This window comes from Cavia porcellus, unplaced genomic scaffold (genome assembly GCF_034190915.1).
Source record: "Cavia porcellus strain 051 isolate PalLab524CR breed Dunkin Hartley unplaced genomic scaffold, mCavPor4.1 scaffold_19, whole genome shotgun sequence".
NCBI classification, from domain to species: Eukaryota; Metazoa; Chordata; class Mammalia; order Rodentia; family Caviidae; genus Cavia; species Cavia porcellus.
In genome coordinates, this window is record NW_026947502.1 from 61,166,501 (window position 1) to 61,238,174 (window position 71,674).

The 71,674-nt window shown below is 47.7% G+C and overlaps 1 long non-coding RNA gene across 1 annotated transcript; it reads left to right on the plus strand.

The window, feature by feature from the left end:
• Positions 1-4,427: 4,427 nt before the first annotated feature.
• Positions 4,428-50,564, plus strand: LOC134471670 (uncharacterized). Its single transcript, XR_010041246.1, has 2 exons — positions 4,428-10,261; positions 48,872-50,564. It is a non-coding gene; the product is annotated as an uncharacterized LOC134471670 (long non-coding RNA).
• Positions 50,565-71,674: the final 21,110 nt, after the last annotated feature.

The following is a 71,674-nucleotide window of genomic DNA, read 5'->3' on the forward strand; positions in this document are numbered from 1 at the left end:
ACTAGTTTAATTTTTATCAAAGTTACACGCATAATTTTCAGGGTCAAAAAGTTCCAAAGACACATTGAAAAGCGGCCCTCCTGTGCCTCCCCTCTTCTTCCTAGAGTCGGCACATCGACTCTTTAATTGGCTATTTTGAGTTTCCTCTGTGTCACTGTGAGTCCTTACAGCGCCTTCTCCTTCCTCCTGCTGACTCTAGAACTCTCTTAGCTTGGCACTGTTTAGCTCTGCTTCCCCACCCCCTCTTCCTGATCAGCTCCACTCCAGCACTCTCTTGATCTCACTCATGTTATCATTTTGCTCAGGCTAATATTGAGGGGCAGTTAACAGAAACATGACTTTATTTTCTTGTACAAAAGTTCAGTTTCCCTGGAGGTGACGGCTGCGTTGATTTTCTTCTTTTGTTTTCTAGCATTAATTCATCTCAAAAGCTCTCCTCAGCTGCTTACATATCACCTCAGCATGTTACTCACATCAGGCGTTCTGCAAAGGCCGCCTTTCTGGCCATCTTTCCCGCACCCTTCTGAGCCATCCTGACCCGGATGCATTTCTTTCTAGGCTGCGTTCACAGCTGTGCCGGCCTCCTTTGCTTTCCTCCCTGCAACCCCTTCACTCTTCTTCGATTAATACTCTTATTTACAGATTCTGTGCCTCCTACTTTCTTGCTTTGCCTCCTAATTTTAGATGAGTAACAGGCAGGAAAATATTTTGAGACTTGTGTCTGTCCGTATTCAGCTGCAATGACAAAATACCAGAACCTCGGTACTTTACATGTTTATCAAGCGCACAGTTTTGGAAACTGAAGCGCCCAGCAGGAGTGATTGCTTGTCTGCTGGGGAGCTGTCACAGACAACCAGCTGGCATCCCAGTGTAAGAGAGAGGTCTGGTGGCAGAACCGGAAGCCAAAAGTGGGAGGAGCCGGTCTTGTGCTTTGAAGGACAACTCATGCTCACAAGCGCCACGGCCAGCCTGGGGATCACGCTTGCACACGCAAATCCCAGGGGCACAACACGTCCACCCCACGGCAAGAAGGCCAGCTGTGGGACAGCTGCATCCCACCGTCCTACTTACTGGGCTTCTGCTGGGCGTAGCAATCGAGCCTGGAAATGATGTTTCCACCCAGCTTTGCCTCCTTGTCATATTAACTTTCTGCTTTTAGTGTAGCTACTGAAAGTCCCACACTCATCCAATTTTTCAGTCAGCTTTTTAATTTTTATGGAAGTCCGCAAGATTGCATCTATTGCTTTGGAAATTCAAAATGACTCCCCTCAACATGTAACTGTTTTTAATCTATCATGCTTTGTACTTAATGTTACTTTTCAGTCTAGAAACGCAGGTCCTTCCACTTTGGGGAATTTCCTGGATTACTTCTTACTTCTCTTTTATTTTACAAGTTCTGTTTTACTGAAATGTTAGTTACTCAGTTGGACTCTTAGGCAGGTTGTCTAAGTTTCTTATCTTCGTCTATCTTCCATCTCTTTGAGTTTTCACTCTTCTAAGAGATTTCTCTCACTTTATGGAAGTTTCATTCTGGTTGTCATAGTTTGGATTGCTAAAAATTCTGTTTGTTCTACAGTTGCTAGAGTATAGTTTTTAAAAAAATTAATAATCACTATAACTTCTGCAGTCAAACATGTCGGTGATAACTTATTTTAGAAGCGTTTATCTTCCTGCAGAGTTGTCTAAAATTTGCTTGTGACTTGCACCCCACATTCTGACCTGGGGGTTTCAAGTCAGAGGGTTTCCTCGGGGCTCTGGCCATCCGTGACTGGTGCTCACAGTCTGAAATGCTAATTGGAAGGGATTCACTACTTGCACAGTGATGGTTAGATCAGAGTCTTCAGGGAATTCTGCTGTCCACACTCTTAAGTCTCTTGTAGCTTTTGGAGAGTTGAGTTCCAGCCTCTAGCTAGGAAGGTGCAAGTCTGACTGGCTGTGCTCCGAGAGGTGAGGGAGATGTCCTCAGGGCCCCTGTTTTCATTCAGGGTTGTCCTTGCCTTCAGCAATGCCTTCAGCAATGCCTTCTGTCCTTTCCAGGGAACCAATCTCCGGCCCTGGGGCTGAGGAAAGGGCAGGAGGGGCTCTGGAAGATTCGCCTGTTTAAGGTAAACACTTCCCACCAGTCCTCCCTCGGTGGAAACCATATCCAGGGATCTGGATTCCACAGGCAAACCCGGAGGCCCCTTCGCTCTCCCGTCAGTGGGACAGCAGCATTCTCAGATGTATGGCTGAGTCACTGCCGTTCATCTGCTTCTAGATCTCCACATTTTATCACCTGTGTTCTTTCCTGTTATCTTTGTTGTTGAGGTTTAATGGCCTGAAATAATTTCCTTCACTCTGACTTTTACTGGGGTATCTGGAGGGAGAACAAAGAATGTGTGTGATTAGCTCACCATCTTTACTGCACTGGGTAATTTCACAGAGAGGGTGGGAAGATGTTCTAGCAACTGGCTGTAGGAAATGGTGACAACACTTGCAGGATTGATAGCAAATATTGGGATTTGGCGCAGCAGGCTCTCTCAGATTGAAACAGAGACCCCAGGAGAAAGTGAGCGAGCAGTCTGGGGTCCATTTCACACTCTGAGAGCAGGGAGTGTCTGTTTTAAATTAATGGGACCTTGGCCATTTTATGGCGATGCTACCTGAAGCCAGAGTCAGTTTCCTGGAGAGCTGGGGAGCCAGAGGTCACTAGCCCCAGGCCCGGAGCAGGGCCACGGTTGGGGTTGATGCAGCCGGTGTGTGACTTTGACACTGGTGCAGCACCCATAGATCTTCCGCCTTTGCCTGGAAAGTAGGGTGAAGATCGCTGCTCCAGGAATTACCCTGTATTTGCATTGATGCTTGTGGTGTCAGGAAGCATAATTTCCTAATCAGCACCACAATGCTGGAAAGGAGAAGAAAAAAAACCCTGTGTCTTGGAACCACAAGCCTTTCTTTGCATTTTTTTTGAATTTATAATTGTTGTAAACTACTACTGCCACCGTTCCCACCACCATCACCACTACTAATAAAGGCTACAGTCTACTAAGCACCTATTGAGTTTCAAGCACCATTCTCAGTTCTTGGCGTGCATTCCTTTGTGTTTTACACAGAGAAATGTACAGCGCTGATATTAACATTGTCTATGTAGGCACTGAATAAGATGAATCTAGTCACTATGACTCACGCAATCATCCAAGGACTTCATATGCATGATTTGTTTAAGCTTCCTAACAGCCTACGGAATTGGTCCTCCGTGATCACGACCTAATGTGAAGCATCTGAGTCTCCTGAGGCATCTCTCAGGCTGATCTGGAAATGACCTAGGTTTGCATTGTTCTTTCTACTCTAGAAATAGGAAATTATTTCAATTCGAGGGAAGAAAAGATGCCTTATTCTGAGGGACATGATAATCGAAAAAAGAGATGAAGATCACCGGAGACAAGCTTCATTTTTTTAAGTTTGGTCAATGACTATCATGATATCTAATGAAATAAGACACTGATAATTTGATCAGGGATTTCTATAACTCTTTGTTGCTTATAAGGCATATTTATATCCATGATTTGATTTGATCCTCATAATAACCCCATAAGGTAAACAACTCAGGGCCTACCATTTCCATTTTATAGATGAGGAAACTAAATTCAGAGAAGTGAGATAACTGGCCCAGTCTCGTGTAGACAGTCACTTGATCTTGACTCAATTCATTTGTTCAACATATATATTTCAGAAATTCTACTGTGTTGCTATAAGGTTCTGTGGATTTAATACTGATCAAGACAAAGTTCTTGATTTTGTGGAACTTAAATTTTATAAGGAAAGACAGGCAAGAAATCCATAAGCAAATGTATGATGTATTGGTTGGTTTGAATCAGTAGCATCAAGTAAAGCAAAGCAGACCACAGAGGAAGCAGAGGAGGGATAATGGAGGGGATCGGGGCCCACTGTAAACCAGACGTTTAAAGTCTTCTCACAGGGGTGACACTGGGGGCAGAGCTACAGGAAATGAGGGTGTTAACTGCGAAAACACCTGGAGGACAAGTAGCCCAGTGAGAGGGTAAGGGAAGGTAAAAACTCCAGGATTGGAGGGAGGTGAGCATATTCAGGACATAGCAATGGAGGCCGCTTGGTGGGGGAGGGACAGTGGGGAGCAGCAGGAGGAGGGTGGGGACTACCAGGCTGCACAGATGCAGGGAGAAGGCTGGACGTGTCGGAGTGCGAAGCTGGGAAAGTGACCTGGCCTCCTCTCACCTTGCAGACACCCCTGGCTGCTGTGTGGAGGTGGTGGCCGCAGAGGTGGGGCTCCAAGGGGGGAGAGTCCAGGGTTAGCTGAATGGTGCCGCAGCGCCATGCCTCGCGCTCTGCGGAGTTGTCCTAGCTTCTCCACTTGAGTCTGCGCTGTCTGGAGCATCGCCGGGCTCAGGGCAGAGATGCCAGAGCCCACGGGGGGGGGGGGTCCACACTGTGGGCTCCATGCTTTCTGCCTGAATGTGGCTTGCAGCATTCGTGTCCCATTTCACAGTCAAAGCACTGTCTGTGGCAAACATAGCACTAATGGGGAAATGAATACAGATGGTCCCTGACTTAGGAGAATTTGATTTACAATTTTTGATTTCATGATGGTGGAATAGCGATATGTCCGTAATTTGAATTTTGATCCTTGCCTGAAGTTGGGGCTGTGCTATATAAAACTCTCTGATGCAGCTGGGGCCACAGTTCCTGGTCAGCCGTGGGACCACCAGGGCAGCAGCTCATTACCCTATAGTGTCCCTTGTTGCTAAGCAAGCATATGTGGCACGTTCCACATCTTAAATTCATTTCTGACAGGATAATTTGAACTCACAGTGGTTTATGGGGACATACCCCATAAATCCTGGAGCATGGTACTTGAAAACCATGGTACAGTCTGCCTCTGATGAGCAGAAGCTGCTGTAATTAGACACAAGTGAGACTGGCTTTGGCCACGGTGGTAGCAGCTGAGGTGGTGAGAGAAGTTGATTATTGAATAAAATTTAGTACAAAAGAAAAGACAAGTTTTTGAGTTTTGATCTGAGAACCTTGATGAGCAGTGAGTGATACTTTCACTAAGGGAAGAGCAGGGTTGGGGGAAAATTAAATTCCATTCTCAAGCTGCCAGGTTTGTGATTTCTGATGTGGGGAAGACTGGTTTTGTGGTAAATCTGAGAGTCACTAGCGTACAGACGGACGCAAAGGTGCAGGGCCAGATGAGATCCCAGAGCGAGCGAGACCAGGCGGAGGAAACCTGGCTGAGGCCGAGACAGGCCCGCCAGCATGTAACAGTCAGGAAGAAGAGAACTGAGTACAGCAGGAGACAGGGTGGTGGAGAAGTGGGGAAAGAGACTGTGGGCTGCCCAGAAGCCCCTCAGGAAGCATTTCACCAAGAGAAAATAGAGTCCACACACTGAATTAAAGCCCGCCGATGTGGGGGATGAGGTGTCACTTTGTAGGCCCAACCCCCTCTAACCTGCAATTTACAATAGCCGCCCTGGTATGCGAGAAGGAGGTAGAATAGGAATGCCTGTTCTCAGTGAGCCCCTCACCCTCTGGAATCCATACTGTGAGCTGGCTTTGTTTTGCAGAAGTCTTGAGGAAGTGGCTGGCCACCCTTTGTGACACTAACAGCAGACAAATTAACAACATTCTTGAGCTAATGAATTTCTTCCTGGGCTAGAGAAGTTATGAGAACTGGTTGTGATTATTTACTTCACTTAGATAGCTTTAGAATAAACATTGTAGTCTGTCACGTTGTAGCTTGCCACAAAGAATGCCTTTTCACTACTTAATTATCTGGGCTCTGTGAACTGATCGGGTTTACTATATATGAATCCTAAAATAAAGATTGTGCGTGCAGTGCAGTGTAACGCGGTGCAGACAGTAAAGGTGTCTCTCCTGTCTTTCTTTTCCGAGCACTGTACCCCCCGTGTCCCGATCAGGCGTGTGTGCGTGTTTACCTTGCCCGGAGTTCAGAGTGCTCTAAGACACTCACGACACACCGAGACATGGACCAGAGGTCCCTGTGACCCTGACAGGCCACCAGCGGCCTCGCTGCGCTGCTTGGTGGGGACGACAGTCTCACTGGGAGGGTGGAGAGATGCCCGTGCGGCTGTCCGATTGCAAGTCCAAAGCCTGCTTTGTTTCACTAAACTGCACGGCCAGGTCTCACGGACAGAGCGGGCCTTCAGCAGTGCTAAGGAACCAGAGCTCTCTGCATCCCTCAGCCCGGGAACAGCTGCCTGAAATCCTGGAGCAACCCCTGGGGCAGAACTGAGGTCACTGCCTTCCTTCTGTGAGCGTGAGGCAGAGAGGGATTTGTGCAGAAATCTGTCTCTTTCCATTTCAGCTCCAGGCAGTCTCCCTGACTGATGGGACAAGGTGTCCCTGTGTGAGGCCCCTTCCCGCAGAGATGCAGGGAGAGGCTAGAAAAATACATGCTTCTCATTTACTGTCCTGCATCCAGCACAGGAAATCAGATTTGCTTCCAAGAGCAACACTTGAATTAAATGAGGTAATTTTACTCCGGAATCATAGTCCAGGGGACTTTCGAAAGTAATAAAGCAGACAGAAAAGCCGTGAGGTAAACGGAGAAAAGGCGGAGGAGGAATGCGCGTGTGTTTCCGTGTTGGGCTCTGTCCAGCCCTGGCGTGGCCGCCGGCAGCTGTGTGTGCTGCGCCTGAGCCGGGCTGTGGGACCCGCGGTGCGGGCAGCTCCACTGCTGGGGCTCGGCCTCCTGGCGCTGGCTGTGCACGGAGCAAGCCGGGTCGGGAGGCTGGAAAGCCTCCCGGAGGGAGTTTCCCCAGACTCTGGAGTCTTCCAGAGACTGCACTTCTGGCCGCTGAGGAGCCCGTGCTTCCAGGCAGGGCAGCCTCGCAAATCCTCAGGAGCCAGCAAGGAGGAGACTGAGTGCCCGGCACACACCAGCCTGGGAGCTGAGCCTGGCTCTCCCTGATGATGCGGGGAGGCCGGTCTTCCTCTCCGGCCCTGCACACCCGGAGTCCCTCCCACCCAGCTCGCTGGACCTCTTGGCTCTGCCTATGAGGGCCAGGGCTCTCGGAGCCTCATTTTCTTTCTGCCCACACAGAGGCAACGATGTTTCTTTTATTTGGAAAATGAAGCGACATGTGTTTCTGTTGTCCCTTGGCATGTGACGCATCTTCCTGAAATTTGGTGGCTGAAAGCAGTGGTGGCTATTACTGCTTGGTGGCTTGGCCTGGTTCCCTGTGCTGTATGCTGGCAGTGACTCATTTGAGGGCACCAACCTGGCAGCTGGGCCTGCCCCAGGAGTCCAGGGAGGGCTTGGGCATGGTCTGGCACCGCCATGCTCCTCCACATGGCCTCCGTCTCCCACGTGGTGTCCCAGATGGAATCTGTGAGGAATCTGTGAGGCAGATTCCTCACAGCCAGAGAGGAGCTGCTTAGTGCTTTCAAGTCCAGCCCCTGAGATGGCACAGTGTCACTTCTGTTACTTTCTGGAAGGGGAAGTGAAAGGGACTGTACCTCTTGGTGAGCTGAGCCTCAAGTGTGTCTGTGGAGGAAAGGTCCACTGGTGACCATTGCCAGAGGCCGCCTCAAATGAGTGAGTTGTGCAGTGCTGAAATCCTTCACACTTCAGTGTTTTCCAGCCAGGATCTGACTCCTAGCCTTTGCATCTAGGACTTGACCCCGCCTGCTGCTCCTGCCTCATTTCTTCCTGCATGGACCTCTCTCTGCAAGGCGGTCACCTGCTGTGAGCCGGAAGGAGAGTCTTACTCCAGGGTGCCAAGCTGGATCTCATACGATGCCACATAACTGTGGGGCTGGCAGGTAGACCCAGCTCACAGACCCTGTGTAGGACCTGGTGATGGAGACTGTTAGAACATCCCTGACAGTTCAGCAAACTGTGGCTGCTGGAGCAGTTGATTGGCTCCTCAACAGTCATAGAAACTTCCTCAGCAGCCCTGCAGAATGAGAGAATTATCTGGGTGACCCTGATTCTCTCAAAGTTAGCATGCAAATAGTTCCGTTATAGGTGCACAGAATGAAGCTAATTCATTACATGCAGTGTGGGCTTTCAGGGCTGTGAGTTTAATTCTCTAGGAGAAATCTGATTGAGATGGGTGTATAGCTAGAGCTATTCCTATCAAGTTACTGAGATTCCTCTCATGAATGTATTTGCTCGCTCAGTCATTCATTTTGTCACCTGTTTATTGGTTCATTCAAGAAGTACTTATGTAGTGGTGGACATTCTCTTATCACAAGCATGAGATTTGGTAACTGAAACTGACTTGAATCATCATCATCAGATGATGCTACCAAACCTAGAATTGAGAATCCAGGCAGGTGGAGTAACTTACTCAGACTCTTGGTGCTTAATTAAGATAGGGTCAGGTTAGAGCTACGTTCCCAGAGGAAGAGGCCAGTGCAGCCCAATCTCTTATTGCAAAGACAGGGATATGTGATATATCTTAATTTGCATGTGATTATTATGCTTCTTATACTAACTTTCTTTGACTGCAGTCCAAAAGTACAGAATGTAGCCTTTCCTTCTGGCTATATTAATCTAGAAAGCCCTGTACTGCTGGGTGCTTTTGAGTTGGAGGTTTTCTTAGTCCTGGCTTTGAATTTGCTTCAGTAGGTAAAGCAATTCCGTTCCTAAAAGTTCCTCTTGTGGGCTAATTCACACCACAAAAATGCAAATGCCCCTCAGTCTCTGGAAAGAGAGGCCCAGGACTGCTACTGAAGAGAGCAATCTGGGAAACTGTCTTGACCCCAAGTGCTAAGCCCAGCCTTTTGCCAGTTTAATTGTAAGCAGAAAAGCCACTATCAAGAGGATAAAAATTGAGACTCAGACTTGGAAACTTATTTGGAAACTGCAGGGCTCACTCTCTGCCTCAGTCGAGCCCGAAAGGCTCAATTTCCTCATTCTTCTGGGACTGGGTTATGTACCAGTTGCCATAAGAAATCTGATTTTATTTTTACTGACAGACAAAATTCATCTTGTTTAATTCATATGTGAGCTCTGCCAATTCCCACTTTTGTAATCCAATCAAGAGTATTATCTATTATTACCATGGAGGTGGCTTTCCCTGGTATTTGGCTACTGGTCTCATGCCAGAGATTAACTTGACTCCTAAGGAAACTATTCTCAGTACTTAGTACAGTAAGTCAGAGGAAGGTTGTTTCCATAGTAACCACACAGGCTCCAAATTTGCAACCTGTGGGTTTAAGCCTAAATTATTTACCCTGTGAATTTTTATTAATATATTTAATGTTTAAAGGTCTTGGCTTTACGTTAGTTAGAGAATCAAGGATGCAGGTGGGTGAATTCTACCAGCCCTTGCTTCTAGGCAAGGGGTTTATGGGCCCTGGCAAAGGGCGGGTCATGGGTGGAAGTGGCTTAGTGATAACTAGGACCCAGCAAAGGACAGCTGTGTCCACATTTGTTAGGAGTAAAAGATTCCCTAATCTTGCTGATAATTATGTGTACTCTGGCTCTGCAGGAGGGAGGCAGGAAGGAGGGTGGCTTAAATCTGACCATGAATGGGGCAAAGTGTTGTTCTCAGTTCAGCTGACAGCTCTTCTGTCTCTCTCAGGTGCTCGGAGCAGGTCTATGATTTTCTACAGTGCCCAAGACTCGGCAGAAGAGTCTCCCTGACCCTGGGCTTCCTCATTATCCTCTGTTCTGTCCACACACAGAACCCACTGTCTCGTAGCCTTGCTCATTAGCAATGAAGGTGGTACTTTCTGGGCTCTCCCTAACCCCTCCCTTCAGAGGGTGTTTATCCTATGATCCTTAGGCATCAGGCACACAGCGGAGGTGACAGCCTAGTGCGAGCTGCCTGCTAAAGTGTTTCCAGGGCTTCACACTCTGGAGAAACATTTGCTGAGAGAGAATGAAAACCCTGTGTTATGATGCAGGGATGGCGCAGTGGGTGCTCCGTGTGGCCCACAGCTCCCTCCGTGATACACGCCAGGCTTCCAGTGTGGGTGGCTCTCAGCTCTGTCTCTTTCCAGGCATTGCCCAGAGCAGGGGAAGCCTTGCTCAGGGTGGTACCCCTTCCCCAAGGGCAGCCTCTGACCCAACCGTGGAGGACTCCTAGTCCTGGCTCCCTATCTCAATGCAGACAACATCGGATGGCTGTTCAGCTTCGGAGCTCCCCAAAGCACCATGCGAGGATTCTGTGCAGCTGTATCCAGGTAGCTCCTCTGAGTGTTGGGCCTGAGAGCACCCCTCAGTAATCTTCCTGTGTGTGGACTTCCGTCTCAGGCTTGGCTGAGGAACGTGAGTAAGACATGGTGTGGACAGTTGTGGCATAACTAGAAGGAGGGGTTAGCGAATGGAATCGACCCTAGACATTGGGAGGAGGAGAGACAGCACTGGCTGCAGAGGAGTGAATGGGGAGTTTGGGGTGGAGGGGCGTGGGGGGCTTGCTAGAGCAGAAAGGGGAGGATGCAGCTGAAGCAGTTGTAGGAGTGCAGGGCTCCGGAGGCCACCGCTGGGAGGAGATGGCTTCCGTTTGCCGTTCCCTCAGTTTCCCTTCCCCTTGTAGGGAAGCAGCCCAGCCGGAGAGGCCAGGGACAGAGGCCTCGCTCCAGGTTGCAGGATTCACCCACAGCGAACGGAAGAGAAAGTGTGGAGCCAGGGATTTGGGGGTGTGGGAGTGGCCAGGGTGAAGTGTGAGCAGAGGTTCCTGGGTGGGGGGACTGGACCAAAGATGGCAAATGTCATGGCTGACTCTGGAGGACTAACCATGCCTCATTTCCTCTTGGGGTTCTTGACAGCTGGGAGGGCAGGCACAGGATGCAGGCAGAGGGGAGGAGCAGCACAGCTGCTGTGGCGGGGTGGGGGGTGGGGGAAGCTAGCGCCCACTCTTTTGTGGGCAGTGGCCAGGGCAGAAGGATGGAGCCAGGGAGGACCAAGCTGCACAGTGGGGGAGATGGAGGCATGGGGCCTGAAAAAGTGGCCAGGCAGGGGCCAAGGTCTCTGATGTCTGTTCCTGCTGATTGACACAAATAATCAGACTCCCCCACCCAAGAGCTGCATATGAAGAAAAGCCAGTACCTTTAGCTTTCAAGGTGGCTGGAGGTTTTGATTGTGCTTATTGCTTCTACCTAATATAAGATCTATGAAATTAGAATCCAATCCAAATTACACTGTATATCTGGAATATGCCAGGAGCCATGCTAAGCAGCCTGGCTTCATTTGTTAGTGGTTATAATCAAAGAAGCAATAAGCTTCTTAAAACAGTTCTCCTTAAGAAGAGAAGGATGAGCAGAAATACCACACACTGTTTGGTTGATTGCACACATATTTTGCTTTAACCTATTTTGGAGACTTCTAGAAGCAAAACCTAAACTGCCAAACCATGGCTTCCAGAAGGTCACATAGGAGAGTCCAGCCCTCAGGTCCACTTGGCTTTCATAGGAAACCTCTTCCTTCAGTCTTTCTAGAAAAAGGGAATATTTTGAACATCCACCTGGGTTTCCTATTTTCCTACTTAGACTTCCAGTGTGGAAAATGAACCTATTTATTGCTCCAACATTTGCAGGTGAATGGAATAAAAATTCAGGCTCAACATATGCATGCTAATCTTTTTTTAAAATTTGTAGGTTTTTATTTGGAAACAGGATCTCAATATCTTGCTACATTGCTCAGGCTGGGGTCCAACTTGCAATCCTTATGCATTTGCTTTGCACAAGACTGGACCAAGAGATTCGCAAGATGTACTTCTTTTTTAACTTGCTGTTTTTCTAAAATTAATTTTATTGGAGATACATATATATATATATATATATATATATATATATATATCACATTCCTCATAGGGAATTTGTACCTCTATATACAAATATGTAATGTATGCTAATCTTGAAGTTAGAACACTACCAGAGAAGCAGAGGCACATGAAGTCAATCTCAAATACTTCATAGCTCAGCCTTGTCCCATCCTAGTGTCCCATAAGCTCGCCTCCCTGGACTTGGTTTGGAGTTCTCCTCCTTCACGGCTCACAGCATCCTGTACCCACCTGTCTCATTTTGTACTCACCATCCAGATTGGAGGGCCACTTTGATGTGATTGCCTCCATCTCCCTTTGGGGCCACCAGGAAGCAGACATCAAGTTGAGATCAGAAGAGCAAGAGATTCACCGAGCAGGATCTGTGAAAGACAAAGGCAGGGGCAAGAGCAGGCAAAGAGAGCTTCCAGATATTTGCCATGCTGGTCTGACCCCTGTGATAAGGGAGTTGGAGGAAAAGCCAAAGGGCGTAGCATGAGTGCGTTAGTCAGGCCAGTGGAGCATTGCTGAGCCAGAGCTGTGTACTAGTATAGTCTTACCTTGTGCAGCAACGGCGTGGCTGTAACGCCTGGCCTTGCTCAGCTTTGTCTGGGAGCAGCTTAGACAAACGGTGACCTTGGGATTCAGAACTCACAGCTAGGTCTGCTAACTATATTCTTTGTAGTGGGGTCTCTCAGAGATCCAAGAGATGTGTTTCCATGGCCACCACCATCCCTCATTCAGGGAGGAGGCTCTTCAGGTGCGGGTGCATCTGATTTATTTCCACATCCTCAGTGCTTGCACAGTGGGTGCACCGGGCACACGGAAGGTGCTTCATAAGTATTTGTTGAAACACTGTCAGGGTTATATTTTTGAGAGATGTGAAGAAGGGTGAACTGTTCAAATGATAGGAAATGGAAAGTTTTTCATGGTCCTAGAACAGAAGATCAGAGTTACATGTAAAGAAAGATGTAGGGTGAAACAAAATGGGATTTTTTTCACTTTTGCAAAGCATAGGAATGTAGCTGGCATAGAAAGGAAGACATTGGCAGCAAACGATTTTGGCGGTAGCATCTTTAGGGTTTGGAAACGGAATTTGGGAAGAGAAAGTAAGAGCTAAACGTAAGATGAGGCTCCAGGCCTTAGGAGCTGGGCAAATGGGGAGAGACAGGGAGGTGGGCATTGCGGGTAATATGTTGATTTGGCTGTTAGATTTGCTGAGCTGGAGATGCTCTTAAGACTTGCAGGTGGATGTACCCAACTGCCAGTGACACCTGCCTGTCAAGAGCTTGCCAGAGAGGTGCAAAGAAGAGATGCATATTGAGAAAAGTAGTCAATGAAAGCCAGGTGAAAGAACAACAGACTTCAAAGATGAACTGAAACGGACCCTCTGTGTGTTAGGTAGCAGCTGTTAGGCCTTCATTGGCAGGTCTGAATAAAACAGAGTGACACTGTTCACTTCAATCCTTTCCATTCTTTGGTGGAAGGGGTTTCTTTTATCTGTCTGCTTTTTCTATTAACTTGTGATTTTCCAAGTCTGTCATTTTGCCTTTGATACTTACAGAGCAAGCAAGATGATTTGCAAAAACGTGGTGAACTCCTGAATGGTAGGTTTTGCTTATTAATCTCTGTTTGTCCAGTGTCTAAAATGGACCTAAATAATAGGAACTATTTAGTTACTATACATGAGGTTGAATTATTTGATATGTATAATTGTAGTTTAGAAAGTTCTTGAAAGCATTGTAATCCTTAATCATGGTAATTCTGCGAACTAGTGTTATCTTCATTTATAAACAAGAGAACTGAACTGCGTGTAACTTATTTGAAATCCTACAGTTAATAAGAGGTGGTGTCAGTCAGGACAGGTTAGAATATGCTCAATAACAGACAAGCATTAAACAAATCAGTAATTAAGAACACAAAGTTTATTTATTATCTAAGTAAAGTCCATGGTGTGTCTTGGAAACCCTCTGGAGTTTGGTGGAAACTCCCCTCCATTTGGTGGCTCAGAGTTTTGGGATTTCCCAATCCTATATCAAGTGCTTCCTGTTTGCTGCAGGATATCACAGATAATCATGTTTCTTCCATTCACGTTTCACTGGCCAGGTATATGGTCACAAGCATATGACTTCAACTAAATTCAAGGCAGGAGGGGAGAATCTCCTCCTGGGGTCCCTGGAGGAGAACTGGTCGGACTGGGAGTAGTTCTGTTGTCTACCCCCAAAACAGAACCAGGTCTCGAACTTAGACTTCTGATTTCCAATGTAGATTACATTTTGCTATTCATCTCATGTTTTATTTTTCACTTTTCATATTAAGGAAATTATACACATTCATGCCAGTTTCCAGTGCTTAATTAATACCCCCCAAATAATCATGCTCTCTACCCACTTACTCCACTTTTTTTTTTTTTGTCTTTTTCCTTTTTACCGGTACCAGGGATCGAACTCATGACTGCCTGCTTGCAAGGCAGGTGCTTACGCCGCTGAGCTAAATCCCCAGCCCCCCACTTACTCTACTTTTGTTACAGGACTAACTTCTCATCCATAACACTTGAGGTTAGAATAGGCTCAGAGTAACCCAAGATATCACTTTTTAGGACTAACACCCGAGATATCTAAATTTTTAGGGATAAAGATGGGGTTTAAATATGCAAAGGAGCCAGAAGTGGCAGATCTTTCTTTACTAATTTAAGTTCTCCTGTTCCTCTTGAATTTTCAAGAGTGAGACATATCCATATGGTGTATCCTTGTCACCAACTGGGGTAGTACCTCCTATTCCAGCGGTTCTGTGTCACACAAGCTCTGTTAGAGTTATACACAGGGCTGCAGGCCACACGTGGGACTTCCAGGCTTTGTATAAGTCCCAGTCCACATCTTGCATTCTATTCTATTAATTTCCACTCTTACGGGGTTGGGGAACCATGGCCAGTATGCTATGTGTTGAGAAAAACAATGTGACCAGGACTGCTCAGTGTACAGACAGAAGGGACACTGAGATTCATTGGGCTGGACACAGAGAGACAGACAGTGGCATATCCCACAAGGAATTCCTCCACCAGCGAATGTGACAGTCCGAGCACGTGGTGCACAGGTCTGTAGCCCAGGATGAGGATCTGCTCAGAGAGCCGTGAGTAGTATCCACTCCTACATTTCACTTGTAAGAACATGAAGGAACCTTGATGTGTAAGGTTCATCACTAGTCAGAATTTGAGTTGCTTCCATCTGCCCAGATAGGCCTACCATGAAAATGATAGCAAATCTAATATTGCCTAATTTTTTGGTGCCAGACCTTTTTTATGTGCTGTGTTTATTTTCCTTAGTCTTACAGCGTTATGGATGGTGGCTTGGACATCCTTTTTTCATTGATGAATACTGTAGGTTCACAAGGGTAGACTTTTTGATCTATTTTTCTCTGCACTGGTTGCCTACACCAGTTTTTGGCATACTCTGGGTCTTCAGTATATATTTGTTGAATAAAAAAGCCAGAGTTTTCTAAGCCAGTGAGAGAGGACCAGAGAGTCTGATGCACAGGCTTTTCCTCTGAAGTCTGACATTATCATGTGACCTGTGTCTGGCCCTTGTTAAGGATGAGGTACAGTGTCTGCTAATTCTTGCACATTTGTTAGCCTGGCCCCTCGGCTCCCTCGCTGTACTCTAGACACCTTGGGAGACAGAGGTAATGCCAGCTTTCCCTGCACTCCAAGCTGGTAAAGAGTTGATGAGTTGCTTGGCTGCAGAGTTGCTGTCATACCACAGGCAAGGCGGAGGGAGGCAGCCACAGTTTCAGAGCTGTTTTATCTTCTCCAGGCAAGGTTCTGTCTCTCTGTCGGCCTCCTTCAGGAGACCAGGCCAGTGCAATTTTGCTGCTCCACTAGGGGGACCCAGATGCAAACAAAACACCTCTTCTGCCCTCTTGGTCACTGGGGTGCTAGCCGCAGTCCTCAGGAGGGACGGGGACTCTACCTGCAGGGGCAGCGTGCCCAGCTCCGCTCTCTCCTCCCTGGAGGGCAGCTCTTACATTCGGGGCTTTTGGAGTGAATTCCACCCGTGGGGCCAGGACCGCTCTGCTCTTGAGATCCCTGCTGCTTCTGCCAGGGCCGACATACAGATTTTTTTAGCAGACAGGCTGGATTTTGAAGGGCCGCCAGGCTGGCGATGAGGCTGCTTTGATTTCACAGGGAAGCCCCGCAATTAAGATCTAGTGAAGAAAAGGCACTTTCCCTTCCCTCACTTCCTCTGCCTCCTCTCAAAAATCACGGGCCTTTCCAACACTTGGTGTTTCAGCGGGCGGCCGTTTGAAGCTTGCTCTTCCCTTTCCACAGCAGAGGAACTGGAGCGGTGGGTCCTGTAAGGCCATCCCAGCTATGCGGAGACAGGAGCGCTTTGTTTTGACAACTGACCTGACAAGGGTGGATGTGTCTGTGGGACGTCTCAGTGTCGCCCTGCAGATCCCTCCTTACTAAACATCTTGCAAGCATACTGCGGGCATTTGGGGAAATTCTGACATGTTCTGTAACGTAATCCTATACAATTATTTCTTCTTTCATATGATCTCTAATTAAATCATTTTATTTCATTCTCGTTGTGGACTTTTATTTCCTCTAAGATCCCATTTTCCCTGAGATGAGTGACAGGAGATATTTTCAAAGAATCATACTCCTGTTTGGGAGCTTAAAGAAGTGTTAAAACACCAGTTTGGAATCTCAATGGCACCGTCATCCCTTGGCTCTAAAGAGATGCAGGATTCTGACTGGCATGGAACCCAGGTCGGCCTGAATCATGCACCATCTGCGTGAGTTTTTTTGAGATGAGCTCTGCCTACGTGTTGGGGCCTGGCTGTGGATTTGTGACTTTGTCATGATAATTATTGTTTAGGAGTGAATGAGATTTTAGGGACAATGGTTCCAAAACATATGATGTCAGGTCTCTATACTGAAAAAATTCCCACATCCCCTCGCCAGCTCTAGGATGCACTATTTGTGGTGCCTGCAGTGACTGATTGGAAGTCTGTGGAAGGCTCCGAGTGTCTGGGCCCAGTGGGGAAGCGTTTCATCTCTAATAGTGGTGTCTGCTATGGGTGTAGAGTGGAGGTGTGTCTGTGTGCTGTGGGTTTGCTGTCCTGTACTGAAATTTTCTATGCTTTTCCCCAAACTACTATTCTTGCCTCATCTAGATTCTTCTGTACTTTCTCTGCTCTTTGGGGCTGTATGTGAATGTGTTTTAAAGGAAACTAACTGAATCATTTCTCCAAGTGAAATTGCATGCAGAAGCTAAATGTATGCAAGCTGCAAAAACTCTGATGGTGTAACAGAAGAGTCTTTGGCACTTACCCTGGCACTGATGCTCTGCCTTGGATTCTGTGGGCCCACATGCCAGCCTCAGCCCACTTACGGCACATCCTTGGACAGGTTGCACCCTTTCCTGTGTTTTGCTTTGCTTCTTTCAATTCCCTGTGCCTGGATTGATGTCCTCTACATCCCCCGAGGTCTCCAGAGTCCCTCTTCCCCAAGCTCTGCCAACTGCCCTGTGGTTGGATGGATGTATTCTCACTAACAGTCACTGTGTTTTTCTTTTGCTTTTTAAGTGTTACAAGCTCTGTAGTTTTCTATTCTTTCATGCACCTACTCATAACTTTTCTGGACATGTTTGTATTCTTGTAAAATTGAGGCAGTAGTATTATTTTCCCTAGAGTAATGAGTGGATTCAATTTATGCAAAGTGTTTATTAGGGTACATGGCACAGAGTACATTGGCTACTGGTATTATTGTAATTTTTGTGACCTTAGCATCATGAGGATAATGGCATCTCACTGCCTCAATTTCATGCTCAGGCTCCTGTCTGAGGGGAGGCCTGCATTTATTTTTCACCTGGATGCACAAGGAACTGATCCTTTTGACCCTTGGCTTGGATGCTGGTTGTGTGAAGTGAGAATCAGTCATGGTCTTGTTCACAGTCTGAGAACAGTCACACTTGCTGCACCTACAAGGAGAAGCTTGAACTCAACTAGAAATCTTCATACTTCCCAGCCCAGCCTGGGAAGAGCTTGAGAGAACAGACTTACTTGCAAGCAGGCGGTCGTGAGTTCGATCCCCGGTACCGATAAAAATGAAAAAGACAAAAAAAAAAAAAAAAAAAAAAAAAAAAAGGCCTGCCTTCCACAGTTTCATTCAGGACCTGGCACTCTGGAGAGCTCGTGAGCTGCTCTTCGGAAAGCAGGAGAAAGCCATGTCAGCTGTGACTTGGGTCCTCGGGGGATCCTACTCTTGCTGTTCCCAGTGTGTGATTAAAGCCAAGTGGCCGAGAGAACCCTTTGCTAAACACACTAAGAATCCTTTAGAAAATTGCTCCTTGGAAGGGAAAGGTTGGATGCTGGAATCTTTAAGTGAATTTACAACCTGCAAAGGAAGCTTCTGCAGGTATAGGTGACTTGAGGGGCATCTCAGATGTGCAGGGTTTACGGTGTGCTGTCTGTCACCCATCCTATCTGTTGACCTCCTCAGTTGATGGACAACTTGCCTTTTGATAGTTGCCAAGCTCTCTCTTCCCTTTGGGGCCTCCACCTACACAAGTCAGCCCCTCTCATCCCAATTCCCACACTAATGTTTCCGGCTTCTGGTGGTACTCCATGCCTTCCAGAAATCTCTCTTCATCTCAGACTCTTTTCTTTCAATTTCCATCAGGAGGCTTCTAAACTAGATTATCATGGTCTGTTTCCTTGTATATCTCTCTCACTGAAAGTGAGTTGCAGGTTCTCAGAATATGTTGTTTGTTTAAGTTTGTTGCCTGGAAGCCTGGTAGGGATCTAGGTACAAATTAATGAATGAGAACAATTAGCCAGTGAATAAGTGAAAAACAATCAAGGGTAAATATATGGGTCTATCTCATTTTTAATGATCTTACCCAGGTGTGAGAGGATGAATGATGGAGCACAGGTTTTTAGCTATTGTTTTAGGGTAGCACTTTTGACAGTGAAATCATCGCCAGTTTTGGACCAGATGGCAGGTGTGTGGTGGGAGTGACAAGCCCCTGTTAGGACATTTCTGCCTTTGCTAGGTTCTTCTAGCGGAATCGAAAACAATTGTTTGCATAAAGATGCTTCTATTCTGGGAAAACAAAACAACTGAACAGAGAGACCACAATCCAAGCAGTACCCAGATTCCCTGTTGCCCCCAGCTAACGGCACCGCTTACACACGAACACCAGGCTGGTTGCTGTAAGTGCTTCCTTTGTATCACCCTTTCATCCTCACGGTGATCTCACGAGGTGTGCTCTGCACCTGCTCATCTCTCTTTTAACGAACAGCAAGCAGAAGCACAGAGAGACGAAATAACCTGCTGTGGCCCCAGCTCTGCTGAGTGGCTGAGCTGGGAGTCAGACCCCTGATTACCTGCCCTGGGAGCTGAGCCCCGCGGGCCCGGCCACACAGCATCAGCCACACAGCAGGGCTGCTCGTCTTGCGTGGCCACAGTACTAAGTCCTTTCTCTGCACTGTCAGCTCTCAGGCCTCCTCACACCTCTAAGCAGTGGGGTTCTTACTGGCATGCTATTGCATGAGCAGTGGCCTAACGTGGAGTCCCAGACCCATTTGTTGCCAAGCAGAAAATCACTCAGTAGCTTTGGATACCTTTTGAGACAAGGCAAGCTTTGTCACAGGAAGCACAGACTGTTAGGGCCAGTGGTGCTGGTTAGGCCTGGCCACCTCAATAAGATAAATCAACAGGTCTGCTTTTTGGAAGCAGAGGTGAAGTGGCTTCTCCCAATCTGACTGCACCGAAGGACAGAGCCTTCTTTCATAACAACCGTCTATGAAAATTCCCCTGGGTGAACCCAGGAGGGGAACCTGGCACAAGTCCCAGAGAAGGATGAAGACCTTTGAAATCCTTTCAGAAATCATTACTTAAGACACTTCTGCTACCTGGCCCATTGCTGCTCGCTGCCTGCGGAGAGTATGACCCTCGTCTCCCGGTCCCCAGGGATGTGCAGAGTGGGAAGTGCCTCCCTGGCCCCTCTCCAGTTAGACTCCAAGGCCGAGAGCCCTGTGGTAAGAAGTCTGATGAGAGATGCTTCTACAAATGTGTGGTTGCCCTTTGTCCTTTCAAAGGCAACCCCGTGTACTATGAGAACAGACTACTTCCACTGGCATGCTCAGTAAGGGAAGGGCCAACAGGTATAGTATTTTTCTTAAAAATTAAGGTAACATTGTGACACTGTGGAGTTTATTAAAGTTTCCACAAATATTTTTGTTATGTTCTGGGACCTATGGTCACATTGTACTTTCTTGATTGTATTAAAGATAAGAACCATATCCTATTCCCAAGCCACGCTTATCTTGCTTAGCATGCCCAAGGTGCTGGGGTCAGCCCTGGTTGGAAAAATATGTTGGGGAAACCCTGTGACTTGAGCCCAAGTGATACCTATTAGTTCTGCAAAGAAATGTCAAGAGGCAGTGTGATTGGCTGTGTTCTTTTTTTTCTTGGTCACAATGCCAGACAAAATTTGAGACTGTGGCTGATTCTTTAGCCTGGATTTCATGGTCAAATTTATGCAGCAAATTGGGTAGGGCAGGGGGGCTAGTTGTTTGGTTAAACCCTAGTCTGATATTGCTCTGGAAGTATTTTTTAAAGATGCAATTAACATTTAAATCAGATTTTTGAGTGGATGATCTTCTGTTATGATGATGGGACTTAACCACTCAATGACTGTCACATAAAAAGCCCAAGTTTCCAACCTGTTGCCCTGAAGAATTTGGATCAGGAGTCTAGACTCAGTGCTCAGCTAATGTTCCAGTTTGCTGGTCTGCCCTCTAGATTCTAGTCTTGTCAGCCCCACAGTCAGATAAGCGGATTCTATCTGCAGGACATATATGTGCTAACCTACTTCCCCTTACTGTAAGAAAACCTTCACACAAGGCTGGGTACTTTATAATGGACAGAGGTTCATTTAGTTCACAGTTTTAGAGACTGAAAGTCCAAGATTGAGGAGTACCATCAATTTGGCCTCCAGTGAAGGACTCAGGGCAGATGGCACAATTGCTGGGCACTGTGCTACAGGGAGAGATCACATGACTGGAAGGCAGGAAAGGGCTGCCTAGTGGGTCCTGCCTCTTAAATTCCCAGCACCTCTCAACACTGCCACATTAAGTACTGAGATCTCAACACCTGAACCTTTGGGGGACATAGATGAACCCTAACCAAGCCAAAGCACTTTGGATTTGTTCTTTTCTCTGGCTGAGAGTGGACTGGGACCCAGACACACTCAGCTCCTCATGGACATGTGCTGTGAGCGAGCAGGAAGTATTTGTTGCTGAAAAGTCACAGATATTTGGGGGTTGTCCGTGACTAGAGTATTCCTACTTAGGGGACATTACGCAGAATCTGTTCAATTCGTCTGTTTTTCCACTTAAGCTTTTACGGGAGTTCAACCAAATCTCAGCTGGACGGTATGACTTAACTCGGTTTGCAGGAGCTTGCAAATCATTTCAACAACTTCCTCCTCTAAGTACTTGCTTAAAATATCGAAACCCAATCTATACAATATTACCTGGTGGGGGGAGAAAAGAAAGGTTGGTCAGAAATTAATATTAGCTAATGGCTTACTGTTGAATCAGATACTGAGCCAGGTGCTTGGAATATAACATCTCATTTGTTTTTAAGACTGGTTTATTATTATTTTGATTGATGAGAGCATGAAGATCATAAACACAGAGTTAGTAAATGTCAGAGGCAGAATTTAGAGCTTCAATTGTGTATTTTAAATTCCATGGTAATTCCATCAGTAAGGATTTTTAACAGTGTGAAAGGAGCACATTGCAATGGCCTCAGGTAGAGGGAAACAGCTAGAAAAGCAGGGTTATCAAAAGGCAGGTTTGGTGACAGTGCCTGGAATCCAGAGATAGGAATGTGGGTGGAAGAACCAACTTACTAACAACTTGCCTATGTGGAGCAGGTATTCATATGCCAGGTGCCTTGTGGGGGATTCAGGTGGAGCGTCTCAGGGGGCGCTGTCAGCAATCCCAGCTAAGTAGGTGCCACCGTTATCAGTACCCCTGTATTAAAGAGCGGGGGTGGAGCACGCAGATGATCAATGTCTCACTGGGTACACAGCTGGAAAGAGGAGGAGCCATGCCAAAGCAGGCTGGGCCTTTTTCTTCAAGCCTGGTCCACGCGGCTTTCCTAACCTCTCCAGGTGGCCTTTCATTCCCTGACCCCCAAGTCTGCATTCAGGGCCTCTGCTTGGTGCTTCCATAGCACAACAATTTGCCAGTGTAATCCCACTACTCCGTGCAGTAATGGTCTGCTTATCGCCTTTCCTTTTCTTCTGGAGCACAGGACTCATGGGTTTAGTGTCACTTCATTGTTGTTAACTCATGCAGGCACTGTTCTTAGGATATAGCAGATGCTCAGTAAGTGTTGATTGCATGGATGATTAGAACCAAAATGTATTAATTTTGAGATGTTATGGAGTGCTTCGCCTCTCCTGTCTGTACTGGCTCCTCAGGCGGTTTTCTCTTACCTCCTACCTCAAGGCCTTTGCTTGTGAAATTTCCTTTATACACAACCTCCCCTTTCTCCTCTCTGCTGGTTTACGTTGCTTTTGCTTCAGATGCTATTAGGGAACCAACCTTTGCTGACTTATCCATTTGCTTCCTTTATCCATGTCTATTCACCAGGGACCGTCTACCCTGGGTCCCATGCATAAATCTGTGCTGTCTCTCAGTGATGTTTTCCTTCCATCTTTGAGAAGATGGACTATTGCCAGGGAATGAGTGGCTCCTGTATGATTGGGAAGGAACCTTCTGCTGAACTTGACCAATGAGAGAATGCCTATAAGTAAACTAAGGAAGGGCCTTCAGAGGAAGAGGCACACTTTTCTTCCAACCTATTCCCACTGTGAAAGATGCAGCCTGGAGCTCTAGCAGAACAGCTCGTTCCATGAGAACTGGAACCACATTTCAGAGATGGTGGCATGGCACGCTACATGAAGCCTGAGTCTTAGACAACCTAAGTGTTACTTTTGGAACCATCTCTAGATTCTCCTCACTATGCATATTTACCTTTAGTTTCTCTGTTATATACCACCAAGTGTAATTCTGTCTGGTACTGGTGCAAGGGAGATTCCACACATACTGAGCAGTCTTGAGAATCTGAGTGGCGACTCTAGACAACAGATGGTAGCTATTTAGAAGGTATTTAAAAGGGGAGCTTCTATAATAAGCTATTTATGATACTAGCGTCTATACAGGTGCCTTCAATTCTGACTGAATTGTTCATATGCCCATGAACAAGCTATATCACCCTCAGTGCCTTATTTTCCCACTGGGGATGGCTAGTGGGTAGATAGATTGGACTATGAGTCTTAGAGGTGACGGATACCAGAAGCCATGTCTCCAAGACGAGAACTGCTGAAGACAGAAAACCGTAGCAACTCCCTCCCCTGGCCTTGGTGGGTAAATTTTCACACTTCCCCGACCACTGCTCACATATGCCCTCTGGCCCTTGTTTTGACTTTGTAGCTTGTGTGAGAGGGAGCAGGGGAATCTGGGCTGCAGCAAACTCTTAGTGCTGTTTGTGAGTGACGGGACCGGCCCTGCTGTTCTACCTTTCGTTGTCTCTGAGACCGCAAAGTCTGATCTTGCCATCTTGGCAAGCCTCCTCTTCCTCTCTGTCAAATGCAATAAAAAATGTCTCAGTTCTAAGGTTATCTTCCTCTCTGAAGCTCCAGCTGAGGCAGTGGTGCAGGACCACTTGAGTCCTGTGCTCAGGACCAGCCTCCTCTTGTATATCCCCGCTGTTTAAGTTGCTTACACTTTCCAATTTTCCTCTCTTTTATTTGACCTAACTGCCCACCTGCCCTTCTGTGGACATCTGTGTGTGTGGGTTTGGAGGTGCAGTGCGAAGAAGAGAGAAAGAGCGATATTCTGAGTTAAGATGAAATTGTCCCTGGACCAAATTCTGCCTTGAAATAGTCCTGGGTCTTGCACTTACTTTAGATTTCTCTGCCCTAGGAATTGTTTGGTCCTTCCGTACCTGTGTCACTAGGCCTGCAGACAAATAATTCCCACCCTCCCATTCCCCATCTTTACCTGCTCTACAGAAGACACCCCTTTCCTCTGAGTGAATAAGCTGCTCTCAGTGTAGTCCTCCAGGCAGCATTTACTGGTGAAGCGCACTGGTAGGCTCTGGATTCCCCGGTGCAGTATGGGCTCCTCTGTGACCAGGTTCTGTGCCCAGTGCTGGGTGAGCAGATGCTGAGTGCCTGGGGATATGTGTGGCTGCCAACTGTGGGAGTGAACTGGCAGACTCTGAAGACGTTCCTGAATGACATCCCTCGCCCATTGCAGCTCTGGGTTCTTAACTCAACTGCGGTCGGCATGCTGCTTCCACAGTGGAGAAATGAAGTGGAGTCGGGGTGAGGTGACTCGGTCTGAAGATCACTAAGCCAGAATGACGGGAGAAATGTAACATCCTGCTGGGGGAGAGAGTCCAGCATGGTCCTGCCCTGTTCCTGTGGAACTGAATGGAATCACCTAGCTTCTTCATTCTTCTAAACAATAAAAATACAAAGATGAATATAATACTTAACCATGAGTGGCCGTGGTAGAAGGGCAGAGCACGCGGGCAGGGAAGCCTGGCTACGGTCCTGCTTTTCCTCCGCTGGTCAAAGGCTGAGATAGGAAAGTGAGGCTCATCGCCTCCTTCCCCTTTGACAGGCAGTGAGCTCTCTGAGCACACTCGCGGTCCTTCCCCTCACTGTCCAGCAGCTGATATGTGACGAGTCTCTTCTGCGACTTCCTGCCACCTCTTGAAGTTGCCTCAGAAGCTGCTTGGTAAGCTGCCAACTGCTTTTGCAGCCCTGACAGGAGCCAGCTCAGTGCCGGGCACGATCAGTGCCCTCCTCCTCTGCACTGCTCAGGTGCTGCTGCCACTGACCGTGAGGAGTGGCTGCCCATGGCAGGAGTGCATACCACAGGACGAAGACCAGGGACAAACACGCCTGCCACATTTCCGTAGAACCAAACCCTAGGGGTCCTCGATCAGTGGGGTTCTGCTTCAGTCACACAGCTTCAGCGCCTCCATTTCCTCCATGGACTCAGCTGTCTGGGATCCCTGAGGCTGTCCTCCATGCCTGTGCTTCCCCAGGACATATTTACCTGGGCTACAACTGGCTTCAGATATAAATCTAGGCCAGGCGATTGTATCCTCTAGGTCCTCTGGGTGACTCCACTCTACAGCCTCTTTAGATGACCCCATCACTTGTCTAAAAGTCCCAAAAGGTTCCCAAGATGCAGGAGACTACACGCTTGCAGCCTGGCCTTTCTCAACATGAGCAGCATTCCCTCACATGCCTCGGGTCAGACCAGGAAGGCTCTCTTCTGTACCCGGCCCCGCTGTGCTGCAGTACGGACCCAAATGTACTCTCGCTTTGGTGGCCTTAGCACCTGCTCATGATTTTTGTCTTGGGTAAAATGGGCTGAGTTGGTTGCTCTGAGATAGACCCAGTAACACTAAGGTCTAATAGACCTGAGCCTGCCTGGCAGCTGGAGGGCTCCTGAAGAGCTCCAGAGTGGTGAGCTCTGAGGAGCCAGGACCTCGAAGACCTGTGGAGACCCAGAGAGGCATTGAAAGCTGCTAGGAAGAGCTCCGAAAGCTGCAGCTGCTGGGGAGCTGTCGGGGGCCGTTGGGAGCCTCCAGGACCTGTGATCACTTAGAAATTAGAACCCTAACTCTAAGAAGCCTGCCACAAAGGACTGAGAGCCACTGACACCCAAAACCAGCAGATACTAACACCGAGGGAGTCATTCTCGCCAGTTTGTGATTTCTGTCCTAATTGAGTGAAAAAACCCCTGTGCAACTGGTGACAGCACGTTCTAGGAATGCATGTGAAGGCTAAGTTTTCAAATTTTCATCTGTTAAACAATTGATAGTAACTTCTACTTTAAAGGAAATTCCATTAAGGAGAAAACACAAATAAATGTGTTATAATAATTATATATATACTATTGTCACTAAGAATAGTATATTGTCAATATACTATTGTCACTAAGAATGATAATGACTCTCACATCCTGCCTTATGACTGTTCATACCTGCACACTTACCCCTCCTGATCAACGGTCAGTGTCCTCATGCTGGACATTAATTGTCTATCTGCTTTCTTTCCCTCCTTGGCCACAGGCCAGTGGACCCAGCAGTATTGCTAGTTGTGTTCTGACTTTTACCTGTCAAGCAGTGAGGAGATGGCTGTGTAAGCAGCACAGGCTGCTCACAGGTGAGTACAGCACACGATGCAGAGGACACTGACTAGAACTGTGCAGCTCATGGTTGCTGCAACCATATGTGGTAGCTTGGGGTCTACTTGTCCCTTAGACCCCTGTATTTCCTTCCTCTGGAGTGTGTTATTCAGGTAAAAGGTCCAGCTTGGCTGGTAACTATAAACCTTCAGGTTTATAGCGTTGGAAGCTTTGTTGAAGAATTTTCCTCACCTGAATGATCAGGGGACTCCAGTACCAAGACACCTGCAGAGGAAAGAACTGTGAATGAGGTTCAGTTCCAGAAGACTATAATTTAGAAGCAATTCCAGAAGATTATAATCTAGAAGCAAGCTGGTGGACTGAGGCAGATACCTATGTGAAGGTCCTGAAGCAGCTGTCAAAGTTGGGAGAGGGGATATGCAAGCCCAAAAGAAGGGAAACGACCATCTGTAAGTAGGTAGAATGCATGGGGAGAGTTAACTGTCGGGGCAAGACATGCTGGTTTGAGATTTAATGCTCAGGCTCATCATCATAGACCTTGAATAACCAACCCATGGGGGCAGGAATTTGGCTTGGCTCTGATACGGACTAAATTATGTCCCCACCTAAATTTGTGTGTTTAACCCTTACCTCCAACGTGCGTGTCTTTAGAGATAAGGATTTTAACCATCTTTGTTCGAAATTATTATTATGGTCACATCTAATAGAGAAGGAGGTGAGCAAATTTGGAATTCCACCTGGGAGCATTTCTGCCTCAATCAAATAAGACGGTTGTGTCTAACGAGGAAAGAGAATCTGTATGTTGTAGACAAGTAGAGGGTGCTGTCACAGAATGTTTCATCTCTTACACAACTGCTTTGTAGCACTGTATACCAGCTACTTCTCGATAAATACCTGTGGTTACTGAACTGGAGTGCCAGCTAAGCCACTGCCTCAGTTGCGGGGCAGAGGAAAATGTGATCTTCTCTTTTTGAGCACATGGTGGTCAGGGCCAGAACAAACATTCCCAGTAATGACAGCCTGGCTTGCTGAGCGCCCAACTGCTCCAAAAACACAGCAGGAATCAAAACTCAAGCTCCCCTTTGGTGCTGCCTCAAATGTCAGTGGGTCTCCATTAGTGCATCATATGAAGTGGCTACGGGTGCCTCAGGAGGAACGGCTGTGACTCAGGAAATTTCTCTTTGGCTGGAGGTGTAGGAAGTCAAAGTAACAAGGCAGTGATCTGCTTACCCCTCTATTCCATGGCATTACCTGCCCGAGATTTTTCAAGGAAACTCGGCCTTGATGTGGCCCGCCAGTGCACACCCAACTTCGCGCATTTTTAGATTCATGCAATGAGTAGAAAAGCCAGATCAGATGTGTTAGATCATGAGAATTTCAGCTTTGATATCATGTACTTTGAAGTGTCAGTCATCATGCTACAGAAAAACTATTGAACATACACTGTCTTTGTTTTGGCTTCCACAAAGAGAAGCCATTTGGTTTCTGCTTACCATTTAGTGAAGGGGATAGATAGGGTGCGGGTGGGAGGAGTGAACGGGGTGGAATGTGGGAGGCTGCGTGGAGAAGTGGGGAGCAGGGCTCAGGGCGGTGCCGGAAGGGGCCCTGAGGAAAACTGCGTGGAGAGGCGGGGAGCTTTGGACCCTTGGCGACGAGGGTCCAGGGGTGAGGAACATTCACTAGGCAGGGACACCTGAGGGGAGCTGACCTGGGTGTCTTCAGCGAGAGCTGAGGAGAGCAGTGGCTGCGGATCACGCCTGGGCCCCAGGGAGGGGCAGGAAGCCTAGGAAAACCCGGAGGGCTCTAGCTAAGCATCAGCCCGCCAAGGGCCACGACACCCTGTCTCTAAAGGTGCACTGACATTTATTCGATTTTGTTAAACAAACAAACAAATTAAAATTCAAGCAAACAAATTTTATTAAGGCAACAAATTAATTTATTTTACTCGGAACTACTCTTTCCTGAAGGCTTTCCCATAATATTAACTTGGAAAACGTTGATACATGTGGCATAAAGGTGTTAGGCTCTTTATAAATGTTACCTAATAATGATAATTATATTACGCTTAATAAAATAGAAAGTTTAATTTTGGCTGGAATGTAAGGAACATAAATGTAGCTTTGTAAAATGACGTTGGGAGGAATACATATATAATATATAAATTATAGATGGGTAGATATACCTATCTATATATGTATATCTGTACATATCTTATATCTGTATGTCTATGTCTAATCTCTCTTTAATTTCTATCTGTATCTATATGTAAAATAAGGAATTGGCTCCCATGATGATGGGGGCTGAGAGGAATAGCTGAGATCAAAAATGTCCCCAAGGCCCTGTGAGCACTTGGGGGGATTTTGGAAGGCGATTGAATCTCCAGGCTTTGTAGCTGACTTGCTGTTAGGAGGGGGGCCGGGTTGGGGGCAGGCGCTGGGCGTGACCTGGATAGGGCACCTCCCTCCATGCTCCATCCTTCTTGCTCTGCTTCCTGGCCGTGCGAGCAGTGCCTGCTCTGCTCTGCCCCTCCGCTGTCCTGCTTCTGTTTGGAGTCAGTCTTTCGTTCGTGGGCTGCAATTGTGATCTGAAGTAAGCTCCTTCTGTAGGTTGAGGGTTCCAGGTATTGTGCTTTCGTAATGAACAAGTGACTGAGATGCCCACTAAGCTACTGTGTGAGGATGCAGTTCAGGCGGTGGCAATTCCAAACTCTCCCAAGAGCAGGAACAGCAAGGATCAGAGAGGAAAGGTGTCCCTGTGCCTGTATCAAGCGTAGCTTTCTTTTGCTCTGCTTGGGCTCCCTAAGGCCTGGGTGGTGCCCACTCATGTTGGGCACTCAGTCTTCCAGTTAGGCTGCTAATTGCTTCCAGAAACACCGGGACAGACACACCAGAAATAATGTCTGAATAATGTGGACATCAAGTGGTCGGGTAAGTTCAGCTATCGTACAATGCTAAGGTATTTGAACTGTGTTTGGTAAGCAAGGAGCCTGTTCCAGTCATGGCCGTGATGTGACCTCTGCAGACTGCTTCTGCAATAACTTACAGTAAGCAGATAAATACCTACATTAGGTTTCCTGTGATTTAAGGATCAATACATCTGCCTTCATTTTGTCGGGACCTTCGCAGAGACGGGCCTTAGTCATGAATTCAAGTGAATATTGGCTTAAAATGAACCATTTGGTTAGTATGCAAGCTAACTAAAGCCATTACAGCCTCAGTTTTGATGCACATATAAAACTCAGACTGATCAACGAGGAGGTAGCCGGTTAAGGGGAGTCACTTACGTGGAGTGAGAGAAAACCTTCCCATCTTCGAAGTACCTCTGAATCAACTCTCAGTAGTGTCTTAGAGGCTCTATAACCTTGTTGGTTGGTGGTTTCACACACATGCACATGTACATACATACCCATCCCTGCGTGTGAGCACTGTATTTCTTGATTACACAGTTGGTTTTCTGGGCAGTTACACTATACAGAGGCTCAGGAATCCATCCACTAGCAGGTCTGAAACAGAGCTTCAGATGCACTCTGTGTCATTAGCTGAAGAGAGAGACCAGGGCAGGTCTGCTGATTATGATGATTTTGGCCTGGAAGGGCAGATCACCTTCCTCACCATCCTGTAATTACTCATGTGGCCTCCAGACGTGATGTGGGAAAGACTGTTCCTAGTGTTGCCAGGAAAAAAAATGTGTTTGCTGAGTACTTGGCCTCTCTGCTCACTGACGTGAGCAGACTGACAGCGACAGGAAAGGGTGCCAAGCCCAGAGCTTGCTCTTCTTTACCACAGACTGTTCAGCTGAAGGGAAAGTGAAACACAGTGGTCTTTGAAAGTTTTTCCATTGTGCCCTAAAAATATTTTGAAAAAGTACATACTCATTACATACTTCTTAAATTGACACAAATTCTTCTTCATAAATTTAAATAGCTTTAAAGAATGGAACTTTTAGCATATCATGAATATTGAACATTTTAGTATAAAGCAATACATCATTTAAAAAACTAAATTGAGGGGCAACAGCTGTCATAGCCATTTGACAGCTACTACCATCTAATTAAAAACCACACGAATAGACTTTTAATAGGAAATTGTACATCACATCTTTTTCATGTAAGGGATCCTATATCCTTTCTATTTACATTAGAGAGTTTTCTCTTGTTGCAAAGTGATTTTATATTTGGCATTCTTTTATTGACCAATCTATGAAATATTTCTGCAAAAGAAAATATGTTTAAAAATTGAACCTATTTTTTTCCTATGATTCCAAGGCTCTGCATTTTAAAACAATTGAGTCATCTTTAGAATTGTTAGCTCACATCTGATCAAAATAACATGTGTAGACATTGTACATTTTACTAAATAATAGTTGGTTGTGGAAGTCAAATGCTTCCAGAGATGATTTTTTGAGGGGTAAATAGAGGTTGAGGTGCTTCCTTCTTCAGGGAGCTCCTGGGGATACCAGCGCTTTGAATTCTTCCTGTGTTTGCTGTGGAATATCTCTTTTATTTTCTCAGAATGGATGGGGAAAGAGCACCATCTCTTGCTGTCTGCAGGTGTTTTCTCACACAGGTCGATTTTGTAGGAGAGGGTGCATTGCCTGTGTCTGAAACGGGTCCCCCCTAACTTACTTTCTTTGTGCCTGCCTTTACCTAGAGAGTCCAGTTGGGAGACCACCAATGCATGCAGAAGAAAAGCGACCCTCCTGTCGGAGACTTCATTTAGCTTATTCTCCTGATAAGTTACCTAGTATTAGGCACTCAATGTCCCACTTCAAGAACCGTGTGGCCCTTCTAGCACCCAGATTTAGATTCCCTGGCATCTTCCTGGGGGCAGGGAGCTACTCCAAAGGGGCATTTGCTGCTGCCCTGCATTGGCCACGCTTTCTATTCCTGCAGCCATATCATCTCAACATTTTTAGCAGATTTATGAAATTAACATTCAATTTCAGGACAACTAGAAAGAAACACAGATGAAGGGACAGAACTCTCAGGCGTTTCTTCTTCTTCGTCTCCTCCTTCTCCCCTTTGTTCTTCTTTTTTCGGTCTCTAGTAGATATGTAGTTTCTACAGCTTGCACGACAAGTTTGTGCTTCAATGCATCCCTTATAGCCTGCCTTGTAAAGATGGAAAAATTCTTCTAACATTTTTGGGAAACATTTATTACCCACCATTTTATATGTGTGGTCAGAGTAGGTAACTGAGTTTTTCATAAGAACAGAATTAGGTGAAAAGTGTTGTCTCCTTTAGTTCCCCTCTCACCAGACCCCCTCTAGAGCCACCCTGATGTCCCATATCAGGTCTGCTTGGGCAGTGGCCTTTTCCCGCACAGAAACGAGAGCCTCCTGGGCCAGGTGCCCTCCCGCAGTCTGAGTCATGGAAATGCCAGGGTAAACTTAGCGCTCCTGTCTCTCTGGGAGGAGGAAGATAGCACATAGAAGACTTGGGGGGCACCGAGAATCCAGGTATGCCAGTCCTCTTCACCAGTGGGAAGGACAGTGTAGGAATGTGGCCACTGCCTCTGTCACAGCCCCGGAGTATGCAGTTTACCGGCCCCACCTTCTGCCTCCAGAGTGGCCACTTGACCACATCTGAAGACAGGCCCACTCTACCTCCCAGGGCACACGGGACGAGGGAAGGCAGCCCACACGCCACGAGAGGGCCTGAACGAGGGCGTGTCGGGATTTTTGATTCACTGCTCTGGCTGCAGCTGTGAGGGGCGCTCAGGGTATGCGGGGTGATAAAGTTGTCATTCTGCTGGGGAAACCCAATGAGCTTCCCATGTGTGCTGCCTGTGTTACTCGGTGAACCTTGACAGCCTCAGGAGGCAGTGTGGTATTTGTTAGAGATGAGCAAACCAGGCTAAGTTGCTGAAAAATAGCTGTTTTTGAGAGGGTCACCACTGATCAGCTTGGCAGTCACTGTCTGATCACCCACACTCTGTCATTGTGTGGCCTTAGCAAGCTCCCGGCCTCTCCTGGCATCTCACCTGTCAGCTGGGGAGGGGACTGGCCCCCACTGCACAGGATCACTGAGCTGATTATGTGCCTGGTCCATACAAACACCGCACTGCAATTTCCTTTTCTTTTTCTCCAACTTTTTTGACTCAGTGTTGAAAACTAGGGGAGAGCTTATGGGCAGAGGAAGACAGAAACAAAAAGTTGCAGCTTCTGCAAGTTTTAAAAAAATTTCTAAGCCCTTATTGTACAATAAAATGAATCTTTGAATATTCAGCAAAGTAAAACTTTTAAAAACATTAAATTCCTGCAGCTGGGTTCAGGATGAAGGGGTGTTGAGCCCCGGTGCAGGGCACCCTGCACCGACAAGCAGACTCGAGCGTTCTGCAGACCACCAACAGCAAGAACTTAAAAGATGGGACGGCATGGCCGGCAGTGGGGAAGGGGCAGCACTGAGCGGTCTTTACACGTCATCCGGAAGCCGCCTGCAAGCCTTACCTTTCAATTCTGTCTCTGTCAGTGTGTTTCCTCTCCTTTCCCCTCCTTTCCTTTCCTTTTCTCTTGTTCCTTGTCCTTTTCATGGTCTTCACTTTTGGGTTCCTCTGGCTTCTTATCTAAATTTCTATTAACTCTGCCCAGTTTTCTCTATCCTCTCCCTGATCACCAGGGAGAAACTGGGACCTCCTTGTCTTTGTGCCTGTCCTCTCCAGTTTTTTGTCTCTGTCTTTGTCTTGGCTTCTGTGCCTTTCAGAGTCTTGCCCTTCTGCCCTTTCATGTCGTTCTCTTTTCAAGTTGTAGGAATCACTGTAAAATCCCTGGTGATCCACTTTGCCCCTCTGGCATATCCAGTCCAGTGGCTGCTGGTCTTGCCTGCCCCTAGGGTCACTATCGCGCGCCTCTTTGGCCTCCAAGTGTCCTTAACCTGGTGGAAGTCCTGTGGCCTATAGACTTGATACTTGTGAAGGGGGGACCCATCGTACACTGTGGTTGACTGGACAGATGACAACAGGTGGCCAAGGAACCACTGGACTCTGAGGAAAGCCAAAGCCTGCAGGGGGAAGTAGTGGAGGCAGCAAATGTGGTGGAAATCCAAACATGCTTTGTAGGGGAGTTAAACCCCCAGAGGGCTGGATTTGAGATGGGGGAGGCCAGGCTGCTGGGGTCACTTGTGTGACGGCCATGGGGTTGAGGATGACTGCACAGCCAGGCATTGTTCTGTCAGCACCGTGAAACTGTGGCTCATACAATTGCGAGAACATGAGTCGAAGTCTGCAGAGCTGACAGGTGGGCTGGAGACCCAGAGTGAGGTGCGTTCTGAGTGGAGGGCAGCCTGCTGGCAGATTGCCTGCTTGCTTGGTGATTGGACTGTTAAATGTTGGGGAAGCTCACCTCTGCAGTGTGCGTGGGCCTTTGGCTTGGGCAGATATGCTGTCACTCAGTCGCCCTCACCCAGTCGCACTCTCTTGTCGTTATCTCTACTATGGCTCCTCTCCCCCAGTCTGTCTCACAATGAGCTTATCAGGGAAGCATGTCGGGATTGTAACTGCAGGGTCTCAGTGCTAAAAGCCAGATAGACTGGAAGCTGGGAAACCTCACTGAGAGGACCGCTTGCCCCCGTGCAGCAGTCTGGGCATCCAGCCTACAATGTCCCCAGGACATGGCAAGTTCTTGTGTTTGGGCAGTGTGTGTCCCATCAGGAAGGTCCACTGTAGAAGTGAGCTTCCTTTGAGTGGAAGGGACCAGGAGAGTGGCAGTGAGCAGCTGTGAGCAGCTGTGGTCCCCATCACAGCTGATTCTGGGCTGTAGAGAGGGCAGGCTGAGCTCCTGGGGATTCAGTGAAGAAACTCAGGCTTAAAGAAAGGTCAAGCTGTAGAGGAAAATGGAGAGAGGACTTGGTCCTAGGGGATGACCAGAGCATCTGACAGGGGCTTGGCTTACAGCCTCTATAATTAGAAGCCACGTGGTCAGTTCAAGGTTATCCCAGCAGGAAGGGACCAAGAGTACAGGCAGCAAGACCCATCCCAGATTTGGTGCAATGGCTCACACCCGTAATCCCAGTACTCTGCTGGACTAACCTGGACAGTTTAGCAAGACCTTGTTTCAAACCAAAAAGTAAAACTGGCTGGGGATGGAGCTCAGTGCAGAGCTCTGAGCTCAATCCCTAGTTATTCCTCCCCCGTGCATGCGTGTATATGCTCACACACACACAAGCATGCACAGATGCGTCTCAGACCTTGTCTGCTGCTGCTGTAACCTAGGCTGACGGGGTGGGGGTCGAGGCTGACTGCAGAGACGGCACCCTCTTGCTTACTGCACCTTGTGGGCTCAGGCCCACTCCCTGTGTGCCTGGGAGACTTGTGGAGAGAGCCAAAGGGCACCAGTGGCTCTTTCCTTCATGAGGTGGCGCTCACACTTTGTCTTTGTGCTCGCTTGTAGTTTACTTAAAACACACACACACACACACACACACACACACACACAAAAATCTGTTCTAAACACACACACACACACACACACACGCACACATAAAATCTGTTCTAAAACTCAGGGGAATGTGACTGGTCTTCCCTAACTTAAAAAGAAGATTTCATGTATTTCCTATTCCTGGAGGACCATACTTCTGGCAGCTCTTGCTTCATGGTTTCTTCTGGGTCGTGGCAACAGAGAGAGGGAGTGTGGAGCAGTCTGCTGCCTACCACCCTGGACGCCAGGCCTGCCCAGGACAGACTCTGTCCACTGCTGCCATGTGAGACAGACTGGGGGAGAGGAGCCATAGTAGAGATAACGACAAGAGAGTGCGACTGGGTGAGGGCAAAGAGTTTCAGTCTGTCTGAAGCTTCCTGAGGAGAGATTGGATCATCAGTGACTCATGAAGGAAGGTTAGCATGTAAGGTAGAAAGCACTGTTTCTGGGTACTGTGAAGTTGGAGTGTCACACACACTCCAAAGCTCCTTTCAAGACGCTGCTGAGGTCAGGCCTTTCCCTAAGATCTATGAGATGAAGAGCCTGAAATTAAACAGAAAAGGATGAGGGGCAGGGACATAAATTTACAGAATCCAGACAGCTCCCATGTCTTCTGGAGAGAGGAAGGATCAGGGAAATATGAAGGCCTGTGACAATTAGGAGGGATGTGCACTTTTGAAGTTATTTTAGGTGAGAGTTAGTGTGAGGCATAGGAATGGATTCTGAGAATCCATGAATAATTATCCACATTTGTGTCATATTGTATTGTTCAGAAAGCTGGATCCCCACGCTGGATTTTTAGGTTTTTCTCTCCAACAGACAAGGAAGCAGGCTGAAAGGAGTTACATGAGATACTCAGCATGAGTACATAGTAAGAGGCCAAATCCTATAGAAAAATTGGGTCTGGATCTGTTTTTCAGCAGCTTGTGGACTGTGTTCTTTCTCTGGTGACCAGTGATTGAGTGAGCGTCTATCTGTCATGGGCAGGCACCGGGTGTCTGTTGCCTTCTCATGTGGTTCCTGCTGTCCAGGTGCTCACGGCCCATGGTTCTCAGTTGGGGGCAGTTTTTTATTCCCAGGAGACAGTTGCCAAGGTTTGGAAAGATTTTTGGTTGCGGTGGCTGGGAGGTGACGTTCCTGGTAGCACCCAAGGGTGCAGTGCATGGAATGACCCTCACCACTGAGATGCAGCTGGCTGTGTCAGTGGTTTGGGCTGCTGCAGGAGAAGACCACAGTCTAGGTGGCTTTCCAGGGACAAGGAAGGGCAGAAGCTGGCATGTGTGAGGTCTGGTGAAGGCCCCTTCTCCCGGCATCGTCAGTGGCAGATGGAGGGAGAGCTCTGGTGCACGAACTTGCACTTTAGAGACCTTGTGTATCTTGAATTGCCTCACAGATGTCCGGGCTCCAATCACTGTCCCAGTGCAGGACAGGGCTGCCACCTATGCGTCATGGGGACACGAGCACACAATGTACAGCATCGGCCGAGCTGCCATCAGTGTGGGAGTTGCAAAGTTTTGGTCTAGCTCATCATTCGACCATTCACTCATTGATATATTTATTTTATAGAACTTCTGGGTGCTTCTGCTGGACCAGTCACAGTGTGAACATGGAGGATGTGGTGGTGAACAAGACAGGGAGAGCTAGCTCTTGTTATTTTCCCTCCTTTGGGGCAGAGGCCCCAGGGAATCTTGGTTAGAAACAAGGACCAGCTTGGGGCACTCTGTAGAACACTCAGGTTTAGTTGTGGTTCCTCAAATTTGTAAATCCTGACCCTGATGACCTCAGAATGCGACTGTCCTTGGAGATAGGACTTCACAAAACATGCTTCATTTGAAATGAGGTCACTGCAGCAGGCCTTCACCTAGTGGGACTGGTGTCCTTTCTTACACCCAGAGGAGGTTTGGACACAGAAAGGGGCAGCAGGACATACATGCGCCCATGGAAGAGAAGCCAAGGGCAGCGCCTGCAGAAGAAACCAGACCCAGGAGCCTCTGATCGCGGACCCTTCCACCCTCTAGTACCGTGAAATGTGTGCCTTTGTTGTTTGAGCCCCATGGTCTGAGGCTATGGAGTGCAGAACGAATGCACACGAGCTCAGCTTTCTCCTCTGCTGGATGGATGCGGTTGTGGTCCTTTCCAGCCTGAGGGGCTCAGACTCAGAAATAGAAGAGCTACCTGTGTAGTGCACTGCTTGTACCTCAGAAGGCCTGATTACAGGACCTATCTCTTCATCAGAGTCAGAAAGGAAGGCAAAAGACCAGGGAGGAGCTTGGGATTAGAAACAAATTTCCTGTCACCCCTGAAGAGGGTTCCAAAGGGTTTCCCTTTTCCCACATAGCGAGGACTTCAAGCCCCAGATGGGGACCTCTGGAATCCCAGTAGCGTGCAAGTCTCCACTGGGATGAGTGGACCTTGCGTCACAATTTCCAGAGAGGAAATGGCACTTGAAGAATTTTCCTCTTGGTACAAGTTCAGTCCCTGCGGCGAGTTTGCATCCCTGGGGTCAGGCTGGATGTGTGACTCTAGGCGCAGGGTAATCGCGCTTCCTGTGAAAAGACGTGGGTCAGCCCAACTTGTCCTGCTGGGGTCCTGTCTGGTCTCCAGGCGCAGGACCTTAGGATGCCACTAGTGCACAAGGAAACTGAAGCTCTTTGAGACCGTCATGCGTACATTACTTGATGAAAAAATTTGGCCTCGGAAATTCTCCGTTGCCCTGTAAATAAGAGCTCGTGAACAATGGTGGTTACTGTTGGAATTTTCCTTTCCTAACTTTTTTATTCCCGAAAACTGAGATGCGTTGGAACACATTGAAGGGGCAGACTCGGTGCCATCGCTCCTAGCTTTTCATGGTTAACCATCTGGCCAAATGTTGCAGGACTTCAGTAAATGTCTACTCAGAAATTCACGTTGCTTATAATTTGGGGGAGCTGGGATAGGTGGTGAATATATTCACTAAGCCGGCATCAGTGTCAGTGTGTGTGGCAAGTGAGAAGCGTCAAAGTCTTCAGGGAGTTGTTTGTTAATGACTGTTAAAGAAGGAATAAAGAAAGGAAAGAATTGACTCTTAAGGATCAGAGTAAAACTCTACTAGAATGTAGAAAGGGCTTTTGTTTGTTCAATGCTACCTCTCTGACACCCAGAGCAATACTTGGCTCAGAGTAGGCGCTCAACTAAAATTTGCCATGTGAGTGAATGAGTGACTGTTGCAAAATAAATAGATCTCTGTGGGTTCCATTCATTCCTTTGCGTGTATGCACTAGGTCTTCTGTTAGGTACTAAGGACACAGAAACGACCAAGTTAATGTCCGTTAATATCTCTACGCTCTAGGGCTTGCTTACTGAGGGAGACAGACAAGAAAGCCTGTGATTAAAATGTACCTGGAGGAGTTCTACAATGCTAAGAGGAAGGGGAGTGATCAGAGCCAGAGGCACCTGCTCTGGAATCAGGGCTGTTGCTTGAGTGAGCAGGAAGGAAAGAGCTAGGAAATGGGTGAAAGCACCTGGGCCCGGGCAGCCTGCCTGATGGTGTTGTGGGGCTGGATTAGGAGTATTTTTGTCTGTGTGTGGGCTGGGAAGGAGCAGGAAAAGAACACAGAGGAGGAAGTAGGAACACAAGTACAGAGTCTTCAGTGCCATGCTGAGAGGCAGGGACCCTCATGAGAACATGGGGATGAGCTGCCAGGCCGTGGAAGGGTCTACGTGAGTCTGCGGCTGGACGGGGATAGAAGCAAGAAAAGGTGCTGACCATGGAGGGTGCTGCTTCCAGCAACCCACTAAGAACTGATCAAGCAGAAGACATGAAGATATTCAAGCAGCACAAGATGACCGGCCACGTGTGAGGGCCAGGGAAGAAAGTGTAGGGAAACGCGCGGGATTCTGCTCCTGAAGGATGCGGAGGCGAAAGCAGGAAGGAAGCCGGGAGAGCGAGGCCAGTCCCGTCTTCCTAGAAACGCTGGGCTTTGTCAGTTAGCATCGCTCCTCCATCAGCAGACCTGCTGCTTCCCCGGGCGAGCTTGCTTTTATCCGTCCCTCACACTCCTACCAATGCTGTCTTACGTGGGAAACCATCAACTTCCTGGGAAAGTCAGATGTGTTTAGAATCCTTCAGTTTCTCTTTTATTATGACCTTAATCACACTGCCTTGCTCCTGCTTCTAAACCTGCCTTTCTCACTACTCCCCAGGTGTCATTTTTGTATCTGTTGTTTCTAGCACGTGCCTGGTACCTTGTAGGCACTCAGAGAAATTACACTGAATAGCAATGGCAAAAAACACATTCCTATGAGACACTCCTGGGGAGTGATTATGCAAGTGTCCTGTAGGTCCTCCTTGAGTTGCGGGTCACTGACAGAGTTAGACCATACTAGGTAGTGCGATCTAGAAGCATTAGCCCTCTACATCTGACTGGAGGAAGGGGAAGATGCTGAGAATCCAAAACTTTAATAGTCTGACCAAGACATTCCAATAGGTCAATAGGTTCTGGGATCTGGCAGTAATTTTGTGCATCCAGAGACTGAGAAATTACCAGCCCCCTGAGAACCATTTTTGCAAAGACTATGGAATTTTAAATCATTTTATCTGATATATTTCCAAACCACAAATGATTTTGAGAAATATATGGCAATGCTGGGCCAGATGAGGTCTGATTTTGCCATCTGGTCTTATAGTTTGAATCAGTTTTTACTGCCATGTTCTAGATAAAAATCTCTCCTAGTACCAGACACCCATTTTACAGACAAAGAACAGAATCTGAGAGATAAGTGGAATAAGAAGTTCAAGGTTGCAAAACTCACGTGGCACATTTGAGATTTGATCTCAGATTTCCTGACTCCAAGTCTAATGTTTTTTGTTTTCTGATCCACAAAACAGAGATAATATCTGCTTTTATCACCTTCAAAGATTACACGGAATTGTATAAATGAAGTTCTTTTTATACGGTATTAAAATCAGAGATACCTGGCTAGCGTTTTTAATGCCTTCATCCAAAAGGTTAAGAAATAAGCAGATTTCTGGCAACCCATGGTGCCAGGAGTATACTTTATGGAGAGTACAGGGCTGCCCAGCCAACGTTCCTGTCCTGTTAGGTAGGGGTCACACCTCCCAACACATAGGCCTTATGCTACCCAGGGTCGCCATGGTTAGGAACCTGATAGAAACAGCACTCACAACTCAGTGACTCTCTACAGACCTGGTGCCTTTCCTGTGTAATTCCCAATCCTGCTCGAAGGTAGAATTTATTGTTTTCTTGTTCCGGGTGTGGTCCAGAGAGGCTAAGTCACTTGCCCAAGACAACACAGTTGCTGAAGGACAGAGACTTCTGACTCTAACTTTACCCTATCTGCAGGTTAGTCTTTGTTTTAGTAGCCTACAGATGTGGCTCTGGATAATTTCTGTTCCCTGTATATTATCGCGCCTTGAGATCTTTCAAAACGTAGTGTTCTTCCCTAGGTGAAAGTCAACTGTCCTGTATACATTGGAAAACATGGCTTCAGCTAGTGTGGATCAAGAGCTAAATCTCATTTTGTGTGCATTGAAATCTGACCGCTTATTGAACAGGAGCGTTTAATGATTTGGAAATCATATCGATGGCAAGTCATCGATCCAAAGTGGGAGGGTGTAGAGGGCCCTGGGCGGGGCAGCTGAGGGTCGAGGCAGCTGTGGCCTGTGGCTCACGGGCTGCTCCCTGATCTTTGATGGCCTTCAGGAGCGGAGAGAACTGTTCATGGATTTAAGTGACCGGAAATATTACAGAAAAAAATTTAACTTGTAGTGTTCAGACCTGATGACACCTTTGATCCCTCTTGCAGTAAAGATTGGCACCTCTGGACAGAAGCCCATAGTGCTTTCTGTGAGGATAAAGGACACAGCACTTTCCCTTTCTGGTCCTGGTCCCTAGCGGATGGTCTCCTGCTGGCTGGGCCGGAGCTGGGCCTGGGGGGTACGGCAGGGCACAGAAGTAGGCGAGGCACCCAGTGGGTGCTGTGAGGTGCCTGTTTCAGAAGACAAGGGTTTTGTTCTGGGGAAGGGAAATACCCTAGGGGAAGTGTTCTTCAGTGAGCAGGGCGAGCCCCTGGCCCACTGCGACCTTTGCCTGACCTGCGCTCCTGTATCACACAGACACCAGGAAGAATATTTTATTTTTGTTGGGAAAAGAAAGATTTTTTTCTTCCCTATGTGTCAGAGAAATTAATGGGGGAAGCCTTGGGAAACTCTCCTTTAAGTCAGGAATGAAAGGGAGCCTGTTGTTTGAGCAGGCTTGACGCACACTGAGGAGCGGACGGGTCCTTGCTTCCCTGGGTCCTGCAGGTGTGCTCTCAGGACGCGCCTGCGGCCTGACTTCTGAAGGCCCCTACGCTGGGACAGCACCTGGGGGAGGGCAGAGCCACTTACCTCTCTCCCATCCGTACTTCCAGCTGGAGCCAGTGAGGGGTAATCAGAGCCCTGCTGCCAGGTGAGGCCTCACTTGTCCCATGGCACAGATGTGACTCAGGCCCCAGGCTGTCTGCATGGCTCCCCCATTATTATAGATGACAAGGTGGATCTCTTTAGATCTAATTTGGAAAACTGAGTGCATCCCACAATTTACTCTGTAGGTAAATAGCCCGAAACTTCTCTTCCTGCAAGGCCCCTTCTACCCAGACACCTTCCTTGCCCGGTGAATGCCTCCCCGTTGCTGTCCTTCTCTGGGTGACCTTCCATCGCAGCAGCAGCCTCCTGGCCGTTAGCCTCACCCATCCCACATTCCAGGGTCAGAGCCAGGCCGGAGCCCAGTGTCCCGCTTTCCTCTTTTCCCCAGATACAGAAGCTGTGTGAACGTTTGCTCTCAGGAGTGCACTTTAAACAGGTGGCTATGATTGAGGTGCCTGGCACCGTTAACACCAACCTGAGCATGCACCCACAAGGCTGCAGGAGTGGGTACCACTGCCTGGGTCCCCAGAGGGCCCCCTCTCTCCTGGGTGGCCCTGTGGAAGCTCCTGGTTGTTAGAAATCAGTGCTGTTGCTGCACTGGCTGAACCACCTGCCCACCCTCTCTGATTTCTGCTCTGCTTCAGACTCTGGATTGTTGAGGTGACACCCAGTGCCCTGGTCTCTGAAGCTTGGTTGTGTCACCACTGTTGTTACTGTGGGGCCAGGCCCATGTCACTTAACCTGTGGAGCCTGCAGGCCCAGCAGGGCCTCAGGAGTTCACCGTGCTCTTCAGGAATTGGGGAGATTTCCCCTCCAGGAGAGGTCACTATGCATCACCCCAGAAGCCCTGCCTGTGGCTCAGCAAGATTTGGGGTGGAAGTGAACCCATTTCCTGCCTGTGCATCCTCTAAGTCTCAGAGGCCAGTTCCTGGGGGCCAGGATGGGAGCCCACACTCTGAAAAGGCCCCTGAGAGCCCTGGGGTCTCCTCAGAGTTGAGCGTGCATTGGCTCCTGGCTCCCCTTCTCGGGCCTCTGCCCCTGCCTCACACCCATAACCTCCAGGTTACGCAGATCTGCAGCAGAGAAGCGCTTAAGCTCTGCCCAGGCCCAATATGGGGGCAGCACGCAGCCTTTGTCTTGCAGTGGGGGACAGTGGCAGCCTGGGGGTAGCCTGGGGACAGCCTGGGGACAGCCTGGGGACGCCTGGCCTACGGGTCCTGAGGCTCAACAAAGTGCATCACGAATACTACATGACATCAGCTTACATGGGTGCACTTAACCTAGTGTCATTTTGCCCTTCATAGTAGAGATGGGGAAATGGAAGCCCAGGGAAATTAGTTTACCTGGTATCACAGAGCAGAGCTGAGATTCACATGTTGCTGTTTTGCTTTGTTTTGTTTTTTTCTTAGCTTGAAAACCTGTGCTTTCAGTCATGCACACAGTCGATGAGTTAGGAAAAGTGATAGACCTAGATGTTGTTACAGCCCTTTGGGATTGTACTGGAACTGTCTCCAAGATTGCAATTTTTCTAGTGTCTCTTGCCCCCTTGGCAGATGATAAGAGGCTGGGCTTACACATCTTTAAATCTTCAGGATAGCCTGATCACATAGTAGGTGCTTAGTAGACACTTGTGGGTTATTATTACAGGTATTTTTTTTTTTTTTTTTTTTTTTTTGTCTTTTTCATTTCCATTTTTACCGGTACCAGGGATCGAACTCATGACCGCCTGCTTACAAGGCAGGTGCTTATGCCACTGAGCTAAATCCCCAGCCCCTTGTGGGTTATTATTTAAGCGTGTTATTAAGCATGTCTGTGACCAGGCACACTGTGGACTTAATCATGAATGAGCAGCACTTGCAGCAGGAGTCGAGGAGCCCAGGGAGAGGTAGTCAAGGGAAAGGGAGAAAACAGGCCTAGCTATGAAGTGTGGGGCAGGTGGACGGTCTGAGGACGACCCCCGGTGAGCTTTGATATTCAATAATCCAGGCTTTGATTTCCCTGTGCCAGGCTCAATCGCTGCCTTTGTGCACAGATTGAGGAGGGGAAGAGGAAGCTTTTTAAAGTGGGTTTTTAGTGAAATCTGTGAGGTGGGGACAGATGTTGGGGCTGAAGTTCCGGCTCCATTTGTTGGACAAATTTCAGAGGAGATTTCTGCAGGAGTCAGAGGTCACTGATGGCAGAAACATGGCTGGGACTCCTAACACCAGGCCGCGGAAGCCAAGAAGCCCTGTGTTGATGTGCCTGGTACATGGAGGCTGGGTTTAGGGGCCCCTCCTCTGACTCCCTTCCAGAGCTGACCAAGGCAGCCTGTGGACACTGGGCACGCTCTGAGGACAGCAGGGCTTCAGGACCGTGGCAGGGAGGAGCGTGTGCTGAGTCTCCTACCCAGAAGCGTTTGTGACTTCAGGAAATGCGGTGGGGTGCCAGGAGGATGAATCTGGCCACAGTATGGAAAATCAAGCCTTTGCTTCTGCTGTGCTGACAACATAATGTGGAAAATTGTCACCAACATAGAAAAATGTAGTCACTGTGGTAAGCATCACCTTATGGAGACAGGTATGTGGGACTTGGTATTGTACAAGATGGGAAGCCAGACCTGGCCTCTCCTCCTCGTGCCCCTCCACATATTGGAGATATGGCTGTGTTCTGTGAAACCAGGGTTCTATAGCAGGCATTTCTGATGCTCAGGTTCTTTTCATGGATCAGTAGCATTGAGATTAATAAACTTATTAGCCCCTCAAATTTCATGACTGTGGGTTTCATCTATCAATGTACATAACCAAGAAAATCTAATTGGTGAGCCCCTTTAACAGCATTACTGACTACACTGATGAACACTGAGCATAATGACAGGAACACTGAAGGAGCGTCCCATTGGCCTGCACGATTCATTAGCCATGTGGCTTTGAACAGTCACTGTAGGCTGAAGCACCCTGTCTGTGGGTTTAACCCCCCAGGGGTGGAAAATAATTAGAAAAAAATCACATCAGTTTTGAATGTGTATAGACTTTCTTCTCATTATTACCTACACAGTGTAATAAAACAACCATCTACACATGTTGTATTAGGTATCATGAGTAATGTAGAGAGGATTTAAAGTATATTCTACAAGTCCACTAAGCATCTGCTATGTACTTGGCAATCTGTCTCAGAGGATTTCAAACTGAGCGAGTCCCAGCCCTACCCACAGGTTCTATGTAATCACTGTGTCATTTTATAGGAGGAACTTGAAGTTATAAAGATTTTGCTACCCTAGAGCATCCTGGGAGCAAACTTGCTACGGACCCTGAGGGAGCTGTCATGCTGGTTAATCTTGATTTTAAACTTGACCATTTGAGAATGCGTAGACTAGTTGAGGATGCTCCTTGGTGTGTCTTTGTGGGTTGTGGTGGTGTGACCTTAGGGACTCCATTGTCTCTGGCCCCTTCTTTTCTGACTTGTCCTCTGCTCTGCGATTCCTGCATGGCACACGGTGAACAGTGTGTTCTGCTGTGTCCCCTTATCGTGACATTTTTGCCTTGGATCCAGCCAACCAGGAACTGAAAGCCCCGACATGGTGGGACACACGTGCCTTTCTCCTTTCAGTCGCGTGCGCCCAGTGTTTTGTCCCAGCAATGGGAAGGTGACTAACACAACTCTCTACAGTATTACATTGGACGCTGACTTTTTCATATTAAAAATGAGAATGTTAAGGAATGTCTTAGCAGTTTGGGGTGCTATAACAAATTCCCAGGTGGGCTGGTATAATGCATTTATTTATCACAGTTCTGGAAGCTGGGAAGTCTAAGCTCAAGGTGCCAGCTGCTTTGGGTCCTGGTTGCAGACAGGGCAGGGAGAGAAGAGCCCTCTGTGTCTCTTTGGAAAAGGGCTCATCCCAGCAGGGCTCTGCTCTCCTGATTTAATGTAAGCTCGGGGGCCTCATCACCTGATGCCATCATGCTGGAGCTGGGGCTTCACTCCAGGAAGGGCAGGGCACAACTAAGTCCATGCCAGGAGCAATGGGGAAAAGGTTTGAAAGGCTGCTGGATATTTGACTTTCTCTAAATTATGCTCATCTCTCAAGTGGAGAGACTTTATTTATCTGTATACTTAGAAACTGAGACTGTCAGTTTGCGCATGAATTGGCTTTATTAGAGAAAATAGTAAACCAAAGGAATAGTTGTTGTCTTGCAAAATTAACAAGACACTTCTGAGTCCTGGACATTCATGCCGTGGGCACGTTGTTGCACAAAGCAAGCATCTGCAGGACCTTTTGCTTCTGAGCCTGGCTCGTGATGAAATGCATAGTCATGCATCTGGCCAGCTCCAGGAACGAGAGTGGTTAGGGCTTCGGAACATTCCAAAGCTGAGGCACTATGCTGTCAGAGGAAGTATGTGGAAGTTGGCATCCTCAGACTCCCCGGGGCTGTGGAAATTGGTGTAGTCCTCATGAAAGCAACCTGGCAGCGAGTATAAAGAGCCAAGCACACAAAACCTCTGACGCAGTCCGGTGTCTGGGAATTCATCCCAAGCAAACAACCTAGAAGAAGGAGAAAGTTACTCATTAAGGTATCACCGGAGCATTGCTTTCTAATGATGAAAAATTGAGCCGTACAGATTGGAGGCTGCTCAGTGCTTTCTGTAGAGACCTAGATGATAAATATTTTAGGCTTTGTGAGCATGCAGTGTCTGCCTGTCATTTAGCTTTGTGTTGTGTAAGATGCCTTAGATAGTATGTAGATGAATGTGCTTGACTATTAGAAGGGCGAAAGGAAAGGAGTTTTCCCCTGAGCTTCATTGGAAAGAACCGAAAATAGACAGCTTACATGGGAGAAAAAGCATACAAATTTAGTAGTGGGAAATTCACAGCAGTATGAGTACCCGCCAGCCCAATGTGACCCAGAAACTCTATACCCTTTATCCAATGGAGATTAGAGAAAGACAAGAGAGCGGGAGATGATTTTTAGGGCAATTAACGAGGTTGGAGGACACATGGCACCCTGAAGCAAAGTCAGCCAGGCCTGCAAAGCACATAATAGGTGGTAAATTCTCTGGAGGATGGAAACAAAGGACCACCATGTGTGACAAAGGTTTGTCCAGGTGTGCTGACAGAATTCAATGTTTCTTCCTGCACTTTCCCCAGTATTTGAGTTTTATTAATGAGAACTCAAGGAAGAGGTCAGAGATAATTTTGTGGTAGGTCCAGACATAGATAGGTAAAGGAACTTGGCAGAAGGACTGAGTTTGTAGAGTGGAGGAAACAGGCAAGGTTAAGGGATTGGTTCCTTCTAAAGCCTTTTAACTTACTTTAGCTAAGAGGCTCAGTTCTGTGCTGCCAAATTAAATTAGAATAAAACTTAATTTATAGGAATTTAATATCATATAATTTTACATGCTATGAAATATTCTTTTTTTGTTTTTTTTTTCCCCTAACCACTAAAAATGTTAAAACTGTTTTTAGCTTGAAAGCTATATAGAAACAGGCAATGGGCCAGATGTGGTTTATAAATTGTAGTTTGCTGACCTTTGGTCTAAATACAGCAGTACCTCAGTTTACGAACTTAATTTGTTTTACCCTCTTGGGGAAAAATGTCTGCATTTCTGTTTCTGTAAAGAAGATGGTCATGGTTGTCATCCAGTGCAGTTTGTGAGTGAGAGCAAAATTCTGCTGAGTGCTTTTGTTTGCAAACAGAAGCATTTGTGAACCAAGATGTTGCTGTAATAGAGTAGTTCATTAAATCATTGCACAGCTATTAAGAGAACCAGATGATAATGTGAATTGTGCAGATAATATGTGAAAAACACAGAGGCCAAAATGGCAAACACACCCTAAAGTATAACACACAAAGGAGCTGTGGCTAGGATGAAAAGAATAAGGGTTTTTAATCAAAATTTCTTTAGGATTTTTATTGTCCACATTTCCTCCTGCTGGGAGTCCAGCTGGGCACTCGGAGGGTGACCACCCTGTCATCTTAACCCCTGCCTCACCTTTCTCCACTCTTGCTCCTTGTTCCCCCTTTCCAGTAACTTCTTCATGCATTTGCAGTTCCTTAACTTACCCACTGCATTTTTAAAAGTGGAAGTGAAAGTCACATAACATAAAACCAGCCATTTTAAGGGTTCAGTGGTATTTAGGGCATTCTTGACGTGGTTCAGCTACCACTTCTATCTAGTTTTAAGGCATTTTCATCACCCAAAACCAGACCCAATGCTTTTTATACTATTACTCCCATTTCTGTCTCCTTCCAGCCCCTGGCAACCACTCATCTACATTCTGAGAATTTCGTGTGGATAACATACGAAACCACTGTGTGGGTTTTGTGCTTGGCTTCTTTCTCTCAGCATGTTCTCAGGTTCGTCTATGTTGAAATGTGCTGGATGTCATTCCTTCTTTATGGAGATACATCAATATATCATAGTTTGTTTATCCAGCCACCTATTTTATTTTAATCCATTCAGCTGTTGATAGCTAAAAACACGTATTGATTATCCTGACGCAGCTTCTGAGGCTTAGCATCCATGAATACCTTAGCTGGTACTAGTTTAGGTAATCCGTGGTGCAGAATTGAGGAAGTTATTGTTATCTCCATTTAAAGAAGGAAAAATGGAGGTTTAGAGAATCAGAGTAACTTTCTCAAACTCTACAGTTATTTAACTGATGGAGTCATTGCTCAAAAAAAAAAAAAAATACTGCTTGAACAAACTTCCTGACGTCCACAACTCTAGGGAAGAGAGGGGTGTCTTGGTTTCAGAGGTGTCAGTCCCTGGTCTACAGGCTCAGGTGCAGAACATCATGGGGGAAGGTACGGCAGAGCACAGCTGCTCAGAGTGTAGTGCTGAGGCGCAGATCACAGAGAAGGAGTGTGGGAGGGGAAAAGAGCCAGGCAGCAGAAACAGTGTCCAAGGTCAAGCTTCCTTGACACATCAGACACACCCAGAAGTGTGCTTTACTAATCTTCTATCTCTGAATCCAGTTGTTCAGACTCCAAATTAACCATCTTGGTGGTGAGTAGGGCCTGGCCACTTGGAAGGTGCGTAACCCCAGGCCGTGGAAACTGCCTGATTGTAGGAAACTGCCTATTGCACTTGCTTGAATAGACCTTGAACTGTGACAGGAATTGCACAGCAGGGCAGAAAGAAGCGGAGGATAGATGGGGGAAGGGCTGGAGGTGGGGCAGGGTTTCCAGGCTCTTGCTTTGCCATCTGTTGGGATCAGTGCACTTCTTACGACCCAAGCACCGAAGTGCTGCAGGCAGGCGGGCTGATTAATTGTTTCCCTAGGGTCTCCCCAGCAGAGGCTAGAAACACGCTCAGTGGGTGCAAAAGAGAGACCAGTCCTTTCAACTAGCAGAGAATTTGTTTCCTGGTCTAACTGCAGCCACATGTGATGGTATTGAAAACATATGTGCTTCTGATAAAAGATCACAGTTAGTAAAGACTAGAAAGGAAGCAGTGGAACAGCATCCTGTTTCCCATCAAACCCCGGCCTTCGCTTTCAGGTGCTTTGTGTAACCAGAGATCTCGGCAGCCCTCAATCAGGAAAGGGCTCAGCTTCCATTAGCACCTTCCACAGATTTCTGTTACCTATCATCCCTGCCAGTCATTTATCCCAGCAGTCCTGAGCCTGGCAGCCGCCCCGTCACACTGAATCAGAACCCACAGGATTGGCCACCAGAAAGAGGAATTTTTAATAACCTCCTCTGGCTGATTCCTATTTAGCTGGCCTTGAACTTCTCTGTGAACAGAGATGAAAAGCTCCAGTCTGGAGTGGCTATGCATGAATAAGCATCTGTACCGAGAGGGAATTTCCCCTGAGTTACAGACCTGTGTGTCGGGAAGGAGATGGGGAATGAACAGAGGTGGCAGGGATTCATGAGACAGGCATTTGTCAGTGCAGAGGGTCACAAGAGGAGCAATAAACACACCGCATTCAGTAAGCCTTTGAAATAATAAACTACCAGTGGACACCAGTCACTGCTAATGGGACCATCATGCATGTCATCGTCCAACCTAGAAACTTACGATATTTACACTAGCTCCGTTTCTCTCTTCTCTTTTAATTCCACAGGATGGCCAGAGCTTGTCCATGGACTGTGCCTCTCACAGCCAGAGGCTTTACCTACAGCATCTCTCCTGGTCAACACAACCTGGATCGGCCTGAAATCAAAGCATTGCTTAGCTGGGCGCCCCAGCAGCTTCTTCACTGGACTTTTGAGCCATGGATTCTGCTTTCTTTCATCTTCCATCACACACTGGTAGTGGTTATCCTTAAAGATATTGTAATACCTGTACTTGTTAAGGAAATCTTGCTTGAGGAAAGTCTGATTTTGTTTCTTACTGAAACTGGATAAAACACAAACTCCTTAGGGTAGTTCACAAGGCTCTCCTCAACTCTGAATTTCTCCTCTAAAATTCTGCATGGCAAATACAAGGCACAGCAATTTCTTTTCACTCCTCCAGGAGGAGATGAAGACCTGCATACATCTCCTTTGTTTCTGGATGGGCTTTGTGACTGCTTGTTGCCAATATAATATGGTGGGAGTGACACTTTGCCAGTTTCTGGTACATTCCTTAATGAGCTTCCATTCCTGTCCTTAGCATTTTACTTTTTAGAGAGCTCTGAGACCGCATAAGAATTTCAGCTCCCCGAGAAGACAGGTGCAGGGCTTCTGTTGATATCTCCTTTCCATTGGTGCCCAAGCCTTTTAAATCCAACCATACTGAGATGTGAGTCACTCAAGTGAAGCCACTATGGGGGCACGGAGTGGACTGCCCACCTGGTGACCATCAGTGAGGGGTACCAGTTGATGTCCTTTGGTGTACAAGATGCCAAGACTTGAGAATTTCCCAAATATGTCCTGCTCAAAAATGCCTGATCCATAAAATCATCAGCTCTAGTGAAATAATTGTTTCAAATTTCTAAATCTTATAGGTAGTTTGTTATGCAGCAATAGATCACTGAAACAACCTTCCATCAGTCTTTTCAAGTAGCCCAGATCTAGGGGCCTGTCCTCAGCTTCCTGAAGACAGTGATCCTTGTATTTTCTGTGACCTTCCTCACTAGAAAACTCCTTCTCCTGTTTCCAGGATGCCTCAGATGTTGGGTCTGCCCTGCATCATCAATGAACCAGAAAATGGATGAAAGAAATCCTTCCTGGTCCATCCTACACTGTCATGGGTTTTGAGCATGACCTTGCCTTAGGGCAGGGTGCACTGAGATTACTTAAGTACTCATCTTCTTTTGTGGTCTGATAATTCATGGAGGGAGGCACTGTTGCAGTCAGCAAGCAGGTCTGGTGGTGAGCACAGTCTGCTGCATGGTAGGCATCATATTTTCCTATCACACCTTATATGTCCTAAGATAAAATCAGCACAAGGATTGTCTGGGAGCTAGACTTGTCCTAGGTTGGCTGGTAGGTACACACCTGTAATCCCAGCACTCAGGAGCCTGAGGCAGGAAGATCGTTGTGAGTTCGAGATCAGTGTGGGCTATAAAGTGAGCTGAACGCCAGCCTGACTTGTATAGTGAGACCCTGTCTCAAAAAAACAAAAAAAAAATTGCTTGTGAGATTACTGAAATTTATTTGTTACATAAGAAAAAGGCATCTGAAATTTTATAGCTCATATATGAAACATACTTGATAGCACTGCTCTTGAATTTCACAATCCCCAAATTTTCATAACATTTTGAATATTGAATGTGAACCTAAAAGGAACTGCTATAAACTGTCAATAAAATAAATATCTAATTTTGCATCTGATTTTGAGTAATAATCTTGCATTCTTTTTCTTAAATGAGCTCCCCATTTGTATAAACTTCAAGCATAAAGCCCAGCTTGTGCCTGAGGAGAGCTGCTCGTTCACCATGTGTGAAGGGTTCAGGGGCCAGGAGTCTGTGGGTGCCTGACTGAGCAGGAGCCGCTTCGTGAGTGGTGAGAGAGGCTTGGGGTGACCAGGGGCACCTGCAGCAGGTCCTAGAAATGCAGGCAGGAGGCTGTGATTTCCCCTGCGATGGGATTCGTGCAGCAGGCAACTAGGCATCTGAAGTATGTGATTTAATGGTTTTCAGAACAGCATTGTTTGCCCACCAACTCTGTCTAGTTCCAAGACATTCTTATCCCCAAAGGAGACTCCTACCACTGCAGTTGTTGCTATCTGCCCTAGTCCTTGGAAACCACGAACCTATGTTTTATAGATTTGCCTGCTCTGGGCATTTTATAAGACTAGAATCATAGAGCACATGACTTTCTGTGCCTGGCTTATTTCTTTAGCCTAATGCTTTTCAGGTTCATGCACAGTGTAGCCTGATTATTACTGCGTTCCTTTTAAATGATATACTGGGCGTGTGTACACACACACACACACACACACACACACACACACGTGAACTGCAGTAGAGCTCAGTTGCAAACCATTTTCCAGTTCAGCTTAGTTTCAAAAACATTAACGGAGTGTCCATCATGTGCCAGGCACTGCAGCAGGGTTACTGGACAGGAGGAGTGATTCTCAGGCTGTCACGTCCACACCGAGGAGCCTGGCCAGATTCCACAGACTGGAATACCATGAGCTCAGCCTCACAAAGCCTCTCCTGACCTGTATGTGATTTTACTCTGGAAGGATTTGTCATCCTTTTACCAATTATTGTAGGAGAAGGTGGAGATGGGCATTGGTGGGGACCAGTGAGATTTACATGGGGATAACTACTCAGGTTTAAATTGACTTAGGAAAAATGACAATGGCAATAAGAATTCCACAGAGCCACTGGGTTTCCCTTGGATGCCTTGCTGGGAGAGGTGGAGAAGAAGCTCAGATGGTAATCACACACCCAGACATCGACCTGTTGTCCTAACCCTGTGTTAGTCTTTGTGGTCTTGAAAGTGAGCTTAGGACTCATTAACACAGTGAGTGGATTCCTCGATGCACTGTGTGTTAAGCAGGGGCAGCTGTCTATTGATAGATTTGCTTTTGAATTTTCCTTTTCTTCAATGTCACCCGGGGGAAAACTTAAAGGCTGGTGGGTCAAAGGGAATCAGTGTTTAATGAGAGAAATGGCCTCTGGGTTCTTCCTGTACCCCCTTTGTAACAGCGCTTGCCCTCTGCAGAGAGAGGACCAAGCAGTTGAGCTGTGGGCCTCTGTGTGCGGTGCCCTTGCTGCTGCTGGTCCTGGGCTTTGCACAACCCCTGCTTTCTTCAGTTGATCCTTACAGCTATTCTAAGGGACTGTTAGCAGTTCCAACAGAGAGCAGCACACTGAGGAAAGGGAGGAGGAGTGAGTTTCTGAGAAGTCACATTTGTTTGGTGGCAGCCGGGAATGGAAGCCCAAGGCTGCTTCCCTAAAAGGCAGCTGAACCAGAAGGCTGCTGCCTGGAACCACGCTAAGGGTTAAAAGAAAGATTCTTTCCGTTTTGGAATTTCTCAGACCCAAAGTTGTGCTCACACTCTGTATGTGAAGAGATTTTTCGTTTTTTTCTTTTAAATTTTAGAGGTGTCTCCCCATCCAAGAAACAATAAAGTTTGGATTTAAACGTCGATTAATATGCTGAGACAAGGAACCGTAACCTACAGCTGGAGAGCAGGGACACGTGCCAGGAGAGGCATTCATCTGGGAAGTAATTGCATATTTGACTTGGCTTGGGCTTTCTGGAATGAGATCTTTGGAAGAGGGCTTTTTAATTTTACATCACTTTCAAACGGTGCTGTAGATGCCTGAGCCATAGCGGGGGCGTTATCTCAATAGCACATGGAGAGTCGATGAGCTATAAATTGTCCCTCTCAGCACCCTGCGAAGGGTTTTCCTTTCTCAGAGCTTTGGATGGGGGCTCCCCTCCCTGGAGGGGCCACTCAGAACGCATGCGCCGACAGCAGGCCTGGCAAGGCTCTGCAAGAGCCTGAGCCAGAACCTGTCGATCCAGGGGGAAAACGTCTTACACTTTGGCTCGCCCTCTGCACTGCCTTCTGTCTTGCAGCAGGAAAATTGTGTGGAGGGAATATTTGCTGAGCCCCTCACTCCCCACAGGCAGCATCGTGTGTGGATCTATGCAGATACGAGGGGCATTTGGCTCCTATTATTTATCTATTTTTTAAATTTTAAAACAAAAGAACAAAAACAATGATACAGAATTTCAAAACAACATAATAAGAGATTAATAATGGTTAATATGTTGCATATTGTTATCTTCAAAATAGTTGCTCAGATTACACAATGTAGGATGAAAAACTGATCAAACAATGGAAGCACACACCATTCTTGATAAACAGATTAGTAGTATAATTATCTATTATATATGTGTGTATATATATATAATCTTTTTTCTTTCTTTTCTTGTGCACACACGCTGAACCTTACGGTTTCCCAAAGGCCCGGGGCCAGCGATGCATGATCTTGCGTGACTGTCAAAGCTGGCTCCCCGCTGCTCTGCTCCGAGTTTCCCTTTCGTCTGAATACTACTGGCCAGCCTGTTTTTGGGTGTCCGACATCCTAGCACCTGCTTTCTCATGTGTTCTTCCATTGTACCAAAATATACTCTAACAGAACATTCTTCATTCAAATGAAACCCAGTGAAAACAGAGTGTTATCAGATAGATTCTGGAACTCGGACCCTGCTTAATCATTTGGTTTTGATTTAGTACAACTTGCATGTCATACTCAGGACTGTCTGAAGATCAAGTGAGTCATTCTTTCAATTGTCTTACCGCAGGACCTTTGTGCACGTTGTTCCTTTGTCTAGAACGGCTTTTCTACCCTCCTTTGCTTTGGCCAGTTAACGCTGCTTAGCCTGGGGACCCCTCGACAGAAGAACTGGATTTTGCACCTTAAGATTAGATAGTTGAGAGCTCAATGAACTATCCTGTGCCCACTCAAGATCTATTTTCCTGTTAAGTTTCTTCACTAACTTGTGAGCTCTTCAAGAGTTCAGATCACATCTCTTACACCCAGAAGAGTTACCCTGTTGGGAGCCGCGGCCGACACCGGTCGCCTTACTTGGCGGACGTAGGGCCTGTGGGTGGGAGCGGAGCCTGAGCTAGATTGCCCCTCCCATCGAGTGAGTCAAGTTGGCGCCTGCTTCCTGCCCCCTGATTGCGCTGGCGACTTAAACAACCCGCTCTGTAAGATAGTCTGCCTAGCAACAACTGATGTTAGCCAATCAGCCCGCATCGCGCGCTTTGAACTGATTGGCCACTGTTACCCTATAAAAGTAAATGCCTCTCCCGCCACAAGAGAGAAGCACAGAGAGGAAGCACAGAGAGAGATAGAGAAAGTCCACCGGCGAGAAAGGGCTGGTGGCAGAGAGGAGGCCTCGCGGGGCCCACGCGGAGACAAATAAAGGCAAGGTTGCACACCGCCAGACTTTGTCGTGTGTCTTTCCTGCCGGCCGGGAGCGACCCCGACATTACCCACTAAATATTTTTGAATGAACAAAAAATGATGCGTAAGTGACCACTATCTTTGTCTCTTTCACAGATCTCTATTTCAATAGGATGAACTCTGAGATGATTTTGAGATCAGTGAAGGAAATTCAACTCTTGTTTATGTGTCTAAGTTCTTTGGAGAGACACTGACTTCAGGGATGATCAAAAGACCATTCAGTGCCACACTGGTACCAGAATATGCTGTGCTTTAAGGATCTGGTTTGATAAAGCTGACCTCCCCAAGAAATAGCGTAAAATTTGTGTGGGAAGTAAATAAGTGTCCGAGGCTGTCTACAATGCAGACAGACCCTCCTGTTGTATTTGCTGCTAGCCACTGGGCACTGGACACCAGGACTTGGCGACAGCGCCTGTAGGAAGACCAACTGTCTCTGCTATTTTCAGTGTCACTGTTGCTGTGGGACTCAATTTCTTCATGGTCTTCCCTGATTTTCAAGTCTCACAGCAGTGTGTTGATTTGGGAAAACCTGAACTAATAGAAAACTCAAATTGCAGATGAGTTTGGGGACTGAAACTTTCATCTTTCTAGCCTAAGGCATGGGAGGGTTTGGAGGACCCAGTGAACTGGTCTGTAATGCCTGTTGTAATAAAAGAGAAAAATTCAACTAGGGATGATAAGGGTGGTGTAAATGTAGGGCTAACATCATACAAAACAGTTGATATTATTTCATGTTACTCTTTTTGGTTAGAGAGAAAACCCAATAATATTTGTGTGTGCGCGGCTGCCCATGCTTAGGCTACAAAGCTAGGCTAGATCACAAGGCTGGCCTGGGTTTCAGATTAACGGAAACAAAGAGCAAACCGGAACCCTGACTGCAGCTGGGTTTCTTTACCATCATTTTACGACAGGCAACAGACTGGTGGTTCCAATGTCCCTGCGATCCAAATGCATGGTGGCGTGGGAGGATGGGCTTCGTGTTAGTTCCCAGCAGAGTGAGAGGCCCAGCTGTCCCAGGATCCCACAGCTTTCCCCTGGCTTCATGCTTTAAAGATGCAAAGGAAATGAGAAAATGCAACTGTGCCCAGTGCTTCAGATTTATGATTTGCTGGCATAGCAGGTCCGTAACTAGTAGGGTCTACTCTTTCTGCTTGCTCTTGCTTCGCAGTCAGGCCTCTTCGAGTGCTCAGTATACCAGGTCTGGGTCTGCTTTTCACTGCAGACCCACTGTCCTCAAGGGTGTGGAGGCAGGACTCCCCAGTGGATGTTACACATGAGCTTGTCAGACTACTCAGCGTAAGGACTGTGTAATTATAGAGCTTTCATGTCTTGCTTTCCCAGAGGAAACACTTTTAAGTAATTAGTGACAGAACATTTTAACCCAATGAAAACCTAAAAAGCCACAGGAAGTGTTCTAGGCCAGATGGGTGACACTCAGGTGGCACAGTCACTAAGTTTGACGGGAGCAGGGAGTGAAAGTGCGAGGTCCTGGGGCAGGTGAAGTGTTCCAGTCTCCCCTCCCTGAAGTCAAGTGCTGGGAGGCAGGCAGGGGAGAAGAGGGTGTCTGGGGATGCCCAATGGGTCTCTAAGCCCTGTGGTGTGGTGGCTAATGTAGGCTCCTAGGGGCTGGCTGGAACCTCACTCCACCACTCCCTGGTTTTAAAACTGGAAAATTCACCTGATCTCTGTGTGCTCAGGTGCCTGAAGCGCTCATCTTAAACCTGGTGTGCAGCAAGCGCTCCATGAGTCCTGGGCATGACTGCTATTGCCTTCATGCCCCAAGTGCGAGGAGAGGCTTGCAGCCAGGGTCAGCAGCACAGCACAGAGGGCTGGTCTCTGGCACCTATGGCTCTTCAAAGAGACACATTCAATACAGGAAGGGAGAAAAGATGCCTCTGACTCCTAGGACCAAATTGAAGCAGCACTCTGAAGAATCCACAATTAACTTGAGGGGTGAAGGATGGTCTCGTCTCCTCTCTTCTCTTCTCTTGTCTGTCTCTCTCCCTCACCTTCTCTCTCTCCATCTCCTTCTCCCTCTTTCCCTCTCTCTTGTTCTTGCTCTCTTCCACTGCCATGAACTTCTGCCCCTCTGCAAAGCCATACTGCCTTGGACCCAGCTGATTATGGGCTGTGAGCCAAATAAACCTTTTCCCCCTTAATTTTGGGTTTCGGGTATTTTATCTCAGCAATTAGAAAAGTTACTAAGACATGGAGCATCTTAAAATAAAGGACATTCACACCAATAGGCTTATAAAATTGGAATCTGACATTAAGGTAAAAAAAAAAAAAAGAAGGACATAAATTACGGCTTAAATAGCCATGACTGAGTAGCAAAGTTACATCAGGCAAAGTCTGAAGAGAACTAGAATGCCTTATTTTCAGTTGAGTTTTAATGGATTGCAGGTGTAGCTGAGAAGCAACGAGGCTTGTTAGCAGTGGAGACGATTTTATTTTTGGCAAGGTTAGTAGGACAGCTACAGGTCATACTGGCAGACTGGGTGATGCTAGTGTAAAAGTGGCTTTAATGATCTTACCTAATTTCTTAAAGACTGTCTTTCTAACAGCAGTGTGAGGCCCTTTGTTCTGTCATCACCCACCCGTAGCCATCCACACACCTCCCACAAAACCATAGGAGAACTGTTTGGTCAGTCTGTCCGTCTGTGCATCTGTCTGATCTGATCTATCATCTTTGGCTAAAACAAAGAATACACAGAAAGAACAGGCAGCACGTGTGTCAGAACCAGAGTATAGTTCCTCGCTAGGCCTTTGGGAGCAGCTCGTTCTGAAGTCAGGATGAGGTCAGTTTTGAGTGAGCTGCTTTCTATGGAGATAAGCAACTCTCCCTGATTTGCAGGAGCTCTCTTTTTTAATAAGCATGATTGGCACAAGGGTTAATTTATACCACACTCCTTGATGAGCCACACCCCTCCAGTCCTTCTGGCAGACCTCCACACTCACCTCAGCGCATCCCTGCTTGTGGAAGCACCAGAAACTTTCTCCTTGGAGCCACCTCCAGCCCAAGGTTGGACCTGGAGGTTTCCAGGGTGTCAATGACTTTGTTTTCACAATCTGTTTCATTGTGAGGATCCACCAGAGTCATGAGGCGACAATGTGAGAGAGACTGTGGCTTGAGGCATGATATGGACATTTTGACTCCCTGCAAATTATGAGCTGACAAATGCTACTGTGTTAAAAAAAAACTGGTAAGATGAATACAGTTATCGATGGGATCTGGTCAGGAAGCCAGGTGCACCATGTTCTTGATGGAAGAATGTGCCTCATCCTCGAGATTCCTCGCCTTATCCTGTGGCTGTCAGTCATGAGATCAAATTCCCTAGACATTTTGGTCATGGCACTTAACGGACTGCAGCAGCTCGGGCCACATCCTGTGGCCGTGCTGCTCAGTTTGAAGTTGCAGATTGCTGTACGTGAACATCTTCCTGGAATTCACCTGGGTGCCTGTCTTGCTCCCCTTCGGTTGGAGCTTTGCCACTTGAAGCCCTTTAGGACTACCTCTTCCTGGAAGGCTGGGTGAACTTGATTAAAACCTCACTTTGGCAGCTTCTTTGGAGCTGTCTCTATAATTTCTGTGACTTCCTGGGTCTTTTTTCAGTGGATTTTAGTTTTTTCCTTATGTCTCTGTCTTCAGAAGCCTACTTTTCTCTGCAATGGGGTTTCTTTTTCATGTGGTTCTAAATTGTATGGGAAACTCCAGGCACTGTCATTTTCCATAAAAAAGTATATTTGCAGGGAGAATTTGATGATTTATTTTGAGGAAGAGAGTAAACTTTATCGTACTTGAATCGAGCCTGTGTGTGAACTGTGTGGACATTATGGGGAGGTGATCGCCACCTGTGGTGTAGCCTTACCCACATGGGTCATTAGGTTTCTTTCTGGTCCTAAACAAAGTAACACTCCTGCATCTCTTATAACCCTTTGCACTTCTTAGTCCTCTGGGGATATGAGTTAGGTAATATAAGGTAGCAGCAATAATCTTTAAATCTATAAATGGTCAAACAGGATAGAAAGTTTATTTTTCTTTGTGCAAGTCTAAAATGCACTGTGGAGGTCAGTCTGGAGGTTCCTCAAAAAGCTGGGATTGGAAGTCCCATTTGACCCAGCTATCCCACTTCTGGGCATATTCCCAGAAGAACTGAAAACATTGTACCACAGTAATATATGTGCACCCATGTTTATAGCAGCACAATTTGTAATAGCCAGATCTTGGAAATAACCTAAGTGTCCATCAACTGAGGAATGGATAAAAAAGTTGTGGTATTTTTATACAATGGAGTACTACTCAGCTAGAAAGAATGATCATATTGAGATATTTATAAGTAAATGGACACAGCTTGAGACCATACTCATAAGTGAAATAAACTAAACTTACATGTATAAATACTGTATAGTCTCCCTAGTATAAGAAATGGTAAGAGTACATAAGATTTTATGGTATCACAGTTTCCCACTATATTGCTTTGAAGTCTTATAATCCTTTCATTCATGGGTTGGATTGGTTTTATTCTGTTCTATTTGTTTTTATTATGTGTGATGGTATGAACAGCTATTTTGAAGAAAACAAGACATTATGGCAGCTATTGCTGATTTACTACCACTTTGTTGTGAAGTCCTACCATGCTTTTGCTCTTCTACTTTGATTGGTTCTATCCTGTTGTGTCTTATTAGATTTTATTATGTGTGATAGTATAAGCAAATTTTTAAGGAAAATCAGTTATTATAGCAGCCATTGTTCATCTCCTGTTATTTGGTTTTGAAGTCCTGCAATGCTTTCATTCTCTTAAATGGTTCTATACCATTTTGTTATGTTTGATAGTATTGTGTGTGAAGGTATGCTCAACTATTTCAAAGAAAAGAGACATCATGGTAGCTACTGTTAATTTCCAGTTGTCTTGTTGTGAAAAGTGCTGTGTTCCTTGCATTGTTCTGTTCTGATTTGCTTTGTTCTGTTCTCTTCTGTTTTATTCTCTTTAAAATAAAAAAAATTTTAAAAAAAGTCCAAAATGATGCTTCTAAGGTAATGTCTGCTTCTCCTGTTCAGTTATGACTCATCTCTTCAGTTTCTTCCGCCTCCTAGACTAGCCATTTTAACATACGCCTTCCAAGGTCACCTCTGCATCCTGCTGGTAGAGGAGAAGGGACTCTGGACATATCACACACCATGCTGTTCATATTCTGTTGACTGGAACTCAGAAAGGTGGCCACCCTGCAGGAACTGGGAAGTACAGTCTGGTTAGCTTCCCTAGAGCTAGAGGGTGGTAGACTGACTCCCAGATGGTCCCAGTTATTGTAAACCCAAATATGGAGTTCAGTCATCCAAGTATTATAATCTTCTCTAGTCTTACTCACAATCCAAGGAGATACATTTATAATCTTATTGAGATGTTATTCGAATCCCAACAGATTAATTCCAATTTACTATCACCAATGCAATCCACAGCGAGAGTAAAGACAAAGGAATATTCCAAATTAAGGGGAGCCAAGGGGTCCTAAATCCAATCCTTGTGAGGACATGAGGACAGAGGCCTTGATCCTGATCCTGGGCCTCTCCCAGTATTTATTATCATGTGAAGAATGGCGGGTGGCTCAGGGATGAGTGACAATGAGGATGTGGGGGATTACTGAGTAACTTGAGCTGGCTGGCCAGGTGCAAGAATGGCATCTCTATAATTTGCAGAGATAACGATATGCAGAAGGCTCAATTTACATAATCCAATTAAGGTAGCAGTGGAATTGTTTTGGGGGGCTATCACTTTGGTTTCTGATATGCAAACTCTTTGCCCTGGGGAGTCATAGCCCTGGGGAGTCATAGCCTCTTATCTTGAGGCTTTACCCAGCTGATATTCCCAGAGTTATTTGCTCTAACATCTCAGTGTGCTCAATCTGATGGCTATAGATTTTGCATATTAGCACCTCGGCTAGCCTTATTTATAATACTCAGAGCCAGTTGAAGAGAGAAGGAAATACCATAGCCAGCTCTCTACATATCAGTATAAGGAAATGAGTCTCCAAGTAATCGAAGTCACAGCAATTGTTTTGGATTCAAAGGGAGTCACGGGAGTTGTCTCCCACACCAGTGATCCTTGTGTGTGGGTTATTTGTGCCCTTGTGTAGTCCCTTTCCTTGGTTGTTGGTGGCTCTGCTGATTTACTTTTAATAAAGAGAATACAACCAAGATGATGGGTGTCACTTCCACAGTTAGCTCTTAAAGGACTGTGACTTCTGTCTTGCTCACAGGTCCCCACACTTGCTTGTGGATGAAGTAGGTGGCTGTACTGGAAAAGCTCCAGTGACAAAATTTCTGGGAGTGGCCTCTGTCAACAGGCAGTGAGGAGCTGACACCCTCAGTTCAAGACCCCAGGGGGAGCTACCGAGTAAGCATGGAAGCAGACTCTTCCCTGCTGTCAAGAAAACCGCGGCCAGCTGATCCCCACATTGCAGTCTGGGCAGGGAGCCTGAGCCGTTGTACCTGTGGAAGTGGTCCTGGGTTCCTGGTCCATAGGAACCAAGGGACGACAAGTGTGTGTCTTTTCAAGCTGCTATGTTTTGGGCTAAACTGGCATTCAGCAATAGACAACTAAGATCGAGACGGAGCGGACTGTGAAGACTTTCCTGTCTGTTCTGTTCTTCCTTCTAGGGAACAGAGCTTTGGGCTGCAGGAAAATGCACACACACTACAGCTTGGCCGCTTGGCATGCGGCTTTCATAAGAAAATCGCATCTGCCTCCTATTGTTGTTGTGACATATAACCACAAATGTCAGGAATTCAAGGCAACACTTGTTCTCTTACAGCTTTGGAGATCAGAAATCCAAAATAATTCTAGGGCACTAAAGTCAAGGTTGGCATGGCTCGGTTCCTTGGAAAGACTGAGGCAGAATCTACTTTCTTGCTATTTGGAACATCTAGAGGTGGCCACATATTCAACATCAACAGTGTTAAAATCTCTGACTCTCTTTCCTCCTTTGGTCAGTGGTAATGACCTATTATTACAATGGACCCACCTGGATGATGCAGGTGCATCTCCCTAACTCAGGACCCTTAGTTCAATGTCTGCAAATTCCTTCTGCTGTGGAAAGTAACATACTCAGGTTCTATGGACTAGGACCTCTCTCTCCCCGATCTCTTACTTTAAAGTAGGATTAGCTGTGCTTTTCTGATTTCATCTTATTTAATAAGAAAAAACACTGATGACCTAAGAGGCATCGTCTTTGGGAGACACCATGTAAAATCGAGGAGCCTTGGCTTTTGTATACTGGGTCTGTCGAGTCTGCACTCTTGGCTCTTTCTGACAATTTTGTTCTGCCCTATTCTCAGGTTAACATAGCTCCTTCGGGGGAGCTCCATTTTCAGGGGTGTTAAGAAGATGAAGAAATTTTCTCACACTGGCAGCAAGATAGAGAGGTGAGGGTCTGATAGATGTAGGGCCCGGTTCTGAGGGACCCAGTGAGCTGCCTGAGGTTGGGGTGTCAGGCTGCACTGCCCTGTTCCCGTTGGCTCTTCCACTCTTCCTGCTCTTGGCGTGGGAATTAATTTACACGAAAGACCTGCGAACTGGTACTGAATCAGGGACTAAAGGGCTGATCGAAGCTGGATATTAAAAAATGGGAGAAGAAACAGGGAGACATTTACACTGGTTAGGCGGAAACTGTAGAAAATTTCAAACAATAGCTTTCCACTTATAAAGCAAATGTTTCTGTGAAATTAAGAGGCAAGAAAGTAATCATCATAAAACATTTAAAATTTCTGGAAAAAGCCCTTGTAGAAGGTTTTTTTTTTTAAGATTTCAATTCCTCTTTTACGTTTCTACTTTTTTTTTTCAACAGAAAAAAATGCCCACTTGGAAAGTTAATGAGAGATTAGGGCTCCAGTTATGTAGCTGGGGGAGGCACAGTCTGATGTGGAGTTTGAACGGGGCCCTCAGCTCCTCTTCTGAACATAAACCAGTTACACTCCACAGAAATTTGGATACATTCCCTGCAACTATGCAAGGATCATGCACCTTTTGTACATTTTAAAAAAATCACAAAGATACTGTCACATCTCTGTACTTTATATAAAAATATAGTTTTATGCAAATATACTTTTCCTAACTATAAAATTTTTTACAAACTTTGCAGTTTTTCGTTGCTCAGTAGAGAATCCCTGCCCTCCCAGGGCTCTGGAGTGTTTTGCTCTTGATTCAACCATGGTGCAGTGTGGAGGTTCCGCGCTTGGCTCAAGTGTAAGCATCATGAGGACCAAGACTTTGGGGTTAGGAGAACACAATTTAATACTTTGGAAGTAAGAACTGAGTTAATCAATGATACAGCATGCAGGCCTGTTGTGGCCTGCACTGCCTCGCAGGGTTTCAGTGTGCTCCTTTTGAATGCATGGGAAACATTTGATGTTTCCCCCTCTGCTGCCCTGGACTCCAGGGTGGAAGGGCATGTGCTTAACCCAATGCTCCACACTTTCCCAGACAGCAGTTTGAGACATATTTGGATCTAGTCCTTGGAGCCACTGGGAGATGCATCTTCTGTGTCCTGGAAGCACATATTGGCAAGGCTGGTGGGAGCCCCTTGGGTCTGTGTCTTTGTTGGGGAGGAGAAAGAGTGATGAGAGCAGAGCTGGGCAGTGATGAATTCCCAAGGCATGAGAGTGTTGAGCTAAAGTTAGATTTTATTTCTTCTTTTGGTACAGAGCTTCCCTCAAGTGACTCCTCTGGGGGAGCAGCTTCCTATGAATCAGTGGGACAAAGGGACCTTCTCAGAACTGAGTGACATTAAAGGACCAACTGTGAATGTGAGTTCTTGGTAGGCAAGATGGTTAACCAGTTGATCCTGCGTAGGATGGTGCCCTGCATGCCAAGACCTCGAAAATCAGTCTTACTGCTTTTGAGGGAGGGGGGTAAGACTCTTTTTCATGAGAGGGCTTTCAAAGCTGTGGTTCATGCAGTCCTCTCCTGGTAACTTCACAACCAGCAACTCAAGGCAGGTGCCAATAGTTAAAGATACTGCAGCTCAGAGGAGAGCAATGATTCATTTATGTGCCTGGTTACTCAGTGCAGAGCTATGCCTCAGAACAATTGTTTTGAACCCTTGTCCCCAAACAGCCCCCTCGGTGGCCTGGCTTAGCGCTCTGATGTTCTGAGTAAGCAGGAAGCATTCCTACTCTCATCTCTTCCTCCCTGGAGCCCAGGGAGCAGGGGCTCACACAGGTCTCCTCTCTTCCCTCTTTCCTGCCCACTGAGTCATGGTGTAGCGGCTCCCGTGAACAGGCCAGTGTTTGGAACCGCCTTACTCCAGCGGGACGGATTTCAGGGTAGAAATCCCCTGCCAGCAGGTGAGCACAGTGCTTGGCTTACTTGGGTCCCTTTCAGAGCATTGGTAGCCTTCATCTGCAGACTCGGTTCAGTTCCTGTTTTCTCTCCAAGCTGGCCACACTCCCTGAATAGACCATGAGAGGATTTTCAGTTTCAACAGCACCGTGAAGCCCCAAAGCTGGTCCCTTACTTCTCTGACCGAGCCTTGGCCAGATCCTACACTCTTGCATACGTGCACCCCAGAAGCCTCTAGGCTCTGTGGGCTCTGTTTTCAGTTGAGATGCTCTTCTGCTCTCTGGTTTGCTTCCCATGATTCACATCTCAGGGCCTGCTGATGAAGCCCTGTCCTCTCTCTTTGTGTTCATGCCCCTGGTTTACTGCAATCTAGCCACCTCTGCTACTAGGGGGGCCTGTGCCTAGACCCCCCTCCCCCCAGCCCCACAAAAGTGTGCACAATGAAGACCCAAATGAATGAGACAAGTGGCATGGTCTTCAGGGCTGCAGCAGTGAAATCCTGGGCAGACTTTGCTAGCCGGCAGCCTACTGGGAAGCCCGTATTTAATCAGAACAGGTAAGGAGCTGAGTGGACAATGGAGGAAATCTGAGCAGGATCTTGGGAGGGGTTCAAGGGCCCCTCAGAGCAACAGGTGATGCTAATTAAGGAAAACTATCCAGAAAGTCTCCAGGTGGCCTCTGCTGTGGCCTGTCTTGCCCCCTGAGGTGTCTCCTCATTCTCAGTTCAGCTGTGCCCGAGCCACGCCACAGCCCTGTGCGTGCACTCAGCCTCAGTGATCTCCAACAGGCTTGGGTTTCTCAGTTTTTTCACCTACAAATGGACACAGCATCTAATATGGCTGTGGGGAAAAGTGAGCCAACACAAAGTGTTCATCCTTCAGTAACCACTTGAATGGTAAGTAGATTTCCCTCACATTTTACTATTAAAGTGGAAGTTAAAAAGTTGAGCGATCAGCATAAGGAAAAGTAGAGTAGGATTCTCAGCCGGGGAGGACCCCCAACCAGCAACATTTGGCAATGTCAGGAGACATTTTTGCCTGTCATGCTGATGGGCAAGTGTTGTTGGCATCAAGCTGGGAGAGACCAGGATGCTGCTAAGGACGCTGCAATGCACAGAGCTGCCCGCTGTGAAAAAGTCATCTGGCCCCCGAGCGTCAGCAGTGCCAAGGTTGAGAATCCCCAACACAGAACATAAACGATACACTTAAAGACACAGATAGGAGTACTGCTTTGACCTTTGTAATATTAATACTTGTATAGCAACAACACCACCAATATTAACATCAATATTGCTATATTAGCAAAAAATTTTAAGGGCATTTGTGTGTTAGGAAATTTCTAATAGTTGAATCTTCACTTTTATCAACTCTGTTCTGCATATGGTGAAAATAAGCTTCAGAGAGGTCAGGGGACTGTCCCGACTCACATGCAGCAGTCCGTGTTCTGCGGTCGGAAGGAGACCCCTGCCAGCCCTCTCATCCGGCTCCCACTCTGGGTCATTGCCTCTCTATTCTTGCCCTGGAGAGAGCTGATCAGCACAAGGCTGTCCAGGACTTCTGAGGCGTCCACTGGAAGTTCAAGCTGCCCTGTGATTTGGAGAACTGGGGTCATGGAACTCCCTCCCTCCCTTGGTTGAGTGGGCAGCCTGTGTTGGAACTCCCCTCAAGCCCTCCAGTGGCCAAGGGGTGCTAGGGACTCTCCTGATGGGGCTGAGCTGAGATCCCCGGGTTGTGGTGTCAAACTGAACTGGGCATTTCTGCAGACAGTTACTATCAGGGACAGGAATTAGTGGAAGAAGGAAGGCCCCGGGCTGCAACAGAACCAGGCCTGTTGTCAAAAGCTCGCTCTTCCTGTCCCAGTTGGGAGATGGCTCTCTGAGCCGGGTCACAGGAAGGGATGCTGTGAGGCACAAAGAGCAAAGCCTGCTTGCCCAGGACTCATTAATCACTGAGAGAAGGGGCCTGTGCTCAGAGAGTTCCCCAAGTCCCTGAATGTTTTCCTTCCCAGAAGTTGTTGACTCTTACTGAGTCGTTAGGAGGAAAATCTCTTGACTGTATTTGTGCATGGGAGGACTTCCTGTGGCCGAAAGAGTCACACGTGTGTCAGCTGCCTCTGTTCATTGTGCGAGAACTCAGGCCATCTGGACCACCCAGGGCCAGTGTTTTCCTAAGGAGGGCAGGATGAAGGAGCGGGGATTGACACCTCGGCCCCTTGGCGATTACCAGATGGCAAAATGCTTGTTTTCACTGGGTGATTCAGAACCACCGCATCAGCCCGGGAAGCCATGAGACTTCGCCCGCACCGTGAGGGTCTTTCCCCTACAAAAACTCGTCTCTTTCCCTTTGCTGGGCCGCAGTAGAGGCTGGCTCTCAAGGCCGAGAGGGCTTTGTCTGGTTGTGAGCCGAGGACAGTGTGGGCCAGCGTTCTCTCCCTGGGCCGTTATGAAGCAGCACCCTGAGCCCCCAGGCACCAGCACTGGACAAAGTCACAGAGCAGTGCGGCAGGGGTGCAGTCTCACAAAGAGAAGCTTAGCCTTGCTCTGTGCTGGCTGAGCGAGTGCAGAGGGGCACCTCAGAACTGTGTGAAGTGGGCATAGTGGCTCCTGCCTTATCAGGGTACATGAACTCTCCTCCCTGGAGGGCCAGGCTCCAGGGACTCTCCGCGGGAACGCATGCGTCTTGTATTAAGATGCAGCCATGAGCCCTGACCATCCTAATGTTCAGACGCACAGACCATCCTAACAATGAAGGGCGCTGCTTGTATCTGGACAGTTGTGTGGCCTTCAGCATCTCCTCTGCCCCTGCCCCCGCGCTTTGCCCACAGGCTGCCAGCCAGGCCAGCTTGGATTACACGGGGGACGTGGACATGACAGCTCCCCGCTGAGAAGAACCACTTGGTCATAAACTCACTTTAACTTGCTTTTCCCTGAAACTTTTGTTTCTCCAAGCTGAAGAAGCCCCATTTTTCCTGCTTTCCCCCACAAATACATTTAAAAAACGGGCCTGAGCGGATGGAGACTCGGGTACCCTGCGGCCCGCGCGCCCGGCCGGCAGAGGGCAGCAGCGCATCAGCCACGCCGCGGGCGCCCTTTCCCTCCTTTCCTTTAGCGGGCGCGCGTGGCAGACTTGAATACTGTCTGCCTCAGTTTTCTGGTCTGTAAACAGGAGACGCAATACTAATGATCGCCGTCTTCTCCCTGGGGTCCGCGAGTCCGCGGTGCGCGGGAAGCCGCGGCGGGGCTGGGTCTACGGGGCGCGCCAAGCTCCTGGGCAGGGAGGTGGGGAAGTGGGGGAGGTGCAGGGAAGTAGGGAGGTGGGGAGGTGGGGGATGGGATTGGGGTGGGGAGCTGGGGGATGGGATTGGGGTGGGGAGGTGGGGGATGGGATTGGGGTGGGGAACTGGGGGGTGGGATTGGGGTGGGGAGGTGGGGGATGGGATTGGGGTGGGGAACTGGGGGGTGGGATTGGGGTGGGGAGCTGGGGGGTGGGATTGGGGTGGGGAGGTGGGGGATGGGATTGGGGTGGGGACGCCGCGGCCTCGAGCAAAGAGGCGAGTCTACTCTGACCCTGATTCCACTGTCCCTGGTTCCCTGTTTCTCTCCGGAGGCAGGGTCTGGCATCTCAGCCACCGGGCCTGGGGTGAGCGAATGGGACAGGGGTCTCCCTCCCCCGGCAGCCTCGGTTTGGTTCCCGTCCCGACCGCCTGGGACGCGGACCCCGCGTGCGCCCTGGTCCTCTTGGGCCTGCTGAGGCCCAGGGTCCAGTCATTGACGTGGTCTTTCCGCGCTTCAGAGAAATCAGACTCAAGGGAGAGAGAATGGCGCGGGTTCAGGTGCCAGGACCTCAGGCCCCTTGTGTCGCTTTGGCTGGCATGGTGGGGAGCCAGGGAGAGGGGCTGCAAGGAGCAAGTGGGTCGGCTGTTTGCAGCCAGCTGTTCTTGAAAATGGGATGAGAAATCAGAGCTTGAAGTTAATCAGACCCTCCCGGGTACTTAAGAAATGAATTAACGTCATTGAAGAAAGAAATTAAACTGCCATAATTCCACCTCTCTGGTTTAAACCTGTACTCTTACTATTATTGGTAGTAGCAGTAATAGTGGATGACTCTGAGTTGTAATACTTCATGTAAATTCCTATACCATCACAAGCAGAGGGCGTCTCTAAGCTTCGGTGAGTCCCCTCAGGGGCGTTGAGCACTGACAGGAGACACTTTTGGCTGTGGCCACCCGGAGGGAGGACAGGGGTACTGCTAAAACTACCAGCGTGAGGAAGGTGGACTGGCTCAAGGGCTGGAGTGTCCAGGGTGGGAAGCCGCCTGCCTGGGACATGCTGCTGTGCCCCCTGCCTTTGGGGGCTGTAACCCCCACTTCAGGCAGGCAGGACTGTAGCCAGCCTCTCCCTCACACAGCTCACCTGCCCGGACAGTGTGGAGTCACTTCCTCTTCTGAGGCTCAGTCCTGTCAGTGCCTCCTGTGCCCTTGAGCACCGCAGTTCTGACCCTGCCATCCAAGCCTGCTTCTGTGGAAACCCCTCCTGCTACCCACACTTGGTATAAACCAACTTGCTGCTGACAGTGCTGACTGAAAACCAGTGATGATCAACTCCCACAGAACAAAGGTTTCTTCCTGCTCCTGGTTTCAGCGCAGGTCGTTCTGCCCTGTGGCTTGGAAGCTATGGTGACACAGGACTTCATGGTGGGAGTTTTAGGGAGGAAGAAACCTGTCCACCTCTGGTGGCCAGATGCAAAAGGACAGATGCAGGGCCAGGGTCCCCATACCTCTGTCAAAGTTGTCCCTTCCAGGAACTGCTTCTTCCCACCAGACCCCTCCTGAGGGACCAGCAGGGTGACCGCTGCACCTTTGGCATGGGGGCCTCTGGGAGCCATCGCTGACCCTAACTGTAACACTGGTGCACACGCTTTGGCGACAACCTGAGCTTCTGCGAGGAAGCTGGGGCAAGGGGCTGGGGATTTAGCTCAGCGGCATAAGCGCCTGCCTTGCAAGCAGACAGTCGTGAGTTCGATCCCTGGTACCAATAAAAAGGAAAAAAGACAAAAAAAAAAAAAAAAAAAAAAAAAAAAAAGCTGGGGCAGCCCTGCAAGGAGAGGCTCTGGGCTGTGGGCACACAGCGCGTCCTAAGGTGCCGTCCTTTCTGACACTTTGGCTTACTGGGGTACATGGTAAGGGCGCTGCAGAACGCAGTTGGGCTCAGGATGAATATTGGAACCTGGCATCCAGGACGTTGAGATCTGAATCTGGTTTCAGGACCTGTGTGATCAGATGTGTGATCGTTTGACTCTGTCCTTCTGGGTGGCTGTCAAAAGATGATGCCAGGGGGCCGAGTGACCACTTCCTCACCACTGACATGGTAAGCTCTTTCTGCACTTTTTACTAGTTTGTTCTACAGCTGTCTAGCTGCAGTCTGATCCAGCAGGATTCTCAGGTGTGTCATCCAACCCTCCACGCCTGCCCCTCTCCCGGCCCCAGCTTGGCCCCGTCCCGCAGTTCCCCTGTTGCTCAGAACTCCCTTGAGAATGTGCACCTTGGTGTCAGCAAGAGTGACAGGTCCTGGGGGGCTTTGGGAAATGGAGGCTGCGTGGGTATGTGCCTGCCCGCCCCACCGTGGCTTTCCCTGCTGCTCTGGGGAAACAGCTGGGTGGGAGGAGCAGCCCAGCTCTCCGTGCTCAGCGCAGTGGCCCACTGGCGTCCTGACTCACAGCCTTGGCTTTGCTGAGTCAAAAATGCGCCACTGTTACTGGTTAAGCTGTTTGCCGGACCTTGGGTTTGTGAGGCACAGAGCTGAGTGTGGGATCAAAAGGTGCATGGGGACAATGGGCCAGGGCAGTGGTGGCTCCGGGGAAGTCACTGGCCCTCTGGAGCTGTTCAGAGGCAGTTGGTGCAGAGGTTGGTCCTCAGCTAAGCTGCCTTCTGTGCGCCGTGGGCTGTCGCCTAACCTGCCTGAGCCTTGGTTACCTCTTTTGTGGAGAGGAGATAGCAACATTGTCCATAAAATGGCTGCGGGAATCAACAGAGATCGAGCTCCAGTGCTGCAGCCCCATGCTGCAGCGATCCTGTGGGCGCCTTGGCCTGTGCTGGGGGCTCTGGGTGCCCGCCGTGCTGCCTGTGCTCTCTTCTGCAGTGGTCCATGGCCCGGGAGAGCTCCTGCTGTGTGCAGTGTGGTACAAATATGGCTCTGTTTAAATAAAAAAAAATTACAGTAAGCCATGCATTGCCCTGAATCTGCTCAAAATAGCCAAGTTTCAGACACACTTATCCCAGTGTTCTGGCCACTTTCCTCACAGTTCTAGAAGTCCTTTTCTGTAGCTGCCCCAGGGTGCTGAGTTACAGAGTATCCCTACCCTCTTTATTCACTGACCTGGTGACTGAGACTCCTGGCTCTTTCCCAGAGTCAGAGTGACCTGGGAGGTGATTGTTTTGAATAGACTAAGGACACTGAGGAAGCCAGGACAGCACAGCGAAAGACATTCACAACAGAGGACTCCAGAGCTGCTGCAGAAAGTGGTCAGCATGGTGGGGTAGGTGTGTTCAAACTGAGGAGAATATTTTGAGGGGGGTTCATGGCAATGTGTAATATGTTCAAAAATTCAAATAGTAACTGTGGTTTTGGGTCAGAGCTTGCTGGAATTTGGGCAGTGCCAAGGCCTGAGCCCTGTCTGTGAGTAACGTGAGGCAGAATTGTGGGCAGCTTTCTCATGCCCCAGAGAGGCAGTCCTCGAATCTCCACGCCATTTGTCAGAGGCAAGCAGAGGGCTGAGCCCACAGCCAGCGCAGAGGTGATGGCTCCCCACTGTGCCGCCACTGGCTGCTTCTGCTACCTGTCTAACCCCCCCCCCCCACCATGCTCCTTCATCAGTCAATCCCAGTGCTCTGTACTGTGGGCTGTCTACTGCAGGGACAAAATGCCCGACACCCACAGTTTAAGGGAGGAAGATTTATTTTGGGTCACAGTTTCTCAGGTTTGAGATGGTCAGCTTGTTCCAAGGTAGAAGCAGCATGGCAGAGCGTACAGGGGGCATCGCAGCTCACCTCGTGGTGGCGGGAGGTGGAGTGTCAGAGTGAGATACATGGGCTCCAGATTCAGGCAGCTCTGACCTGCCTCCTCCACTACACCCCCCATCACACATTCAGGAATGAACTCACTAGTGCCTTAACCACTGATGACGATGGCACCCCTGTGATCTCATCACCCATCAAAATCCAGCTCTGAACACATAGCCTTTGGGGGACGTTTTAGGTTGAAACTATAATGTGCTCTATGCATTCAAATCCTTGTCTGAAGCTGTACTTTTGGGGTAGCCATTGCCTGAGGAACCTGTGCTGGGATTTCATGTGGAAGCTCTGTGAAAGTGCTAACACACACACTCCCTGTGTGAGCATCAGTTCCACTTCTGTAGATGCCTGTGCTTTCGTTAGCAGTCAATGGGTGGCAGGTACAGAGAGGCACCTGTGTGCATTGCACTGTCTGGCGATGGCAGGAGATAGGATAGTAGCATGGGTCCCTTTGTGATGCCCAAACCTGATACTTACGGACTCTCCCTGGGGGAGGGATTTACTGAGTTATGACTGTGGTTGGGGTATACGTGATTTTGACTTTATTGTTAAAAATGCTTCTACAGTTGATTATATAAATTTGGTTTTGTTGCCAAAACCCAGTTTTGTCAGGTAAAAAGAGTAATGGGGTGAAAGCGTGAACAAGACTATTGAGAGTCCTGGAAAGATGAGGCTCCTGAGGAGCATGGCTGCTTGAAGGTGGCACAGACTCTCCTGCCTGAGAGAAGGCATCCTGTTTCTTTCTCCTGAATTTGTGCTGGCCTTGCTGACTTGCATCCAACAGACTGCGCAGAAATGGTGCTGTAAGGCCGGGTGCAGAAGAGAGCTGCTTCTCGGTGGGTCTCTTGGGCAATCATGCTTAGATCCTGCTTCCCGGGACTCTCCTCACAGAAGTGCATTTTAAACAGGAAGCAGCACTCGCACAGTGCCCAGCCAGGGCAAATGCCACACAGGATCAGGTGTTTTATTAGGCTTTGTGGGCCATTGGATCTCTGTCTGTAGTAGTGTGAGACTCATCATAGAAGACCTATGAGTGGGTGGGCAGAGCTACATGCCAATAAAACTGACATTTATAGGAACAAATGGTGGGCCAGATTTGGTC